Here is a 72,089-nt window from a genome sequence, read left to right as displayed (position 1 = left end):
AGGGAATGTAACACTAATTGTCTTTAGGAATTTTTTTTTCTTTTTCCCAAAAATGTTAAGCTTTGGTAAACACCTCTCAGAAAAGGTAAGTTCCTCCTCCTGCACTGCTGGTGGGAATGCAATCTGGTGCAACCACTCTGGAAAACAGTATGGAGGTTCCTCAAAAAGTTGAAGAAAAAAAAAAAAGTTGAAAATAGAGCTACCCTACAACCCAGCAATCGCACTACTGGGTATTTACCTTAAAGATACAAATGTAGTGATCTGAAGGGGCACATGCTCCCAAATGTTTACAGAAGCAACGACCACAATAGCCAAACTGTGGAAAGAACCTAGATGTCCATAACCAGATGAATGGATCAAGAAGATGTGATATATATATATCTATTTATCTATAGATATATAGATATATATATAATGGAATACTATGCAGCCATCAAAAAAATGAATTCTTGCCATTTGTGACAATGTGGATGGAACTAGAGGGTATTATGCTTAGCAAAATAAGTCAATCAGAGAAAGATAATTATCATATGATCTCCCTGATATGAGGAATTTGAGAGGCAAAGTGGGGGGTTTAGGGTGTAGGGAAGGAAAAAATGAAACAGGATGGGATAGGAAGGGAGACAAACCATAAGAGACTCTTAATCTCACAAAACAAACTGCGGGTTGCTAGGGGGAGAGAGAAGGGAGAGTATGGTCGGGATATGGACATTGGGGAGGATATGTGCTACGGTGAGTGCTGTGAAGTGTGTAAACCTGGCGATTCACAGACTTGTACCCCTGGGGCTAATAATACATTATATGTTAATAAAAAAATAAAAAATTATTAAAAAAAGAAAAAGAAAAGAAAAGTTCCCCTTTTGCTGGAACTGGAAAGTCTTTGTACTTTTTAAAATATTTATTTGTCCTAGTTTAAAGATAATAAGTGAAGTAACTAGAAAGAAAACAAAAACTCTAAGCGTCGTTAGGGATTTCACTGCTGATTTAGGCAAGATTTATAAGCTCTGTGTTAATAAAGTAATTGCTATTTTGAGTATACCTTGAAAGTAATTGGGTGAGATCTAATCTAACTATTACAAAGAAATGGGGACATCTGATCCCTCACTTATTTACAAGTGAAAAAATTGGAGGTTGGAGATGTCAAGTGGTTTGTCCAAGGCCACCCAGTGAGTAAGAGGCAAAGAGCACCCAAAACTAAGTCTCTCGACTTTCATTCATTCTCTCATTCATTCCTTTAATGAACACTTACAGAGTATAACTATAAACAAACTGGGCAAAGCAAGTCCCAGCATGCCTAAGACAGGCTCTCTGCTCCTTCTCTTACTATTTATTTATTTATTTATTTATTTTTAAAGATTTTATTTGTTTGACAGACAGCAATCACAACTAGGCAGAGAGGCAGGTGGGGGGGTGGGAGCAGGCTCCCTGCTGAGCAGAGAGCCCAATGTGGGGCTCGATCCCAGGACCCTGAGATCATGACCTCATGACCTGACAGCTGAAGGCAGAGGCTTAACCCACTGAGCCACCGAGGCGCTCCCCCCACTTCTCCTACTATTTAATGATGAGTATCAGCTGCTTTTTATGACAGAGATAAAAAGTTAGTTTGGAGAGACCTTATTTATCTGAAGAGATGAGATGAAGAAAATTCTGAAAGTCTGTATTATTATGAAGTATGCAAGGTGATGTAAGTCCTCAGAGTAATACAATGAATGAGCCATCAAATGTGGTAAAAGCTAATGAATATTTATGCTCAAATCAGAATTGTAGCTGGTTGAGTGAGGATGGGTGACCTGAATTGTGCCTTCGATCTTAATCTCAGAGACAGAAAAGAGAGAAAAGCAGCAACAGGGAAACAGCTTTCTAAATAAAAGATTAAAAAGAGAAGGCTAAGGTAGAAAAGTTGCTCCTGTTCACTGACAAAAAAGGGGATGGGAGATTTATCTTATGGGTCCTCTATGTCTAAGTCTTACTTCTTCAGAACTCAACTACAATGGAGCAGTTTTAGAATTCCTAATGAAATCCCTTTAGGTTAAAGAAAAAAATAAAAAGTATATGCAGGGTGCCTGGATGGCTCAGTAGGTTGAGCATCCAACTCTTTGGCTGGGATCATGATCTCGGTCGGAAGATCAAACCTCACATTGGGCTCTGCACTGGGCATGGAACCTGCTTATGATTCTTTCTCTGCACTTCTCCCCAAACCCCTTTTTGCATGCTGTGTCTCAAAAAAAGAAAGAGAGAGAGAGAGAGAAAGAAAGAGAGAGAGAGAGAAAGAAGGAAAGAAAAGAAGACAAAAAAAAAAAAAGAAAGAGAAGAAAGTATATGGAAAGAAGAAGTGTTTTCAATGAATACTTTATCATAGTGTTTATTGAACTGTTCCTGGATGTGATTCGGTGGGTTTAACTATCAGATACAACTGGTGTGAGTCTCAGTAAACTATCTTTCAACTCTAAGAAACTGGATTCCAATGGTTAATCTACACTGAAAGGTGTGTTTGTTGCTCTTTGATTTTTGGCTATACGAATTCTTTTTTTTTTTTAATTTAAATTCTAATTAGCTAACATACAGTATAATATTAATTTCAGATGTACAATTGAGTGATTCAACACATACAACCTCCAGTGCTCATCCCAAGTGCATGCCTTAATCCCCATCGCCTATTTCATCCATCCCCCCAACCCCTTCCCACTGGTAACCATTAGCTTGTTCTCTATACTTATGAGTCTATTTCTTGGTCCCCCCCCTTTTTTAAGATTATTTATTTATTTATTTATTTATTTATTTATTTATTTGACAGACAGAGTTCACAAGTAGGCAGAGAGAGAGGAAGGGAAGCAGGCTCCCTGTTGAGCAGAGAACCCGATGTGGTGCTCAATCCCAAGACCCTGGGATCATGACCTGAGCCGGAGGCAGAGGCCTTAACCCACGGAGCCACCCAGGTGCCCCTCCCCTTTTTTTCCTCTATGATCATTTGCTTTGTTTCTTAAATTCCACATATGAGTGCAATCATATAGTATTTGTCTTTCTCTGACTAACTTATTTTGGTTAGCATAATACCCTGTAGTTCTAGCCACACTGTTGCCAATAGCAAGATGTCATTTTTTTTATGGCTGAGTAATATTCCTGTGTGTGTGTGTGTGTGTGTGTGTGTGTGTGTACCACAACTTCCGTATCCAGTCATCAGTCAATAGACATTTGGGCTCCTTCCACAATTTGGCTGTTGTAGACAATGCTGCTATAAACTTTAGAGCGCATGTATCCCTTCGAATTAGTATTTTCGTATCCTTGGGGTAAATACCTAGTAATGTAATTGCTGGAACAGCTATTAGGATTCTTAAGAACTTCCCCTCTGGTTGCCATCCTTTTGATATAGTACATGCCCGACTGCCTGCCCGGCCATTGATTTCTGCAGATCCCAGATACTGTAAATTTGGAAGTTGCCAATTCTCATCCTTTTTCTACCTAAATCTCCTTTGAAGACTATGGTCATTTCACTGTTATACATTGCTAAATTTTGTTGTGATTAAGTAGTCACCAAAAAAATCATAAAATAAAACCACGCTAGTTAGAGTGAACACCAGTCAATGTCTCTAGTTCCCTTTAAACATAAAGGAAGTTCATGTTTGCTGTATACTGTCCATGACATAAGAAAATAGCCTAGGAGAAAAGTAAGGGCCACACATGTACCCAATTTTGTGTGAGTTCCTCCTTTGCCAGGGAGAATAGTAATATACCTATCTTGTTTTCTTGTACCTTGTAAGGGAAAATAAGCAAAATCTGTCTTGATAGAAGTATTGTATGCTAATCCTTCTGTGATGCAAGTGGAAAGAGCATGACAATATTAATTCCATTTTTGAAAAATGCCCTCTGGTTAATAATCCCTTCATTTTCTCAATGCACCACAGAAGAGAAAGCAACATTGCTGTCGGCATCCGGGGGGAAGAAAAAATGTTGCCTGGAATTAAGCTGCAATGAAACTCATCCACAGCTATAAGGATGTTTCTAGGGAGTTCATGTCCAAAAGCAGGTTTTCAAAACTGGGGTGTTTGGGTGCTTGGGTGGCTCAGTGGGTTAAGCCTCTGCCTTTGGCTCAGGTCATGATCCCAGGGTCCTGGGATCGAGCCCTGCTTTGGGCTCTCTGCTCAGCAGGGAGTCTGCTTCCCCTTCTCTCTCTGCCTGCTTCTCTGCCTACTTCTGATCTCTCTCTCTGTCAAATAAATAAATAAAATCTTAAAAAAAAAAAAAAGGAAAGAAAAAAAAAAACTGGGGTGTGGAGTTACAGGGTAGCCACAAAGTGTCCAGTGTACTTTTGCAAGTTGCACCAAATTCAATGAATATATTTGGGCTATAAATCATACATAAAGAGTTATGGCGACATTTCAACTTTATCTTCACCCAAAACTCTGATGAAATCAAGAATTGGACAAGTGCACATTGTTTATTTATTTTTTAGATTTGGAGGACTTTTGTTATTTTAATTTTTTGTTTAAACTGGTGCTTGGGAACCTCTTAGGAGTTCAGCAATCAGTCAAGCACTGGGTTGGAAGATGCTGACGTGGGCCCTCTTTCCTGACAAGTCTAGTTCCTCAGATTACATACATTCCGTGTATGCAAAAACTGTCTGAGAAAGGGCACTAGTGGCTGAGCACAGAGCAGATGGGGTAAGTCACCAAAATGCAAGGTTAGCAGGCAGAGTCTTCAGGGGTGACTGGCCGCTGCTGGATATGGCCCTCCTCAGGACCTCACGATGCTGTACCATGAAGAGTTCAGGCTACGACAGAGCAATCATCAAACCTCATTGCTTCTTAAATGTTCTACACAGTTACACCATGTGGGTGAGAAAGGAGCTCCCCTGACCCCCCAGGCCACTATGGGTGCTGTCCCTTACTCAGCAGTATGGCGCAGGGGAAACTTCATTGTCGTAAATTCAGCTTGGAATGTGGGATTCTCATAACACAGCGATGTCAGGCAAATGGATTCAAATTCTGAATTCAACCTCATTCTTACTGGCCGTGCAACTTTCGGCAAGGTACTTCGACTCACGGGGTCATTGTCTCCATTGCAGTTCAATTCATACCATTCGATTCAATAAATATGGATGAAATCCAGTGTTATGTTCTAGGCCTGGGGGAATACAAGGGAGAGAGTGAATACAGGCCAGCCCTGGCAAGTTGGGGGCAGCCGCAGGAGCCACGGAAGGAGGCTGCTGAATTCCCACAGCACGTTCTGAGGGCTCAAAAGCAAATTGTCTGGGTCCCCCGACTTTCCAAGGCCAGGGATAGTTGTGCTGCTTATAACCCATGGTGGGCCAGGAGGCAAGGAGGAGTCACGTGGCATTTTCCCAGCCTGTGGGAGAGACTGGTTGTTCTCCAGCTGCGGATGTCCCCGAGACAGCACGGAAGAAACCTTGCCAGGGCCTCTCGCCAAGGTTGGGAAAGCTCAGATCTGGATTCCTCCTCTAGAAACCACAACACACTTCTATTTTGAGTAGAAGAAAGGAGAAAGAAAGGGGACCTGAGGGAAAGGGAACTTGACAAATAAACAGAAGGGATCTTCCGCTTTGGAGGTTGAGGAAGGAAGTGTAGCAAATCATCCCAGAGAGAGAGAGAAGTAGACAACATACCAGCAGGCAAGAGCCCTGGGATTTTCTCTGACCCTGGCCTCTTATGGAACACTGAGTCACTGTCTTCTTATTTGTCCAAACATAGAATTGGGCCAGATTATTGCTCAGGTTCCTGAAAACCTTGACATGTCCCCAAACTGTACCATTGCCCAGTCTCCATTATCTCACAACAAACAATGGTTCTAACACGTGACCTTGCCGAATGAAATAACAAGAAGGCCATAGGGGAAGTCTGCTGGGTAGAAGAGCATCACCCACGGTACCAGAAATGGAGCCTGCTATACTCTAGAACAAGAAAATCCAGAGTTTTGTCCTGCTATGTCTTCCCAGAAATGCCTTCCTTTGGAATTAGCCCCACTTCCTTCCACCAGGTCTATCGCAGGGTTTTGTAGCTTGCTGGGCTCTAGGGGAACAGACCTGAAGATGTCTTCGGGGTCTGTGAACCCCGTGCCCAGTTCTCTCAGGGCAGTCTTGATTGGGTTCATTCCGGACTCTGATGATAGAAAGTCATATGAATAAATTACCCCCATTGCAGACAATATAAATTTTCGGGCTGTGGTGAGTGAGATTCTGGCAATATTTTCATTGCCCTTGTGAGTGTTGTGGGGCCACATGCCTTTTTAAAGCCTGAATTCTTCATGGTACAGTGTCATGAGGGCATGAGGAGGGCCATATCCAGCAGCGGTCTAAAAAGACCAAGGATTAAGAGTGAAAGAGGAGTTGTTTCATACATACTGAAAGCTCAATGATGCGCACATATTTATCACGATGGGCAGGACTGAACCCCAGAGACAGGGAGTAAAATAAACAAGTAAGAGCCAGTTACCCGGGTTTGGCCTCTGCAGGCTTTTGAACAAACAACATTGACATCCTCAACATCCTCTCTGCCTCTGAGGATTGTTGGGACCACGGCTGTAACAATCGTTAGGGCTCTTCACAAATATTCTGAGGTGTTTTTTTCTTCTTTTCTTTTCAGTCACATGTTAAGATTGTACTTCCGCTTTCCCTCTTCTTTCCCACACAATATGGGATGCGGCCATGTGACTTGATTCGCTAATGGAACGTGGGCAAAAGCAGCACATGTCACCTCTGAGCAGAAGTTCAAGAAGCTGTAAACAGTTCTTTTTGAGTTGTCATGTGCTCTTTGTCTCTGCCTGGAGACCAGCAATGATTCCATAGTGACTGACTGTCAGCTTGAGTCCCAGAGTCCGCAGCTTGACCTACAGTGGTCTTGGAGCATGACTTCTTGCTTTTGGCAGCTGACATTTGGGGATAATTGCAACAGCAGGATAATCTAACCCATGTACTCTTAACAGAGACAATAATGATAAAATTGGTTTTGGGGTTGTGAAAAATACAATGTTCTATGGCCTCCAAAGGCCCACAGTATATAAGTTGGCATACAGTATATTTGTGGTATTTAAATTTCTTAAGGAAGAGGGGGTGGGTAGGCATTTGGGGAAAAAAACTCTTCTAAAAAGCCTCCTTAAGCGTGCAATAATGAAAAAAAAAAAAAAAAGGACTTGAGAAACACCAAAGTCTGTCCTGATTGATAGAGCAGATGTGAGTTGTAGATCGTTTCATTTTTCTTAAAAGAGATTAGAGAGGGCACTATATAATATACTATATGTTTTATTTCTCCTATTTATTATCTTCCTACCTGGCTCCATGAAAGTCAAGAGTTTTCCCCACTTTGTTAATTACTAAATCCCTAGTGCCTAAAATAGCCTTAGCACATAGTAGGTGCCCATTAAATATTTGCTGAATCAATGAATAAACAATTGAGACAGAAATGACCCCAATCCTCTGAGCCTCCAAGCTTGATGGGAAGTTTGTCACATGCTGATGCCGATAGAGCCGCCAATGTCTAGAGTACATAGGGGAGAAAATGTGCCCAGATCTGGGAAGGCAGAGAGGCCTCCTGGGAGGAAATCACATACAGTGTGTGGCCTGAAAACTGAGAAGGCAGACAAACAAAACGCAAAAAACAAGGGTTGGGATGAAATTAATTCAGCAAAAACAGAAAAGACTATTTTGGGCCAAAGGAATAGTATAAAGATTGCTCAGTGGCAATAGAAGAGTTGAATTTCATCAACAGAGATCTTTTATTTGCCCACATGCCTCACAGTTAAAAAAAGCAGAATGTATATTAGAAAACTGTAAATCCAGTTTCTCTGAAAATTCAAAGGGAATCTATATAAACCCTCCTAACTGAAAGAGATAAGGTACATATAAGGCGTTGAAAATGTGCGTGGCTAAAACGTAATCCAACACGGACAGCAGAGCTGTAATAATGTCCAAATCTGGAGGACCTTTGAATGCCGTCTGAAGGAGCTCGAACTTCGTCTTAAGAACAACAAAGAGCCACTGAAGTGCTTTAAGCAAGTAAGGACACACTTATGTTTGTGTTCAAGGAAGATCACTCTGGTGGAAGTATGAAGAATGGACTGACGTTGCACAAGACCATAGGTTAAGTGACCAATATGAAGATAATCACAGGAATCCATGCAAGACAGGATACTGGCCTTGATGAGTAAGCAGTACTGATGGCAGAGAATCTAGAGGCATCCATTCTCCCCTTTATCATTTTTAACATCACCCTCATTTGTTTAGGGTGTCATTATGCCCAATAAGACACCTCCCCAGAGCCTTTTGCGCAACCTTGTCAATTTCCTAGACCAGCGTACTAATCCTGGACTATCTTCCTGCACATTGTTCATGAGGTAAGAAAAATAATCCTACTTTTTATCAATATGTACTCAATAGGGGCACCTGGGTGGCTCAGATAGTTAAGCCTCTGCCTTTGGCTTAGGTCATGATCCCAGGGTCATGGGATCGAGCCCCACGTAGGGCTCCCTGCTGAGTGGTGAGCCTGCTACTCCCTCTCCCTCTGATCCTTCCCCAGCTTGTGTTTTCTATCTCAAATAAATAAATAAAATCTTTTTAAAAATATGCATTCAATAAAATGCATCTGTCAGGGGACAAAAGTAACAGAATTTATAGAATAAGATGAGTGATTACTTTCTAGAGCAGTAAGAATTTAGTATGTAGAGTACATAGCACTGTCAAAATAGAGGCAGGCAGCTAATATTAATTCCTTCCCCTTTCTTTCTTCTTGTCACTAATTAGGAGTAAGCACTTTTAGGTCAGAAATCAAAAATCTTGGTCTTCCTTTCACATTTATTTAGTAACTAGCATGTGAAAAGTATCTTACAGATTGTACACAGCGAGGATTTGGTACTTCTTGTGGCTGTCCACTAGGAGTTTTAATGAATGTTTAAACGTTACTTGCGTATAGGGAAAGCAGTGTTTGTAGCAAATGTTTTTGGACAGACGCATACAGAAAGAATCCCAAATGGATTATTCAGGCTGATGTTGCTACAGAAGATAATTATACCAGGAGATTCTTTGTTCCTTTTTATTTAGCTCTTCTAGCAATTTGATCAATTTTGACTCAGTCATGGTGAAAGCAGAAATAAACTTCCTTTTTGAAGATTTTATTTTGATTAGATAATACTCTGGGTAATCTCTTATAATTAAAGAGAATATCAAAAATAGGAAACAAAAATAAGAAAAGCACTGAGAAACAGCAAAGTTAACAGTAAACCGTATGCTCTCCACTTTCAATGTAGTTATTTTATGTAAAGAGGGATAAAGATTGCTTAGGTATATTCGTCTTGGTCTTTCTAATGCCTGCTGAAAATAAAGTGAAACTAAAGCAAAAATCAGTTAAAATATTTATAAATATGATCTCAGCCTGTTGGGAAAACAATGATAAGGACTGAAAGGAATTGCACTGAGGAGTAAGCATTTATTATGATGGGATAGCATCATAGTTGTATGGGATTCAGAATCTATTTCAAAAATTTCTTGTGATAGCATGGACAATTTTTATAATCAAGAGAAAAGATACCTATTAGAATGTTTTTTATACAACATTCCTTTGACTTGACAGAGTTGTGTATGGGTCTATAACTGGCCTTCGTAAGTTGTTAGGGTGGCTCCTATCACTGGTGACACTGATCTGCTCTTCACAGGAATATGAAAAAACAAAAGGTGGGGATTAGGTATCACAGTCAAGGGGACAAGAACAGAACCATGGACAGAACGCACCCAACAAATTAACTTTGAAAATGTGTATGAGGGCACCTGGGTGGCTCAGTGGGTTAAAGGCTCTGCTTTTGGCTCAGGTCATGATCTCAGGGTCCTGGGATCGAGCCCTGCATCGGGCTCTCTGCTCAGCAGGGAGCCTGCCTCCTCCTCTCTCTCTGCCTGCCTCTCTGCCTACTTGTGATCTCTGTCTGTCAAATAAATAAATAAAATCTTTTTTAAAAATATGTATTGATAAATCATTGAGTTTGAACTCATAAAATTATTTTCATGTATAAAAATTCACTACACACAGTAAATAGAATTGCAATGTAAACAAGCATGTGATGAACAGACTCTGTGTCATCTTACCACACTAAATAGTACATGAATGCTCTTCAAATAGGGGACACTAGAATGCCCTCAAACTGAAGTTCATTTATCTCAACAGGATGAGCTATTCTCACCCGTTGCTGTTAGCTAATCATATTTACCAGAGAAAAATACAGAACTGAAAAAAATAAATGGACCTCTGAAAAGAAATGTGATCTTTGAAGCAGATCTGGTGAAATGTATTTGACTCATGTATTTTTCCCCCCCTTTGGACACAAAGATTTGACGATTTATTATTTGTAAAGACTAAAACTATTCCTCCAGTGAAAAGAAACAAAAAATGTTAATTGAGGAGCAAAATCTTGGGTTTAAAAAAAAAGGAGCTAAGTAAATTTTCTTTCCTTGGGTAATAAAATAAGAATAAAAGAAAGGACATTGTGTTAAGAACATTTCGGAGAAAGAATTAAGTTGGTTGGATTGGTCTAATGTGTTTTTTTTTTCTTTTAAGAAGATATTTATTTATTTGTTTGTTTGTTTATTTATTTATTTTTCAGAGAGAGAGAGTGCACAAGCAGGGGGAGCTGTAGGCAGAGGGAGAAGCAGGCTCCCCGCTGAGCAGGGATTCCAACGTGGTACTTGATCCCAGGACTCTGGGATCATGACCTGAACCGAAGGCAGAGGTTTAACCCCCTGAACCACCCGGGCGCCCCTGGTCTGACATTTCTCAGAAGTTTGCTTTTCACCTCCCCCCTCCCCCAAAAAAGTCATGCTAAGGAAGTGAGCTAAGAAAGCCAACCATTACGCATAAGGCGACGGTGTGACGGCCTTGCAGTGTGGAAAGCAGGATCCCCAGACGGTCAGGACAGTGCCCGGGCGCTATAAAAGCAAAGCTGAAACCAAACGTTGGGTGACCAAGTGAACGGAGAATGGAAAGGAAGACTGTCGAAGAGGCCGCGTAAAATCAGACGCTATCAAGTTCCCCACAGGGAGAACAAAGGAAAGTCCTGTCCGGATGACAAATGTCAAACTGTAATATCCAGAAAGAACTGGGGAAGAGAGAAGTCCTATGTTCTCATGTGAATATCTAGATGGTTCCCAGCTATGCTTAGTGTCAGCAGGGCCATGTGATCACTGAGTTCTTCCCTCTCTGCTTGGCAAAAAGGATCGAAGTCTTGTCTCCAATTGCCACCCGATTTCCCTTTCTGCAACCAGAGAGCAAGTGGTTTATATCCAGGAGGGCAGGGGGAAAAACCCTAAGAGGAAAAACAAACAGGCTATTTATTTGAAAAGCAGAAATGTAATTCTAGGGATTAAGCCATTTTGACCGCTAACAGAATACTTTTCCTGAACACTAAGATGAAAAATGAGATGTATAGAGAGTGATGCTTTAAACCTTGAGATTGTAGCCAATTCTCCTCTTTGGTAAGAATATTTTTTAAAGCAATGCTAATCTCCTTTTGTTTTAGGTCATCCCCAAAAATTCCCACTGAAAATGTTGCTATCAGCAAAATGGCTTTCATTCTGTGACATTATTTCATTTCCACCTCAAACAGCGTACTGCAATTCATTTCTGGTACTAACCACCCCTCACGTTAAGTGCGTAGTCCTTCACAAGATGGTTCCCACTTCAGATGGCAGTCCTAGTTTCAGGGTCCTCCGGCTACTGGAATTCCTGATTATTTTGCTACAAATCTGGGGACTCATGACCCCCTCAGGTTTGATAATTCACTAGAAGGAATGACAGAACTCAGGAAAGTGCAGTAGTTACTATCACAGTTTCATTATGAAGGCTATGGAGGACCAACCAAATGAAGAGACCAGAGGGTGAGTTGTGGGAGGGTCCCAAATGAGAAGCTTCTGTGCCTTCTCCTCATTGAATCAGGGCACATCACCCTCCGGCACATCAATGTGTTCATCAAAACGGAAGCTCCTGATGAACTAAACTGTGAGTGGCCACAAGAAAAAGCACATGGCTGGGTGTTTTGGGAGATGACCCTAGAAAGACGATTGAAGCCATACTATGGGTAGGGATAGGAGGGGGCTCTAAATTCTGTGCCGAGGAGTTTGAATATTATTCTTCAGACAATGGAAAGCCACTGAAAATTTCTGAAGAAGAGCACTTCACTGTGCATCAGTACTTTCTCCTCTGTAGGTCTTCTGAGGGTTGTAGGCAAAAATTAAACCAATTAGATTATTGAAATAATCCAGACAAAAAATGACAAGGAACCATGGTACTGAACAGTGCAGGAATACCAGAAAAGAGAACACACAAAATTCATGGATTGTGGAGGCAGAAACAGGAGAAGTTGAAGATGATTCCCAAATCTCTAGCATGCCTTACTAAGGATACGGTATCACTGAAAGAAATGAGAAACTGTCCTAGTCTGCTCAGGCTGCTGTAATAAAATACCAGAAGCTGGAAGGCTTAAACAACAGACATTTATTTCTCATAGTTCTGGAGGCTGGGCAGTCCAGGATTAAGGTGCCAGCCAATTCCATTCTGATGAGGCCAGTCTTTCTGGCTCGCAAACAGCTGTCTTCTTGTTGTGTCCTCACATGGAAGAGAGAGATAGGAAGCAAGCTCTCTCATTCAGGAACAAAGAATATCATTTCCCATATTCAAAAACTTGGCATCAAAATCACCCCAAGCATCCTAGACCATGATCCCCCACGTAACCCTGACTTGACTCCCGCATCTTTGTACAGCATCATTTCTTGCCACTCCTTTTCACTCTTCTCGCTCAATTACATTGAGATACATCTAATTCACAAACAGCTCACAGCACCTTAAGGTTCCCTGCTCTCACTCATGCTATTCCCTGCCTGGAATACTCTTTTTTTTTTTTTTTTTTAAAGATTTTTTATTTTATTTATTTGACAGAAAGACACCACAAGTAGGCAGAGAGGCAGGCAGAGAGAGAGAGAGGAGGAAGCAGGCTCCCTGCTGAGGAGAGAGCCCGATGCGGGACTCGATCCCAGGACCCTGAGATCATGACCCGAGCCGAAGGCAGCGGCCCAACCCACTGAGCCACCCAGGCGCCCCTGGAATACTCTTTTGATATAGAAATTTTTTTCCTCTTAATAATGTCCATCTTCCAAAGTTCAGTTACACATTTTTAAGTTTATAAGTTCCACATCTGTTTATAAACAGATATCTGGGGGCACCTGGGTGGCTCAGTGGGTTAAAGCCTCTGCCTTCGGCTCAGGTCATGATCCCAGGTTCCTGGGATCGAGCCTCACATCGGGCTCTCTGCACAGCGGGGACCCTGTTTCCCCCTCTCTCTCTGCCTGCCTCTCTGCCTACTTGTGATCTGTCAAATAAATAAACAAAAATCCTTAATAAAAAAAAATAAAAACAGATATCTGTTTATAAAGCTTCACAGGGGCATATTTCACAGGCCTCCCTGAGTTGCCATCATAGGACAGACTGTGTCATTCATCCATTAGTCTGCCTTTTCCATGAGACTGTCAGTCCTTGGCAGCAGGGATTCTGTTCATTCTGCTCTCTACCTCTAACACCTAATAGAAAGTGGCATTTGACCACAGCTAATTTTTTTTTTAATTTCTTAAGCGTGTTCAGTTAATTAACTGAATTCTCAAAGCTCAAACTTTCGTGAGTGATTAATGTGCAAAACAACCCCTCAAGTGTTCTGTTTTTCTTTCCCATGTGCTGCACTTGTTATTTAAATGTCTATTTGAAAGGACCAATGTCTAGACTGGCCAAAGTAGGCAAAAACAAAAATTCTAAATGTATTTCCTTTCAAGAAGTCTAATCTATTTTTTTTTTAAAGATTGTTTCTTATTTGACAGAGAGATCACAAGAAGACAGTGAGAGGGAGATGCAGGCTCCCCGCTGAGTAGAGAGCCTAACTCGGGGCTCGACCCCAGGACCCTGAGACCATGACCTGAGCTGAAGGCAGAGGCTTAACCCACTGAGCCATCCAGGTGCCCCAAGAAGCTTAATATTTTTTTAAATAGATTCTGTCTCCCTGGAGAACACAGAGGAATAAAGCATCTTTTCATGAATCGCCTCACTAGGCTGATTCTTTGTGAACAACATGGAAAATCTGTTTGAGGTGAAAATAATAGAAAATGAGAAATGGAAAAATTATATGGATATGGATAAATGAGCAAAGGATGCTGAACACTAAAAGGGTTAATTCACGTTTGGCACAAAAACATAGATAAGCCATGTTTCTGAAAAAGAATAAATATGATCAAAGCCTCTAGAAGGAAAGATGATTTGGGCAGAAAAATCTAGAAGATATTAAATTAGAAATATCATTTTGTTCAGACTGTACTGTATTTTCTTTGAGATTGTAAGTTCCTAACCCTATGACTGTTTTTATTATTGAATACCGGCAGTGAATGTTTTTATTTTTTTTTATTGAATACCCGCAGTGAATGAGGCTTTGTTCAGTGAGACCTAAGAAAACACCAGTGTAAATCATTCAGCTAGCATGGCCAAAGGATCACTATACCAATAATTAATCAGGCTTTCTGTTCATTCTCCTTTCCAGGGGTTAAAAGTTGGAAGTTTTATGTTTAATAAATTGAAATCTGCTGTATATCTCCTAGGTCACAAAGCATGCATTACAAAATAAAAACATGCCAAAACAAAACCATTGGCCACTTGCATTATTTCCTAAAGCATTTCCAAACACATCCAATCTAAAAATAGATTTTTAAAACAAGCTGTTATCAATTTAGAAAAGAACACAAAGTTAAACTCTCTGTAATCTTGAGCAGAAATAAAAGGTTCATTAATTGTACAAACTATAATTTAAAAAAACCTCATTGTGGCATCTTGCTCAACATCCTGAAAACAAAAAATCCTCAGTACCTATAATAACAGAAAAATTAATAGCTCCAAAATGGGCTAATACCAATAACCATACCAAAAACAAAACAAAACAAAACAAAACAAAACAAAAAAAACCTTACATAAACAAAAGATTTGCTGGGGCTAATTGAAATACTGGGGAAAAAAAAAGGAATCTTGAATAAGAACGATGAAATTGAGGGCTAAGAATTTAAAGAATCCTTATGGTTTCTGATTTGTCTGGGGATATGTGACAAGTAAAGACATCCTGATACATTTTAATATTTCTGAGAATTGTTTTTATATATTATAGTAGATCATAATTCAGGGTTTAATTCTGCAATCTAAAACCTGGCATTTTTTAAACAGCTACTCTATGTATCAGGAACTAGGTGAATTAAAACAAAAGACCTGTTGTGGAGGAGCTCACACTGGAGTAGTGAAAACTGACATATAACTAATTACAAAACTGAGGATCAACTGCAGTGATGAAAGTATTAGCCAAGAGAGGGATTCTCTCTCCCAGTTAGGTGGTCTAGAGACACTAATGACTCTTCCAGAAGGATGACTTTAGATAGAAAAGCAGGCAGGGACATTCCAAGAAGAGAGAACTAATGCTTTATCTCACAAATGATACTAAATTCACTGACAGCAGAAACTGTCTTTACCCTCTTTATACAGCTCAAAGTGCATAGTAAATTTTCAATGATCTTGGTTAATTTCCAAAGATAGTTCTGCTTGATGAAATTAGGTAATTTGGAATTTGAAAAATTGGAGGCATCAGATGGAAAAGGAGTCAATGGGACGATAAGTAAGGAACAGAAATCTGAATGGGAAGTCATCAGGGAGGGAGGAAAACCATGAGAGACTCTTAACTATAAGAAACTGTGGGTTGCTGGAAGGGAGGGGAGGTAGTGGGATGGAGTTTAAAAAAAAAAAAAAGGAAGAAGAAGAAGAAGTAAAGTCTTCAGGCGCTTGGGTGTCTCAATCAGTTAACTATCTGCCTCTCAATCTCAGCTCATGTCTTGATCCTAGGGTCGTGAGTTCAACCCACATGTTGGGTGTAGAGCCTACTTTAAAAAACAAAAAGGTAAAATCTTCACAAAGCTAAAAATAAGTCATTAATATTCCTTTTAATAAGAAAAAATAATGTCAGATGTAGCTATAGGGTTGATAAATAGAAGTCAGAAGCCAAATACTCTGTTTCCAGGTTCACTGATTCAAGTGGCTCAGACCTTATAGTCACTAACTACCACCAGTACAATCAATCAAACCGTGGGCCTCCTGAACCCAGAATGTAAAAGGAAGTCTTTAGGCTCTGGCTGATACTGGCTATAAGAGAAAAAAATATAAGAAAGTTCAAAATCATTTTAATCTTGAGTACAACTGAGAAATCTAGAGTGTTGTCACTGGAGAAAGGATTAAGAAAGACGAAGAACAAAATGAAAGAGAGACGGAAGTAAAGAGAACAAGAGAAGGAGGAAGGAAGAAAAAAGCATTCTGGGAAATTTGAGAGAGCCACAGATACTCAATAACTAGGACCAAATTAGAATAATTTGAATTATTATTTAGAATATTAGAATAATTTGATTCTAGAATAATTTGATTCTAGAATTAGAATAATTTGATTCTAGAATAATCTCTATATGACATCATCACTAATCGCCAAAGATTTGGGCAGTAAATGCACATCAAAATGCGCAGAAATTCAGACGAGCCTCACCTTACTTTTTTGAAAAGTGGAATTCTTCTCTTCTATTATTTACTACTTGAGATATGTTTATTTTGATTTTCCAGTTTAATATGTGTATATGCTTTCTTAAGATTAAGTTCAACTGCCTCTACAAGTCAGCTATTATTCTTAATTTCTAACACCAAATCATCAGTCAGGGTAGCAGATGTTATTGTCCAGGATGGATGAAGGGAACCAGGAGAGGTGGAGTCTCTGGATCCCCATGGAAGCTGAGAAAAAGCTCAGATTGCCCAAAAACATTAGGAATAGCCCTCAGTATGGGAGCCTTGGTATAATTTACTACAATAATAATACCTGTCAAATCAGGTACACTTGACAGCACTCAATAGTACAGAACAGCAATAGAGTTTTATTCTGGGTTTGGTTTTTTGTGATTTTTTTTTTTTTTTTTTAGATATCTTATTTATTTGAGAGTGAAAGAGCATGAGCAGGGGAAATGGGGAGAGGAAGAGGGAGAGGGAGAAACAGACTTCCCACTGAGGAGGGAGCACAATGTGGGTCTCAATTCCAGGACCCTGAGATCATGACCTAGGCCCAAAGCAGATGCTTAACCAACTGAGCCATCCAGGCACTCCTAGAGTAACAGAGTTTTAAAGCAGCAATTTGGGGTCTGTGAAAAAGTTATATGACAGGTATTCTCCAAAATGGTGAAGGAGCGGGGGTTGCCCAATGTCATTCAATAGTCGATCCACTTCTAATCTCGTCCCAAGCTGTTTTAATTGGGTCTTCATTGTTGTGAAAACAATCTGGCTCATATTTAAGTAGAGATTGCCTATTTTGTTGTTTTTTGTTTAAGTAACTATTATCATTAAATATGACTTTCTTTTAGATGTATTTTTTATTTTATAAATGTTGTGAACATTATGCAACTTCAGGTTTATTTTATTCCTTCCCATTGTTCTGAGCAAAGTAATAGACGGGAAGTAGGGTCTCTGCAGGGATCTATTCATCAGATCACAGTTTATAGAATGGAAAAGAATAAACATTGATATTACTCTGATTTTTTATTACATTAATTAAGTCAACCAGGTAGTAAGTGTCAAAAAGAAAAATCTAGTTGTAGTCTCTTAAATATTCTTCATAGATCATTTCACTAAAACCAAGTATCTTGTAAATGGGGTCCTCTCGCCCCAGAGATTTTTAGGCATGCCCTCCTCAAAGACACCTGCATTCCATTAAAATATATATCTTAAGAGTGCCTGGGTGGCTCAGTGGTTAAGCGTCTACCTTTGGCTCAGGTCATGATCCTGGGGTCCTGGGATCGAGCCCTGCATCGGGCTCCCATCAGGCTCTCTGCTCAGCGAGAAGCCTGATTCTCCCTCTCCCACTCCCCCTGCTTGTGTTCCCTCTCTCATTGTGTCTCTCTCTGTCAAATAAATAAATAAAATCTTTTTATTTAAATAAAGTATATATCTTAAATTTCCCAATTATCACTCAACTCAATCAACAATCCATCAAAAACTATTAAAACTATCGATTGATTCCCAGGCACTATTCTAAATGATTTACCAAGAGCCCATTATCTTATAAACAGGTGAGGTGCGATGATTCTGAGTTCCCTGTGAGTGTTCCTTATCAGCCCTCCGCAACAGGACAGTGATCACTGGGTACATTTCACAACCTGGTGACAATGCCACTGGAACTTCTTAAAGCAACAAGATGTTCCAGAAAAGATGTGTTTGGACCAAGATGAGCCTAACATTTCTACATCTTCTGTAGATAGCTGTGTTTGAACTAAGAAAGAGTGGCATTCATTTTTGAACCTATACTTTCTTAGAGACTCAGAGGACTAATGTACAATTTTAAAAGTCAGTGGGACTTTTCTACTGAAAAAGTGGTCCATAAATCCTTGATTTAGAGTCATGGAGCTGACAGAGATCTTATAGATCACTCCAGCAAGTGCTTCCCATTTTCTGATGTTCAAACCCCTTTCACTGTACCCTGCTATCTTGAGGACTCCCTAAGATCCTAGGTCCTTGGAATGTGATCTAGAACAGGAGAAGGACCTGGGTGGGCACAACCCCTTGGCCCAGTGACTCTTCGCCCCACAAAGACGAGAATAACCGAAAGAAGTTTAATACATTATTACTTAACTTTCTGATCTTTGCCAATCTGTTAGATGAACACTTAACCTCAGAAGTTTTAATTGACATTTCTATTATTATGGACAAAGTTCAACAAACATGACTTTATTTTAAAAGTAAATCATTCATAAGCCCAGGACTACTATTAGTTAATTTAGTCGGATTACCTGAGATAATGGGTAGAGGTGGTCATTTTTTTTTTGAATTGTCAAAAATGGTATACAATGATTTGATGTTAACTTATTTCATTAAAAATTTACAATTGAACTTTTTTATCCAAAAATGTTTGAAGAATACAAAAAATAAAAACAAAACAAAACTACATTTAGGAGCACTAGATAGCACATAAAATGCTTAATGAAAAAAATGGTCACAAGTTCTGCTTTTTAATATATTACAACAGTACCTAAGTTAGGCAAAGACATAGTTCAGAGCAAATTTCTTCCATCTCCTTTCCTTTTTTAGAGTCAAAGACATAAATAAATGGAGAGATATGTTGTGTCATGAATTGGAGAATTCCGTACTTTTAAGATTAAAAAATCATATTTCTACACTCCATGCATTCAGTGAAATCTCAATAAAAATCCCAGCAGGAATTTTTTTTTTATAAACATATAATGTATTATTAGCCCCAGGGGTACAGGTTTGTGAATCGCCAGGTTTACACACTTCACAGCACTCACCATAGCACATACCCTCCCCAATGTCCATAATCCCACCCCCTTCTCCCAAACCCCCTCCCCCCAGCAACCCTCAGTTTGTTTTGTGAGATTAATTAAGAGTCTCTTATGGTTTGTCTCCCTCCCGATCCTGTTTTGTTTCATTTATTCTTTCCCTACCCCCCCACATTGCCTCTCAACTTCCTCATATCAAGGAGATCATATGATATTTGTCTTTCTCTGATTGACTTATTTTCGCTAATACCCTCTAGTTCCATCCACGTCGTCGCAAATGGCAAGATTTCATTTCTTTTGATGGCCCCAGCAGGAATTTTTTATGGAAAACAAAAAATTGATTATAAAATTTATGAAGAATAGCAAAAAATTTAGAATAGCCAAAAAAGAGGACAGATTTGGAGAACCAATACTACCTGATTTCAAGACTTACTATAATACTACAATAATTTAGACTGTGGTGTTGGTGAAAGGAACCATCACATATTATTGGAAAATAACTAGATCCACATATATATTTCTTATATGAATATATATGAATTATTATATATTATGTATATTTTCTATATTAAATATATATTTATATTTATTATATATATTACATATATTTCATTCATATTTCTTATAAGAAACACATATATTTCTCACTAAAGAATGGGATTGATTCCATTCTTTAGTAAGAAATTCAGCTAAATAATTATATTTTTATATTTTATCTCCTTTAAAAAACTTTTATATAACCTAATGGAAATCAATAACAATAAGAAGAATAACCACCACCTCTAGAGCAGCTATAATGTTTCAGACCCTTTATTAATATCCTTGTCAAACATCATGCTTAATCCCCTAAACAATCTGAAGATTATTATTCCTCTGTTCCAGAGTAGGAAAAAAGTTCAAAAAGATGAAGCTACCCACAAGACTGGGAACTCATCCAAGGTCAAGACTATGTCTGAGGGATCTGGGTAACCCCAGAATCAAACACCAGGCCTGACAAGCACTCAGGAAGTGTTGAGCACATGAATAAGACTGACCCCAATCACACATTGAGTAAATTGTGCCACTGGAATCCAATTAGGCCTGTCATAGTACACCCCTATTTAAAGACATTTAATGCTGTTTAGAATAGACCCAAACTCCTTACCTTGAGCTACAAAAAAACCCTTGGCAATCTGACACCCTGCCTGCCACTAGAGCTTAGGACCTTGTCATTAATTGCTGCTTCTGCCTATATTAACCCCCACACTCCTCCTCCATCTATACTTGGCTCCTTCCTTCTAGTCATTAGGATCTCGGTTTAAATGCCACCTCCTTAGGCTTTCCCTGACCTGCCCCTCCCCGCGACCAGTGTAAAATAGCCACCTAGTGACTTCCTATTATTTATAGTCCCGTTTTAATTTTTCTAGATTGCGCTTATCATGGTCCAACGTTTTCTTATTTGCTTCCTAATATACTTACCGTCTTTCTCCTCTGCTAAATATGCTATATGAACACTCAAGGTTTACACTTTTCCACTTACAACTTCTAGATTTAAAATAACAATGAAAAATACAGAAGTTTGATTATATAGTGTAGTATACTCCTAAACTGGGAAAGCAAGAACCTCATTTATCTTCTTCACCACAATTTCCAGAAAATGGAAAGACTCTGTCATATAGTGGGAACTCAGGTGAGAAACTGAATAAATAAATGATCAATGTTTCATTTGAAGGCCCAAATTGAAGAAATAAATCGTGCCACAACCTGTTATTCCAGATCTCTCTGAAATATTTGAGTAATTCCCTGTGTTCTGATACTTCTGTTGTCCATATGGTGCTCTGCCTCCCGTCTGGCAGCAGCTCCTAGTAACTAAAGCAAGTCGTAGAAATTAATAGCTGCACCACTGATTCTGAGGCCACACCAGGGGTACCCCCAACAGGTGCCAAGTTTAAATATAGCCTGCAAGAAATGCTCTATTGCCGGTGAAAAGGGGGATCCCAGACAACTGTATAGCATTGGGACTCCACAGGACCAAGTGTCTCTTTAGGGACATTTCTGTTTGTATCAGCAGGCACAACCAAAACAGTTTCTCTTCCAAAGACCATCAACTTTGCTTCTTTTATCATAGTAGTAGGTAAAAGAAATTTCTTGAAATTCATGTAAATTGTATAGAACTACTCTATCTTTCTACCCCAATTGGCTTAAGAATCCCCCAAATGTCTTATTCTAACCCTAAATCCCCATAGCTTATACATGACCACTCTGCTAATTTTCTAATTTCCTGGTCTTGCTAATAATAGCTCACAGACCAAAAGAACTTCTTTCATCTGTTGCAAAGTTTCTACAAAAATAGCCCCAGCTTCTTTAAGAGCTGCTGTTGACAAAACCCACGCTGCCCGCTCTGCTTGGTTAAATGCTTATGGGACGTAAAATGAAGTTTGAAGATGTTTCTCCACCTAAACTGTGAATGTATTTTTTTTTCCAGTGTTTGCCCGTATCCACTATTATTTGATGGTAAGTGCTGTACTTTTCAATCTGATACTGACTTGAAAAGGGAAAGCCCTTCCCAACTCAACAAACTAGATGGTTTGGAGGAATGGCACGGAGGCAATCCATGCAGGAATCACACTGTCACACAAGGAAATCGCTTCTTCGAGTTTCCTTTGTAACACATTAGTCTTATATAGTGTCAGAATTGAAGGTTGAGGAATAGCAATGCCACATGAACCTGGAAGTTTAAAAATGAACTTTGGGACGCCTGGGTGGTTCAGTCAGTTGGGCATCTGCCTTTGGCTCAGGTGGTCCTGGGATCGAGCCCCTCACTGGGCTTCCTGCTCAGCGGGAGGTCTGCTTCTCCCTCTGCCTGCTGCTCCCCCTGCTTGTGCGCACTCTGTTTCTCTCTCTGACAAATAAATAAATAAAATCTTTTAAAAAATAAAATAAAAAATAAAAATGAACTTTGTTATTTAGTAACTTAAGATAAGTGACCTACTATAAGATAAAATGAAAAAATGAGGATACAAAATTCTCTAAGTATTTTTCATTTAAAAAAAAGAAAAATGTGGCCATCTCTAGGTATTTGAATAATGCATCATTTTTATTTTATTTTTTCTACTTTTTTGTAATTAAACGAATTCTACAGTGAATATGTACTAGTTTACAATTTTCAATGGTATTTTTATTTATTTTTATTTTTTTAAGATTGATTGATTGAATGATTTGACAGAGAGAGACACAATGAGAGAGGGAACACAAGTAGGGAGAGGGAGAAGCAGGCTTCCTGCTGAGCAGGGAGTCCATGAGGGATCTTGATCCCAGGACTCCCAGATCATGACCTGAGCTGAAGGCAGATGCTTAATGACTAAGCCACCCAGGTGCCCCTTCAATAGTATTTTTAAATGCTTTAAGTATTTCATTTCAGTGCTCACAAATTCTGTATAAGTATTAACATCATCATTGTATAAATAAAAAACTGCTCAGCCAGCAGAGGTCATTTGTTTCAAAGTTTGAATATTCCTTATTTATTGTATTATATTTGTCAACTTTCCAATTAATCCCCCTGCCAACTCCACAGTGACATGTCAGAGAAAGGAAGTGGGGTTATAGTAAAGGTTGAAGGAAGAAGAGAAACGGGGAAGTATATATGTGATATTCATGATTTGGACCAGTTTAGCGGAATCACTGATAAGGTCCCATCACAGTCTTTTTAAGATCAGCAGGGTGAGGCAGGAACAGTCCCAGGGATCAGAATGCTCCCAGCAGTTTGGTTTTGGTGATAAAAACTCCAGCCAGCTGCTCTAATGTTAAAGAAAAGCAAAAGGAACATACGTCACTGGCTGCTAGCTTACCGACAGCAACCTACTATGATTCATTATTTTGGCAAGTGAATTAGAGATAGTAATGTTTTATTTAGAAGTTCCGTACAACTTTAGCAATACGCGGAGGTCATGTTTCACAGGACTTCACCAGGGGGACATCACGTAGGTTTTGCAAATGTATCCAAACCAGTAATGAATGATTCCTTTGATTTAAGCATATAATAAAAAAAATCATTTTTCCCTTTTTTGTTGTTGTTGTTAGGTTTTATCGAGGAGCTGTAGCTGGAAAAGTAAGAGCCATAGCATGTTTATTAAACTGATTCATCTATTTATATATCATATCCCACTAATTGCAAAACATTTCTAAATACAAATGTCAGTTCTTAAAGGAAATTATGAAATTCTTTACCACTATCCTCCACAAGGACTGGGGAAAATATGCAATAGCTACTGGCTTTGAGGAAAGACAGCCTTTTTAATTTATTTTTTTCTTTCTTCTTTCTCTTTCTCTCGCTGAGAAAAATATAGCTATATTAGGAATACACAGTGACATCAAAGCTTTGGATCACCAGAAAATTCAGTAAGTATGTTACCTCGTTCTAATAAGGATATCCTGTAGCAGGTCTTCTATATAAGTGTGTGTGTGTGTGTGTGTGTGTGTGTGTGTGTATCTCTGTGTGTTTGTGGAGATCCTGTAATATCAGTTTCAAATGACTCTGACTTTTTTTTACATTGCTGACTATGAAGAAAATATAAATGCTAAAAAACCTATCAGACTTTTTAGGCAAAACTGCTAAATACCACAAATTTTTCTTCAATCAGGAATTATATCATGAAGTTCCACATAAATATTGTGATACTAATTCAAGTTACTTGATTTTATTATTTTATTATAATTTTATTATAATAAATATTTTATTAAGATAACTATATATAATTTCTTTTTCTTTTCCTAAAAACAATCCATGCTTATAAAAAATTCAAACAAGGTATAATGAAAGTAGAAAATCCCGCCCTGCCAAATGATACTTGTCTTCGACAATTTATGCTCATTTTGAATAGCAAATCTCTCTGAGCCTACAAAGCCAAATTTAGTCAAAATGGCATTTAAACACTGTTTCTATTGATTCAGCAGGTCACCTGGAACATGTTGAGAACAGGTCACTTATTGGTTACATGAAGCTATGAATTCTTCATCAGTTCATTCATTCAACAAATATATGTATTAAGTATTTGAAATCTCTCCCCAAGCTGTCTACTTACTGCTGCAATTTCATCATTAGATGAAATTAGAGAGTCATCTGAGAGTAAGTAACTTTTTCCTAAAAAATAAGTTAACTTGTAACAGTAACATTTATTCAGTCATTATGGTGCTAGGCTAAGCACTTTACATATGGTATTTTATTTAATATTCACATTAACCCCATGGAGTAGGGACTATTTTTATTCCCATATTATAGCTGAGGAATCAAGGACCTACAGAGGCAAAAGTGACTTGCTCAAAACAAGGTCAATGAGCTATAAAACTGAAGGTCACTGAACTAGGATGAAAACGTGGAGCCACTTCACTGCCATCTGAACTGCAGTTCCATATCCCTCCACAGTGTAAGCTCTCTGTGGGGAGACAATGTTCCCAATTATTAACATTGTAATACAAATGAGTTGACTAGAGGGGTGCACGCAGTAATGTTCCTCAGTGGAAGAGGGTGCAGCGGGACAGAGCAATACGATCAGCTGGAGAGAAATGATGGCATTGGACACCTTACCGGACAGGAGACTCCAAAGAGGAGGAAGGAAAAAGAGGCAAGAAATAATTCAAAGATTTAACCTATTTTACAATTACATCTGTGTAGGGGCAAGTTGAATAACTCAGTGGCTTCTGGGTAAAATTCTCCTCATCTAAAAATTATTCTTGTGAGTGGTATCGTATTCTTCCCCTACTTTATGCACAGTAGCAGATTACTGAGTGGTCAAGCCAATTATTAGTATGTTAATCAGGAAAACAAGGATAATCTCATCAACCACATTTCTTTCCTTAACTTTTCAAGTATTTTATAGTATTTTAAAATCAATAATTTTGGAATACATTTTTTGTGGATACCAATTTTTTGTTCACAACTGTCTAGGCCAGATTATATAAGTTTCTGAAGAAAAACTAAAAGAGACAATTGTGAAAAATATTTCTGTCATGTGAATTGTTTCAAAATCTAGACCTATGTTATCCAATGTAGTAGTCATAGGTGACTATCTAAATTAAAAGTAAATCAAATTGGAATTTCAATTCCATTGACACATTAGCCCCATTTCAAGTGGTCATTAGCCATATATGACTGGTGGCTACCGTATTGGAAGCTCAGATATAGAACACTTCCATTATCATAGAAATTTCTATTAGGCAACGCCGGTCTAGACATAAAGTCACAATGTAAGAGAGCATTGTATTTATATAGTTAATTAACCTGATGAAAGGAGCAAAATAACAAAATGAGCCAGTTTAAGAATAAGAAAAGAGACTTGACAATCAAAATTTGTTGAAGAAAAGGAAAAAATGCTAAATAGTTGACAGCCATTAGGTAATATTATTAAAGTATAGTTTTAACATGTTATTAGTATGTACCATGTTATTAGTTGTTATACCTACTATGCTTACTGGAGTTGAAATCAGTAATATGAAAAGCAAAAAACAAAACAAGATATTTCAAACTCGACATCATCTCAGTGGGTTAAGGAGACAAAGACCAAGTTGATTGTTTAAAGTTGAGATCCAGGGGCTCCTGGGTGGTACAATCAGTTAAGCATCTGCTTTTGGCTCAGGTCATGATCCCAGGGTCCTGAGATTGAGCCCCTGAGTTGGGCTCCCTGCTCAAAGGGGAGCCTGCTTCTCCCTCTCCCTCCAACCCTCCCTGCTACTCATGCTCGCTCTCTCTCTACCCCTCACAATAAATAAATGTAATCTTTAAAAAAAAAAAAAAAAAAAGATGAGCTCTAAAGGCTAGAGTCAGGAAAGGAAAACTCCCATGAATGACAGTATGGAAAGAACTGGATAAATTAAAACAATCCCAATGATGTGATAATGAGAGAAATGAAAGAGGAAAATTGCTACAATTCATTATGAAAAATGAATACGATTACATTTGGCAAGTGGGCTCCCAGTACAATTTGCTGCTGGTTACTTGATTCGTCTGATATATTACGAATAATGCAAACACATTATGAAAAGAAAGTTGCAGAGTATAAAATTTGCCTTATTCACTTGCGCAGAACTACTACAAGGAAAGATCGGGGATGAAGAAAACACTGTTCCTGTCACCTAAGAACTTAAAATCTGGACACAGACTTGTAACCACAAAGGCTCTTATTTCCTGGGCACCTCCTTGGTCAGGCAGGAGGCTGTGTTCTTCACACCATGATTTGTCATCCTCACACTATCTCTACGGCCCAGAGGCTCCGAGACTCGTTGACTCACCAGTGCATCGCGTTCTAGAGGCAGAAGTACAAAATCACGTTATTCAAGCCATCCCTGATGTCTTGTGGTGAGTTACTTCTGTTCTTACCTAGTTTTACCTAGTTTTATGAACGTGCATAGGTATCAGAAACAACAGCCAAGAGGAGCAAGAGTTATTATACCTATGACAGTTCATAAGTTGAAAGTGTGTCAGTAGAGGAACTCTATTAATAACCCATTTCATCAATCAGAATTCTAAGACTCAAAGGGTTTACTTGCCTAACGCCAAGCAATGAGCAAGTGGAAAAGCCCAGGGGGAAGCTCTAGGTTTGCATGGCTGCAAAAACCCAATCCCATTCTATGAATTTTCCCTGGATCCTCTCACCAACAGTATCACAAGACAGAATGAAGCAAGATGACCCCATCGTCTAATGGAGAGCAAGTTTCGACACCTGTTTTAAGCTGGGTTCCTCCAGAAATGGATCCCAGGAAAAAGAATGTTGAGTGTTAGTGGTGTAATTTGGAAAGTGATTCCAGGAAGCTCTGCCAGTGCAGTAGGGAAATGTGATGAGGAGGGAAGTAGTCCGCATAGCCCGCATTAAAGAGGAGATGATTTCTGTAACTGGGGCATAAACTCCAGTGGCCACCTCTGGGAAATGAATGGTTGGAGACCTGTTTTCAGAGGTTTATTTTACCCTAAAGAGGAAGCTGAAGCATTTATTCTTCAAACTCTCTCTTTTATTTGCTAAGGGCTACTCCCAAGGCCATTAACTCTCAAATCCTTTCTGGACTGCCCCAAGCATGGGCCAAAACAAAACAAAACAAAACAAAAAAACTGGCTTCAGTTGAGGCGGAGAGTCTCAGATGCTGGAAGGCAGAAGCCTTTGACACAGAAGAGCTGGTAGAGATGAGAACAGAAAGTGCCAAGAGATTATGGGGTATGCCTGGGACATGGACTACATCTCTACAATCTCGGACAAAGATAAGCTTGACTTGTGACTCAGCTGCTACATGCTTCATGACTTTGGGCAAACAAGGATCCCATCAAAGATTACACATTTTATTTGGCTGCTGTTATAGCTGTTACGTCTCCATCTACACATTTTGGCAAAAATCCATGGGAGATGATCTGTACCTCACATGGCATCACATCAGGAGGCTCACCACGTCCAAATGTTCAACCATTAGTTATGCTAATTTCATCGGTGGATAAGATGTTTATGGATAGATCTCTCTGGCACTCGGATTCTTTTTTTATCAAGAGGAATACAAATAGTCATATTGCTGGATTCCTATGAGAAGAAAATGACACAGTCGAAGCAGTTTGGGTGTGGATGCCCTGACTGTATTTGGAGTAAGGAATGTAATTCATAAATACAGTAAGTTACACTCACGAAAAGGATAATACACCTGGAATACGTACAGGGGGAGAAGAGAAGGAACTACAGATGAATGTGTACTTGACAGCTTCCCAGAAAGACAGAATTTTAAGTCAAGTTTTACGAGCAGATGGAGAAGCACATTCAGGTGTGAGTACAAAGGAGAGCAAATGCGGGGCGCCTGGGTGGCTCAGTGGGTTAAAGCCGCTGCCTTCGGCTCAGGTCATGATCTCAGGGTCCTGGGATAGAGCCCCGCATCGGGCTCTCTGCTCAGCGGGGAGCCTGCTTCCCCCTCTCTCTCTGCCTGCCTCTCTGCCTACTTGTGATCTCTCTCTGTCTATCAAGTAAATAAATAAAATTCTTTAAAAAAAATAAAATAAATTAAAAAAAAAGAGAGAGCAAATGCAATGTACATAGTACAAAGAGTAGTATGGATTGGGAAAGACAGGAAAGCCAAGGTGGGGAAACTATGACAAGGAGAGACTGGGGGAGGATTTAGGTATCACGGTAAGACTTTGGATTTTGTGGTGTAGACAATCAGAAGCCATTGAAGGTGAGATTTTAAGAATCACTTGGCTTGTGTTTCAAGAATATAATGATGCCAGAGATCTTTTATTTGCCCTTCAGGGTCCCTTCTCACTTTCCTCTACCTATTTCTCTGCCCCAAGAAGCCCGATGTTTGGACCACATCAACAGGTTTTCCTGATTTCTCACTTCTATGTGGTTTGATCTGTGAGGACTCCCAACAGTATCAGAGAGGAGAGCACAGTAAGTGTACTTGCCCCATCTTCCCTCTTCGGGTTAACTTCACGATGGCTCTGCCTCTCCACCCAAAACAAGGGTTCCTCTGAGAATGTGTTCTCCACAAGACCCTCTCATTCTTGATTACGGGAAAGAGTCCCTCCCTCTTGAGCCTAGACCTAAAGAAATCCTCCTCCTGCTAGTGGCTTAGGGAAAGCCAAAACCAAAGCTTGGGTCTTGCCCATACCTCACCATACCTTTGTGCGTAGACCCCTTTATTAAGTTCTCCTTGAATTCTCTCATTTGAGTTATCATATGTTTCCTGCTACATATATTAATAGAACCAAAAATTACTCCGGGAAACAGACCCTCAAAATAAGTCTAGGATTGATTTGCTTAACCATCCGAGGATCTTAGAAGAATGCAGTTTGGATAATCTTACCAAGAGAGAACTTCTGTCTAGCCACAGTACTGGCAGAGAGAAAGGAGAACTGATAATACAACACGTGGCAGAAGGAGGAAGCTCTGGTTACCCATCTATGCTGCGTCCAGGTCCAGATGTAAGGACCGTATCAACTCCTGTTTGTGTTCCTTTTTATTTCTTTTGCCTTTTCTCCCCTGCTGCCTTATATGAAGAAACTCAGAAGTTACTAGTGGTTTAGTTCTGGACACAAGTAGACTGAATTGACATCACCCCATGATGATTCAGTAGCAGATGAGATTTCTTGTGTTCCCTGTGATGGAGACAAAAGCTTTTCCCACAAATAGAAAAGGATGCTAAGGGGTCAAAGGACTGATGGTACAAGATGTTCTATTTACCACTGCAGATCCAAGAGGCTGTTCCCAATGGGTTACACCTTGTGCCTCCTTTGCCTTCTAGGCTGCAGTTTGGTTCTTGCATGATCCTCACAGGAGATTTGACAAAAGGATGAGAGTGAGGGTGGGGAGGGCATGTATTCTTCTGCTCCCATTCTGGGAGTTGTCTCTGGCTAGTTGCCTCTCATGACCAAAGGACACAGTTCCTGCCATGGAGAGTGCTAGAGATTGAATTGCGTCCCCACTCCCCAAATTTGTATGTTGAAGCTCCTACTGTATCTGGAGTAAGGAAGTAATTGAGGTTAACTGATGTCATAAGGGTAGAGTCCTGATCGATGGGATTCGTGTTCTTATAAGAAGAGATGTCAGAGAACCTGTTCTCTCGTGAGCGCTCACTCTCCATCTCTGTCTTGCCTCTCCATGTCAGAACACAGTAAGAAGGAAGCCATCTGCAAGCCAGGAAGAGAGATTTTACCAGAAACAAAATTGGCTGACATGTTTATCTCAAGACTTCCCAGCCTCTGGAACTGTGAGAAAATAAGTTTCTCTTTTTTAAATCACCCAGTCTATAGTATTTTGTTCTGGCAGCTGAAGCTGACTAAGACAGTAGGTGTCTCTATAGGACACTCTTTTCAGGCTTTTGTAACAATTCCCTGACTTGTCACTTCAGACTTGTGGACAATTAACAGCCCCACAACGCCTCTTCATTTCCCTCATGGGCACACATTTTTATCAACAGTCTCTCTGTTTAGCCCTTCTTTTTTATCCTATTTTTAAGCATGTCATCTTTTTCCCGTAGGGCCTCGACTGACTCAATAACTCTAGATTTCATGTGAAAGATGAAATGAATAATGTAGGAAATTAAAGGCAGGGGGACTGGTTCAGATCCTTTCTCTTCTAATAAGTATTTCCTGAGCACCTGCCTCATTCCAGGCACCATTCTACAACAGGCTAGGAGAGAGACAAAGTCCCTGTTTCCGGGAGTTTCCATTTCAGTATGGGAGATAAATAATAAATAAGTAAACAAATAAATGAGGCAATTTCAGGCTGTAACCTGAGCCCTTCCAGAAGTACACAGTGTGATGAGATGGGAATAAAACGGTTGAGCATGCTTTAGATAGGTTGATCCAAAAGGCCTTGGAGAAGATGACAAAAAAAGAGATTAAGAAGCTAAAATCAATAATACTTAATAAATGTTTACATATGAATTATGTAAACAATTTCGTATTTATGGATTCAAATTATGAATAATTATTCAAATGAATTCAGAATTATGAATTATGATAAATGATTACATATGAAAAATAAAGAAGAAAATGTCACTTAAGATAATCCCAAGATTTCTATCTGAGTAACTAGGAGGAAACAGCATCACCTTCATCCCTAACAGATGTGAAATGGGCTTGTGTTCTCTGGCAGGGCTCGGCAAACTACAAATTCCTCCCACCCCTCCTGTTGTAAACGAAACGTTGCTGGAACCCAGGCGCACTGTCATTTATTTGTGGTCGGGTTGCTTTCCGATTTCAACAGTAGAGCTGTATAGTTTCAGCAGAGACTGTATGGCCTGCAAAGGTCAAAATACTATCTGACACTGTCTATGGGAAGTTTACTGCCTCTCCTCTGTGCCATGTTGCCACATGATATAAGGAGCTGAGAGGTGGTCCACTTCCTCCAAGAATCTTCTGGTAGCTACAGGGACCCTTCCCATCGTTGAATGAATGGGAGGAAAAATCACACTCCAGCTTCATCAGTACAACATGAGAGTGGGTAATCCTACTTTTTCAGTCTTTGAATAAAGTTGTCCAGGAACTCTGCTAGAAATGCCCAGTCTGTGATGAAGAAATAAACGGAAAAGCTCGCTCCACCCCCTCGCCTGGGGCAGAACTCTGAGTGAATTTCTGCCCGACCCAGCAACCTCTAGTTCTCGGCAGGCTGCTGTTTCTCACGTCCCCACCCCTGCTTTCTCTGTGGTACTGTTGGTTCTGGCTGATAGTAACGCCTAATCCACCCAACAACATCTAGAGCAGAGCAAATGACTGGGATCCGAGAATCCTCTCTGGCCTCCTGCCATGCAGCCTCTGAAGAAGGCTCTACCCACTGTCTACAAGACTTGATGGAAGCTTCAGCTTCCAGAGGAGCAAGTATTATCCTAACATGGGTCAACGTTGCAGGCAAGTCTGTTGATACACTATGTCATCTATAAAGTAACCTGTTGCAAAGCTGAATTAACACTAGCCCCAAGGCTGGCTGATGTTTGAAATCATATGAAGTATTTTATTTCAAAATAAAACTGTGTCCACAAGATTATCTCTGTTCCTATTTTAAGATTTGAATCTAATAAACAGCACAGGCTGCTCTCCCATCATCTGCTTCCCCCCGCCTTGTTACCACTTCTTTGTATGTATTTTTTTGTGTTACTATTTTTGGCCTTGCTTTTAGCCACAGGATTGAGCCTGAGAGCAAGCAGATAGAACTCAAGAAAGATGGATGGTGGTTTAAATTTATTCTGCCAGGGTAAAGACCCAAACAAGCTTCTTCTGTCCAAAGAGCACTCAAAGCTGGTTAACTAATTGCCGATTGTGAGTGACCATAAACACGTGATAGATTTGCGGGATTCGAGTCATAATGTTCATAGTGTAAACTCTCCCATGGCTGATCGTAAATTCATAAGTTTTAGAGCAAAATAGCTGTAGAGAGTGTCAGGTAAAAGCACATATAATCTGAGTATTAAATGAACTTGAGCAGGGCGCCCGGGTAGCTCAGTCAGTGAAGCCCTTGATTCTTGCTTTTGACTCCAGTCATGATCTTGAGGTGCTGAGATCAAGCGCTGCTTCGAGCTCCATGATGGCTGTGGAACCTGCTTAAGATCATCTCTCTCAGGGCGCCTGGGTGGCTCAGTCATTAAACGTCTGCCTTTGGCTCAGGTCGTGATCCCAGGGTCCTGGGATCAAGCCCTGCAGCGGGCTCCCTGCTCAGCAGGAAGCCTGTTTCTCCCTCTCCCACTCCCCCTGCTTGTGTTCCTTCTCTCACTGTCTCTCTCTCCTTCTCTCTCTCTCTGCCCCCCCCATCATTTAAATGAATAAATAAAATCTTAAAAAAAAAAAATATCGTCTCTCTCCCCTGCCCCTCCCTTCTCTCTAAAAAAAAAAATAAAAGTAACAAATGAACTTGAGCGGTGTCCCTACTCTTTGTCCCCACTGGACAAGTCTAGTATAGTTTCTTATTTGAAAGTGCAGGGATTGCATTGATTCCACAGAGTAACTTCCAGTAGTAAAAGTCTATGAATTTCATTCTGGTCTAGTTTAACCCCTTATTTTATAGATGTAGAAATTAGCACACACAAAGATAAACTCTAAGCATGTTAGTCGTATAGCTGAGTTTGGAATCAAAGTCTTTGATAGTTTATTTTAAATTAAGTGTGTGTAGGCACCTGCATGTGTGTAGGTGTTCTGAAAAGTTCAAGATCATAGGAATATAATACATCTGGCACTGGGCTTACCTATGTATGAATTTCTGCATCTTTCTGTTCTTAGAACAGAAGGGACCATACAGATTGTGCAGGGACACACTACTCATTGTATCAGCAAGAACTTGTAAGACACCCCACTGGACTACCAGAGCAGGGGGCACATCTCAGACCCTAGAATATCCAAAGGCCTGGGTGGTATTTGCACTTTTTTTTTTTTTCAGTGTTCCAAGATTCATAGTTTATGCACCGCACCCAGTGCTCCATGCAATACGTGCCTTCCATAATACTCACTACCAGGCTCACCCAACCCCCTACCTCCTCCCCTCCAAAACCCTCAGTGTTTCTCAGAGTCCACAGTCTCTCATGGTTTGTCTCCCCCTCTGATTTCCAACTCCCTTCTCCTCTCCTTCTCCCAATATCTTCCATGTTATTCCTTATGTCCCACAAGTAAGTGAAACCATATGATAATTAACTCTCTCTGCTTGACTTATTTCACTCAGCATAATCTCTCCATTCCCATCCATGTTGACACAAAAGTTGGATATTCATCCTATCTGATGGAGGCATAATACTACATTGTAGATATGGACCATATCTTCTCTATCCATTCCTCTGCTGAAGGGCATCTGGGCTCTTTCTACAGTCTGGCGATTAAAATGGCCATTGCACTGACTTTTAAACCAAGTGGTATTTCTCAAATTTTCATGTTAATGAATGGCTTACCAAAAAAGCTACTGATTAAATGTCATTTGGTGAGTTTTTTCCTAATGAAAAATCATTTTCTAGGAATCACTAACTGCTTAGTATAATGACTTTATTGTGGCATTATTTTAATTTTACTATAGAAATAAGGATTATGCCAATTTCCTTTGCCTCAGAAGTCTTGGAATGGAAAATTCTACTTATGGAAGCACATGTTTGTTGGATAATTTTAAAATAAAATTGTACTTTAAAAAAAAAAATAAAATAAAATTGTACTTTTAAATAACACGGGTCTCCATCACTCGAGGCATTTCATCAAGAACATACCCACTTAGTAAATTTGTTGTTCTGAAATGCAAATGTGCTTTTACCAATTTCATTCACTGACAAAGGAAATCTTGTAACAAACAATAGGAATCAGCCTATTTATTCCTGATACTTTGTTTGGCACTATGTATGCATAATTTAAGTCAAAATGTGACTGTCCTGCGGAAGACATGTATAGACATTTCTCCAAAGAAGACACACAGATGGCAAACAGACATGTGAAAAATCCTCAAGATCACTCATCATCAGAGAAATGCAAATCAAATCTACAATGAGGTATCACCTCACACCGGTAAGAATGTTTAAAATAGAAAACACAAGAAACCACAAGTGTTGGCGAAGAGGTGGAGAAAAAGGAATTCTCATGAGGGGAATGCAAACTGGTACAGCCACTGTGGAAAACAGTATGAAGTTTCCTCAAAAAATTAAAAATAGAACTACCCTATGGCCCAGTAATTCCATGACTCGGTAATTACACAAAGAATAGGAAAACACTAATTCAAGTTCAATGTTTATAGAAATATTATATACAAGAGCCAAATTATGGAACCAGCCCAAGTGTCCATCAGTAGATAAATGGATAAAGAAGAGGTGGTGTGTGTGTGTGTGTGTGTGTGTGTGTGTGTGTGTGTATCATATATAACATATATATATGATATTACACAGACAATGGAATATTACTCATCCATAAAGAAGAATGAACTCTTGCCATTTACAACAATGTGGATGGATCTAGAAGGTATAATGCTAAGAGAAATAAGTCAGTCAGAGAAAGTCAAATTCCATATGATTTCACTCATATGTGGAATTTAAGAAACAAAACAGATGAACAGAGAAAAAAAAAAACCCGACAAACACAAAGAGCCTCTTAGCTATAGAGAACAAACTAGTGGTTACCAGAGGAGGGAGGTAAATGGGAGAATGGGTGAAATAGGTGAAAGGGATTAAAAGTGCACTTACCTTGATGAGCACGGAATTATGTATAAAACTGCTGAATCACTATATTGTATACCTGCGACTAGTATATTAACTGCACATTAATTATACTGGAATTTTAAAAAATTAAAATTTAAAAATAAAAGTTTATTCCATCGACTAAAGTCACTGAAAAAATAATCACCGCCTTAGGAATAAATATTCAGTAGAGGATTAATTAAAAACACTGTGACACATTCATAAAATGGAAGACTATCTACTTAAAAATGTGTTTTGGGAAAAATATATATATTTGTATAAATGAAAATATTCATTAATAATTTTAAAACTAGGTTACAAACTATTTGCATCCTATGGCCCCCATTTTCTAAGTCAGTGTATAAAATTCTAAAAGTGGATTACACCAGAAAATTCAAGTCAATTTGGAGTAAAATGTTTTCCTGAAAATTTTTTTAATATGATGTTATTTTTTCCTTTATCTGGAAAAATTAATTCCTAACATTCTTATTTCCACCCACTCTACAAAAGTCACCACTTCCTTCATCCTCATCAGAATTGATAAGAATTTGAAACTGTATCATTCCATTTCTTGTTACACTCAAATTTAAAATCTTCATGGTTCAATTACAGTAAGGGAATCTGAGAGTCTAAAGCGTATTTGTCTCTGGTTTGTTTTTCCACTTAATGAGGAAGTATACAGTTCTGATAATATAAAAATGATTCAATATGAATGAATTTTCAAAATACCATAAATCATAGATATTGCAACTTCAAAGCCAATGTTTCTTCCTTGTATAACGGGAAAAGAGGAAACCTTACACACACCCTGTCCTCATTCCTGACCCCTAGGGCTGTTTTGTACTAAAGAACCGTAATTGCCTTGCTGGGGTTACAGAGAATGATGTTGGGACATCGTGACTAGCCTAGAAAAGCCATCAGGAAGGAAAGAAAAATGTCAAAGCTTTGACCTTGTCTTTGTGTCTCTACCCATAGAAGGCTTTGGAAGGGGCCCTGGTTTCTTGTGTTAGGTGAGCTTTGGGACTGAATCTGGGCCCGGGGAGATGGGAATAGGATGAAGAATGACATTGAGACGTCCCAGAACAAGAAGTCCCTGTACGGGTATTGCAGGAGATGCTGTGGGATGCCCGCCAGTTCTGCTCAGATCTACTTTGCTGGGCTTATTCATCCATTACCCCTGCTGAGGGTGTTGGTGTCCTGTGGCTCCCACTTTCTCCCCTCCTCCAAGCCCTCTGCTGAGCAGAGCCAAGCCTGGGAGCTTGACCTGTTCTCTCCCCCTACAGAGCCTGCATCCCCCATCTAACAAAAACTACCAAGATAAAGCCCCCTTACCTCTAAGAAGGACCACTCCCCAGAGCAATGTCACACTCCACGACCCAAGCCCCACCATCCCACTGCACCCCTGGATGGGGCCAAGACTAGACTTCACTTTGGATTCTGTTTTTACCCAGCTCCATCCCTCTTCTGCCCTGCTTACTCAGTCTCTGAGAGGTTCCTTCTCTGAAGAGCTAGCCCTCAACAGAGCACAGGAATCACAGTTCCTGGCTCAACCTCTGCCTCTAGGGAGCCCAACCTAAGACAGAGATTTTGACTTGAGGAAATGATTCTATTTCCTGACCAAGTATCTGGATTCCTGCTGTGGATCAACAGGGACACAATGATTGGAGTTATTTATTTTAGGCAACTACCTGTGGAGGAGGCAGTTCTGCCTGACCCTCCAGGCTGGCCTGGGCTATTTGATGGGTTGCACTGTATCCAAGAAGTAAGGCTGATCTTTGGGTCAGTGTGTCGGAGCATCCCTGGGTCTGCAAAGGGCTGTGGGTGCTGATGGGGAAGACAAATCATCCTTTTCTCTTACACACTCGGAGGAATGCCAAAGGCCAGGCTGAAGGGTCCAACAGAACCCCTCCCATCACCATAGCTGTCTAAACTGAATAATGGCAATCACTGTCCCCACCCATCATCTGCAGCAGGAATGGCTCCCAGGGCAAGACGAAACCTGTGGCAAGGGGCTGGGAGTTTTTAACAGAAAAAGGGGACAAAGATTCTGTACAGTGTGAAATGTTCCTCAACACTATGGACAATCTGAACTCCATTCTTTATTTCTTCCCCCTATCTGAAAAGCACTTCCTTCTTACAGCTTCTCTAAATCCTGGGCACACGTCACCTGATGTGTTCTATGTTGTCCACGTTCTGCTTCATCCCAACACTCCTTGCCACGGAAATCTCTCCTCTTTCTCACTTTATACAACTCTTGTTGTCTATACCACCCTCTTCACAGATATTCTCATGTACTGTTCCTGATATCTTTATCTTTATGTCCCTTTTTTCCAACTTACTTAAAAGTCCTTGAGGATAAGGACTATACCCTATACAGAATCTCCCTAAAGGTTATGCACATTACAGGTTAACAAGTAAATATTTATTAATGATGTTGACATGTATATTCATTGCTGGGTCTGCAAAATGATATGTTTTTATGTGGATAACAGGATTTTGTGAGGTCTGCTACTGAAGATCTTTTCCTGTCTAGGAGATTATCAATGATTGCAGGGATTGAAGAGAAATTAGTGTTTTGTTGAAAGCAGAGATAGTAAATTTAAGTTCTGGCCCCAGGTACAAGAGGGGATGAGCTGGTTGGCCAGCCTTTACTCACAGGAGATATAAGAGGGAACTCCATGCCCCCAAAGCAGGGCTGTTTTGTGGGTGGGGGTGGAGGTGGCTAGGTATGCAGTGTTTGAAAGACTGAGGCCATTCTCTTCCATTAACATCCTTTTTGACTGGTTTCTGTCTCAAAAACTGTGCTCTAAATTCAAGAGACTTGTTTTTGAAGTTTTTGTGTAACCAAGAGTTGGTGGCAATGGTACTTTGTCCCCATCCCAGTTGGATGTCCTCTGAGCCACCAGAATGACCAGTCTGCCCCAGTGCTATTAAAGCACAGGGGAGAATTACTATGGCAGAGGGGAGCCAAGTACCCTCCCAGAAGTATGTGAGGTAGTACTTGCCAATGCCTTTAGGCTCCAGAGTTAGGACGACAAAGAATAGACTCCAGCCTTGGTTGGTCAACAGAGTGCTGCCTGTTTCAAATGAATGTTTCGTGTAACTACCAACTAAACATCCACAAATGTGGTAACCAGGTCCCAAAAAAGACTATTACTACTACTTAGAAAAGCTCCTTGAGATTGGGTCCCTTATCAGCAGAATGGGAAGGGGCCTCCGCCTTCCCACACCAAGAGGACAAATTGCAAAAGCAGTTGCAAGTGGTTTCCCCTTATCTGTCCATGGGGATATGTTCCAAGATGCCCAGTGGATGCCTGAAACTGTAGAGAGTACCAAACCCACTATATACTATGTTTTTTCCTACACATACTTATATAAGATAAATTTTAATTTATAAATTAGGCGCAGGAAGAGATTAACAACAGCAACTAATAATATAATACAACAATTATAACAATAAGCTGTGATAAAAGTTAAGTGAATGTGGTCTCTCTCTCTCAAAATATTGGTACTCTATTCACCCTTCTTCTTGGGACAATGTGATATGGTACAATGCTTATGTGATGAGACGAAGTGAGGTGAATGACGTAGGCACGTGACATAGTGTTAGGTTGCTTCTTGACCTTCAGACCATACGTCAGAAGGAGGATCACCAGCTTCTGGACTGCAGTGGACCGTGGGTAAGGGAAACACGGCCAAGCGAAACCATGGATAAAGGAGGGACGACTGCATGAAACGGAAAGCAGACAAAAACCTCACCATCAGTGACATGTGGCTGTCCCACCACGTCCACCAGATGCACTTGGCCCTTCTTCACCCCAACACTGGAGAAGCAAGCTTGGGAGAGGGCAGGGGGCGGTGGCAGAAGCACCCTGAGTTGAACAGGAGATTGGAGTTTGTTTGAGGTTAAGATGATTAAAACATAGTAATCAGTACTGGTTACATAATCTTCAGGGCCCTGTGCAAAATGAAAACATGAGGCTCCTCATTCTAGAAACAAGAAAATTCATCCTTGAAGATGCTCAAATTTAAAGCTTTTTCCTTCCATTCATGGCCTCTCAACCTGTCAGTGAGGTTTGGTTTTGTTTTTTTTTTTAATTTTTTTTTTTAAATCTACCTGACAGACAGAGATCACAAGTAGGCAGAGAGGCAGGTAAAGACAGAGGAAGAAGAGCAGACTCCCTGCTGAGCAGAGAGCCCAATGCGGGGCTCGAACCCAGGACCCTGGGATCATGACCTGAACCAAAAGCAGAGGCTTTAACCCACTGAGCCACCCAGGCGCCCCTGTCAGTGAGGTTTTTTATTCTTTTCCAATGTCACTCTCCCTCAGGCACAAGAATGCCCAGGCCACATGTGAACCCTTGCAGGCTTCAGGGGCCCCGAAGGGGGGGCATGCTGGACTTGTACCGTACAGCTCCCCAATTCCCCTTCCCACAAGCTGCTAGATCCTCAAGGATGTTGCAACCTCAGCGCTAGGGTGCACTATGCCCCTGGATGAGGGATGGTGAGGGACTCCCTCCAGCTATAGTGTCGGGACACCCGACACAATGTGGTGCTGCTAACCCAAGGCAGGGTGTACCCCAGCTGTGCCCATGCAGAGACCGTGGGGGTGCCGGCTCCACAAGGTCCCCGCTGGGGACAGAGGGCAGCAGCAGTCACCAGGTGGAGGTAGGAAGGGGAGTGTGTGCATGGGGCCTGGGACTCTAAGGGATGGAGAAGTGAACCTGTCACTCGATGAACCTGTCCCAGGGAAGGAGCAGGAGATCTCCACATAGGGCAAGGCTCCAAGCCCCAGTGCCTGCTCTACTCCTCATCAGACTTCACTTACAAAGCATGAGTCCAAAGACAACATTGTTAAGAATTTCAAGATGACAGCTGGAGACTATTAAGCTCCCAGCCCGAGCCCTTGTGAGAATGTGGACCTGGAGGGTGGCCCTGGTTTTCGCACACAGCTGGCCCAGACAATAGTTGAAATAAGATTTTGTTGATTCTAAAACTGACGGGAAACGTACTGAGTAGGCCTGAAATGTCATTAAAAGAACCTGTTAGCCAGCAGGAAATGCTAGTTTAATATTGGTAGTTTGGGGGGGAAAACATTTTTTTCCTGTTTATATGTTAAGGAGCGAAGACTCCTCAGGCACACCCGGTCACTCACGTTTCTGCCCGGCAGATTTAACGTGCGGTCCTTCCATGCGGTCCTTCCTTCGCCTCCTTGCCGAGCTCTGGTCCCTTCTCTTCTGAACTGTCTCTGTAGTTCTTTCTGCCTCCCGCGCCCACCCAGCGCCCCATGGCCGCGTGCTGGATTAGACGAGTCCCGAAAGGCCACCAGATACCGGAACCTTCCCCAGCCGGCCCACGTCCCACTGCCAGACAGAAATGTGAGGGACACTGGTGTGCCTGAGGAGTCTTCGCACGTTCATCCCCACCCCTGCCCCTTACTAGATTTTTTACTCTAATGACCTTTTTGTGCCTTATGTTGCTCATCCTATAAGCTTGTTTAAGGATTAATTAAGGTCAAGGGGATAGACTGGAATTTATACTCCTCTTTGCAAAGCTAGGCAGGCCAGGCTTCTCTCCGCCAGGCCATAAGGAATGGGTCGTTCTGTAATTTTGTATAATTCAGCAATTTTCCGAAAGTGCAGATCGCCTGGACCTAATAGATGTTTCCACAGCAGTGCTGCCTGTTAAGATTCGGTCTCATCCCTCTTATATGGGAATATAATGTTTACACCTCAAGAAGGCTTTGGGCTGGGGCCCAGAAGTGCTATAACAGGCCAGAGCCGGACCTTAAAAGGACAAGAACAGAGAAGCCCAGGAGATAGATAAAATCAGAATTGTACCCAATGAGAGACTTTCATAGTGGCCAAGGTCACATAAGGCAAGGCACAATGATTTTGTAGGTATATATGATGTAGTTTGTAATACAAAAAAAACATGAGTGCAGTCCAGAGCTGCTCTTATAAGACAGGTTTCCTCTGTTTGTTTTCTAAAGTGTCCAATAGAAAATTTTATTTAGAGGACACTCTTAACACATCCAAGCCTTTACACCATGGACACTCAATAAATGTTAGAATGCAGAGTATTTTAACACACATAATTTGGAATCACAGGCAGTTATAAAAAACAACCACCAAAAAACCCAAAAGTCATCAAATCAGTGTTTTTTTAAGAGTTTGAGGGAAACTTGTAAAGTAGTTCAGGCCTGTCATTCTGTGGAAGCGGTGATTAAGCGTTGGTGAGGGTAAGTAACGTGCTGAAACTACATAATGACAGAAGCGGTTATGACCGAGTCTGAGGCCTACAGTCTATACCTTCTCCTGGACACGGTATGTGTGCATTGCCCCTGAAGTGTGCCAGCTGATGCAGAGTATTTGATATGATTGTTGAATTTACACATTCATTTGATAAATAGTTGACCCTTTAATAACACAGGGGCTAGGAGTACCGAACCCACGTGCAATCTTAAAATCCATGTACGGGGGCCCTTGGGTGCCTCAGACATTAAGCATCTGCTTTCAGCTCAGGTCATGATCCCAGGGTTCAGAGATCGAGTTCTGCATTGGGCTTCCTGCTCAGTGGGAAGCCTGCTTCTCTCTCTCCCACTCCCCTGCTTGTGTTCCCTCTCTTGCTGTCTCTATCAAATAAATAAATAAAATCTTTTTTTTTTTTTTAGATTTTATTTATTTATTTGACAGACAGAGATCACAAGCAGGCAGAGAGGCAGGCAGAGAGAAAGGAAGGGAAGCAGGCTCCCTGCTGAGCAGAGGGCCCGATGTGGGGCTTGATCCCAGCACCCTGGGATCATGACCTGAGCTGAAGGCAGAGGCTTTAACCCAACTGAGCCAGCCAGGCGCCCCAAGTAAAATCTTTTTTTAAAAAAATCTATGTATGGGGCGCCTGGGTGGCTCAGTGGGTTAAAGCCTCTGCCTTTGGCTCAGGTCGTGATCCCAGGGTCCTGGGATCAAGCCCCGCATCGGGCTCTCTGCTCCCCGGAGAGCCTGCTTCTTCCTCTCTCTTTGCTTGCCTCTCTGCCTACTTGTGATCTCTGTCTGTCAAATACATAAATAAAATCTTTTTTTAAAAATCTATGTATATTGGGATGCCTGGGTGGCTCAGTTGGTTAAGCAGCTGCCTTCGGCTCAGGTCATGATCCCAGCGTCCTGGGATCGAGTCCCATATCAGGCTCCTTGCTCCGCAGGGAGCCTGCTTCTCCGGAAGCCTGCTTCTCCCTCTGACTCTGCCTTCCACTCTGTCTGCCTATGCTCGCTCTCGCTCACTCTCTCTCTGACAAATAAATAAATAAAATCTTTAAAAAAAAAAAAATAATAAAAATAAAAAAATAAAAATCTATGTATAAATTTTGACTCCCCAAAACTTAGCTACTAATAACCTATTATTGACCAGAGCCTTCCTGATAATACAAACAGCCAATTAACACATATTTAGTACATTATATGTATTATATACTGTCTTCTTATAATAAACTAAGTCAGAGAAAAGAAAATGTTATTAAGAAAATTATAAGGAAGAAAAAATATATTTATAGCACTGTACAGTATTTATTGGAAAAGTCTTCATGTAAGTGGACCCACGCAGTTCAAACTCTTGTTGTTCAAGGATCAACTGTGTATCTCTTAGATATGTGGATGTTTTATATATATATGTCTTCTTATGTGTCCTTTTATATTTGTTTCACATCATAGGGATCCATTGCAAAGAAATAAAAATGTTCTATCTCTGGGATGCCAGGTGGCACAGCAGGTTAAGTGACTGGATCTTGATTTCAGCTCAGGTCATGATCTCAGGGTGGTGAGATTGAGCCCCACGTCAGGCTCCATGCTCAGTGAAGAGTCTCTTTGAGATTCTCTCTCTCTCCACCCCTCTCACTCGTGTACTCTCTCTCTCAAATAAATCTTTTTACAAATATAAAAAAAAATTCTATCTCTATATTATAAGGAGATATATATATATATATATATATATATATATATATATATCACACATACAATATATAGAATAATATAGATGTACTTGTTCATGAAACTGATGTGACTTCATTTCCTTACAGCACTTCGCAGGGCACCTTGCCCATATGACATACTTGGTAAATTTAAGACGTTCGTAAATTAAAGTCAACCCTCTTTCTCAGATTTACTGCTTAAGGGAACACCAAAGAAGTACCAGAGATCTCTCCAGTCTCCACCCAGGCCCCACCCCAGATCCATATGCCTGATATAAAAGTGGAAATGCAAGGCCCCTACATGACCCCTACATGGCCTGGCCACTGTCACGTGACACGTTAGTGGTAGGATGAGAGCTAGGGCTTCCGGTTTCCTCACTTCAGGCACAATTTACCATTTGGAACTTTTACTCCAAAGATATTCTTGGTTATCTTTTCTAGGGAAAGCATTATCTTTCGGGACCAGATTGTAATCGCCCTAAAAGCAGAGATAAAGTCTTTTCTTCTTTTGTACACCTGCTTCCCCCACCAACACATACCTAATAGTTTGCCAGCATTATTAATTAAGAAAGACGGTAGGAGGCTTGGAGAGCATGATGGTTTTTTAAAACTCCCATAAAAATACGGAAGCTAAGGGCGCCTGGGTGGCTCAGTGGGTTAAGCCGCTGCCTTCGGCTCAGGTCATGATCTCAGGGTCCTGGGATCGAGTCCCCCATCGGGCTCTCTGCTCAGCAGGGAGCCTGCTTCCCTCTCTCTCTCTCTCTGCCTGCCTCTCCGACTACTTGTGATTTCTCTCTGTCAAATAAATAAATAAATAAATCTTAAAAAAAAAAAAAATACGGAAGCTAATTCCCTCCTTGAATACAGGCAGCCATAGAGACTCACTTCTAATGTTCTATGACCATAACAATAATGCAGCGGAAATGACACTGTGTGCCTTCTGAAGCTGGGTTGAGAATGGGGATATGGCTCCTGCTTTGCTCTCACTCTCAAGACACATGCCTCGTCAATACGTAAGACCACAAATTTCATTGTTTCTACAGGGGTTGAGAACCCACGTAGAAGGTTAATGGTACAATTCCCCCCACTCTGGAAATGAGGAAACTGAACTATAGAAACACAGAGTTCTCTAAGGTCACACATCAGACCAGGAATTGAATCCAGTTACAAAGGACCTTTCATCACATACATACTTCTCTAATTTTGATCTCAAGCCACCCAATTAAGTTCTCTGAAGCTTAGTCATTTGTAAAGTGATGATAAATAATCTCCCTGTGTCACAGGATTCTCATAAGGACCAAAGAGGAAAATAGGCGAAGTTATGCATTATAAACTAATCTATAGTTAGCACTTAAATTCAGCTAAATTTATAATCACACTTGTCAAAAAGGCTTTCAAATTAATAAATAAATAAGTAGTCTGTTCTTATTTCTGACCTATTTCTTATGAAGCCCATAAAAACAAATCAATTTCAAAGATTTATGGGCTGTGTTTAAATGAATTGAGAAGAAAATGCTATTTCTTGAAGCATGATGAAAAAGCATCTTTAGTTTCAGATGAAGCCTTTAATTATTCAAACCCGCTGTAAGCAAGAAATAACTCAAAGCAGTAGTTTCCACAGCTTCATCTTTGGAGACCTAGGAGTTCTTCCCCTGAAGCTGTTCTCTTTCTATCCACATTGTACATCGGCTGCAGGAGGAAATGTTATCTTACATATTATTTGTTTCTGGGGAGAGACCTGATAGCTTTTATAGAGTCTCAAAAGAATTTGAGACTCAGAAAAGGTCAAAAGAATTCGGGACTCATAAAAGGTCCTAGATCCTAAGAAATGCAAGAGACATCAAATGTCACCTTCTTCAACCATCCAACTGAAAATACTGGACCACCTCCAGAAGTAGTGTGTTCCCTCTCCCCAGGGGAGAGGGATTCCATCCCTAGGGAATTCAGATGTTTGGAAAGAAATCATTTTCCTGCATCTTCATGCAAATTTGGGCCAAAATTCCTACACCAATACTTGGTCCATATTTTAGCACTTGGCATCTACCACAAAGTCAAACTCTTGCTTCATCCTCACCCTTAAAATATCTGAAGGCAGTTGTCACGTTCTCTCCTCTTCCTAATGCCTCTAAATTTCTCAAGACGGGTCTCACAGGAGGACAACATACTCTGTGTATTACCAGGTCAACATGGAAAGGACTATCATAGTTCTCCCCTTTGGCCCCATGCATGTATTAACACAACCTCAAATTTAATTTGCTTTAACAAATCTATGGCTATGAACCTGGCATTCTAGCATTCTCGGTATTAAAATACAACATTTCCCCAAACTCACTACCTAGATACTAAATAAATAAATAAATAAATAAATAAATAAAAGAATGAACAAAACTTAAAAGAGCTTGGGCATTTAGGGTCGGCAAATATAAATAAGGACATGGCCATTTTATTCTCACATCCCCCTAGTCAAAAAAAGGGATAGCTAGAAGGATAATTTGGAGGGCTGGAAGAGAAGTGAGTATTTGTATAGGAACCAAATAAGAAAAAAAACTTCCCAGGACTCATTTAGACATATACTAATTTTCAAAAAGGAATTTCTACCTGCACCCACCCCCCCCAACACACATACATACTCGACACATACCACCTTAGCAACACCACCACCATCATTTCCATAATAGAAAACAATACTGAAGAATTCACATATATCTGTTTCTGTGAGTTTCTTTGAGTTAAGACAATGTTTTAGCTGGGAAATCAGGACCAACAAATTGACACAGTTTGTGGACAACAAATAATAAAAATATTATGCCTTTGTAAAACTCTTAAATAAAAGTTTTGGTAATAAATAACACTGTCTCCCAGATAAAATTTTAATTAAAAATTAGTATACTCCTAAGTTTTCTTTCAAGTGCATGTTAGGCAAACTGGTCTATCTTCTTCTTCCTTCTTAGGTGGACTTTTTTCCCCTCTTCCATTTCTCTGGTATTACAACAATCTAAGGACAATGTCAAGTTCATGACCTCCTCTTGCTCCATGTAATTCTATGTTCTGTTTTTTCCCACAAGCAAAAATGGATTTGTGGGGCGCCTGGGTGGCTCAGTGGGTTGGGCTGCTGCCTTCGGCTCAGGTCATGATCTCAGGGTCCTGGGATCGAGCCCCACATCAGGCTCTCTGCTCCCCAGGGAGCCTGCTTCCCTCTCTCTCTCTCTCTCTCTGCCTGCCTCTCTGCCTACTTGTGATCTCTGTCTGTCAAATAAATAAATAAAATCTTTTAAAAAAAATGGATTTGTGAGCATTGTTTCCCTTTGACATTGTTTTACTAATAAATTAAATTGTTTAGTTGGCCCTGTTCCCAAGTGTGTATTCCACACCAGAAATCTCAGTGCCATTGTTCAGGGACAGGAGAGTATGGAGGGTGTCATAGAGCTCTGTGGTTGTGGTCACCTATGACCCCAGCAAAGAGGTTGGTGGCACCAGATCTTTGCAGTGGCTGCCATGTGGCCATGAGTTCTGCTAACCAATTCATATGATATAAGTTTGGTGCTTTTGATTTATTTTGAATATTGTCACAGGGCAAAAAATTCAAAAGACACAAAAGGACCCAGATTCCCTGTCTTAGAAGTAACCAACGTTCTGTGCTTCCACACATATGCAAGAGAATACATATTTTTTACACAAACAGTAGCATTGTGTATATAGTACAGGATATATATTTTTTACACAATCGGTAGCATTGTTCACCTTCCTTTAATGCTTTTAAATGTTGGATATCTTGATTATGAAATAGGAATGCAGTAGAGGGTGGTATCTTGAAAGCCACTTAGAGTATTTGAAGGAGGAACGTGTGCTCAGCTGTGTGAAATGCTTGAGGAAGATGAGGATTGAGAGTTGACCACTGGGTTTGGCAAAAAAAAAAAAAAAAAAGAAAAGAAAAAAAAGAAAGAAAGAAAGAAAAAGCCATATGATTTTGCCAAGGACTGTGACTAGGCAACAGTGGGAACAGTACCTAATGAAGTAATTCGAGAGAGAATGGAGGAAAGGAAGTGTAGACAGCTCTGTGAGAGACAGATTTACCATTGACAATTCTCAAGACATTTTTATCAAATGGAAGAGAAAATAGTGGAGCTGCAGCGGGGTCACGAGAGAGGGATGCTCTGAAGATGGGAGAAATTACAGCTAGTTTGTACAAAATGAGGAATGATCCTTTAGGGCAGGAAAATTGAATGATGGAGGCCAAAAAAGAGGCAGTTATAGGAGCATTGTCCTTAAATGGGTGAGCGGCGAGCAGAAGGGATTCAGGACAACCTAAGGGAGGGCTGGCCTGTGGTGGGCAGGCACACTGCTCGTCCAGTGGGGCGGGAGGGCAAGCAGAGTGTGAGGTACAGACGCAGGGAGGATGGCAGGTATGGCCATGGGAGCAGTGACGGTCATCCGCCACTCACTTCTAAGGTGTCACTTAAAGAAGCAGGGAAAGGACACCTGGGTGGCTCAGTGGGTTAAGCATCTGCCTTCGGTTCAGGTCATGATCTCCAGGTCCTGGGACCAAGTCCCACATCAGGCTCCCTGCTCAGCGAGGAATCAGCTTCTCCTCCTACCCCTCTACCGCTTGTGCTCTCTCTCATGCTCTCTTTTTCTTTCAAATGAATAAATCTTAAAAAGGGGGAGGGCAGGGAGAAGGGGTAGTAGAGTGTTAGGGGGGATGTTCATCTAGAGGAGGAAGAGAACAACTAAACTGTGTAACTGGAAAACCTGAAGGCCCAATGAAGTTAGTGGTTAAATTTTGGTTAAGAATTTTGGGGCAGCTGGGTGGCTCAGTTGGTTAAGCACCTGCCTTCGGATCAGATCATGATTCCAGGGTCCTGGGATCAAGCCCCACATTGGGCTCTTTGCTCAGCTGGGAGCCTGCTTCTCTGTCTTCCTCTGCTTGCTTCCCCTTGCTTGTGCTCTCTCCCTCTCTCTGTCAAATAAATAAGCAAATCTTTTTTTTTAAAAAAAAAAAAAAGGATTTAAAGTGAGATTGGTCAATATATTTGTGTGTTCTTCTCAATAATGTGAATATATATATATACATATATATATATATACACAGGTGAAATGTTAAGCAAGTAGAGGCTGGTGTTCTGGTGGACACATACAACAGTGCGGGAAACAGAATAAGACGGACCCCAAGATCCCCTGGCTTCTGTTGTAGACCCTTTCCCTGGAGTGTGGCAGGGCTTGTCGATATGATGGGATATGACTCCCATGGTTACATACATTGTGTGCAGATGGAAGAGATTTTGCAGATCCCTTATCAGTTGACTTAGAGTTCTTGGAAAGGGATTATCCTGCGTGGGCCTGAGTCATCAATCAAGGCCTCAGAGAAAGCTTAGGTCTTCCCTGAGCACAAGAGATGCTCTCCTGAGGCTTTGAAGAAACAAACCATTCCAAGAAGTGAACCATTAGGCATGCTACAGCTACAAGAAATGAATTCCGTATGCATTTGGAAGAGGACTCCATGCCTCCGATGAGAACTCAGTCCTGCTCACATCTTGGCTGGTCACAGACTTGTAAGACCCATGGAAAGGACTTGCCTAACGTTTGATTGGACTCCTGACCCTCAGAGATGGTGCAGTACCAGAGAGGTGTTGTTTTGACCCACTGAGTCTGTGATCGTTTGTTACTGCAGCATACAGATCTGAAACAGAGGGGGAAAGAGGCAAGGGAGTGAAGGGTATAGATGAAGACTGATTAGAGTGAAGCATTACAAGAACGAAGCTGAGTGAGGAAGGAATGAGAACATGAGGAGGGTAAAGTACAGAGGAAGAGCATGAGCATCGGCACAGTTACAGTTTGACTATTAGCCGAGACTCTTCATTGTGCTATGTGCCATGCTAAGGAAAAGCCTGCTGAACATGGTATTGTGGCAACTCTTACCTGGCTGGAGCAGCAGGCTCCATGTGGCTGTGGAGATGTCCTGCAACCCAGTGTGGTTTGGAGCCATAAAGATGGAGACAGGGAGGTGGTTTCCCCAGAGACGCAGGTGCCATCCCATGACACTGGCCAGAATGTTAACAGGTTTGCTGGGCCTCGCTGAAGGGCCCTCAACTCAGATCCTAGAGCCTAACTATTTGACTTGATGCTCCTACCCTGAAGGCCAATTTGTATCAGCTCCCAGAGAGGAAGCATCCCTTGCAAAGGCCCTAAGGAAGGAGCCTGGAGGGCACTTGGGGAAAAAATGCTGGAATGCAGAGACCCGGGAAAGAGGTGTCAGACAGAGCTAGAGAGAGAATCTACATATTTAGGACAAAGCAGACTCCCCTACATCATAGGCTAGCACAGGGCAAGAACAGTGTTCTGAAACCCGTAATTAAGAGATGAGGCTTCAAAGTGATTTAAATGACACCAAATCCTAAGAAGTGCTCTCAAGCTGAGATGAATCACTGGCCCCATTGTGCACTTGTTTTTCCTCTGAGCCTCGCTATTCCCACTGCAACTATCTCCAATAATCTTAAGTGGCGTCAGAATGTTCAAAACAAAATTATATTTAATTCAAACAGTAAAACTAGCCCATTACAGCTCTTAGGAGACAGGGTAGAGAGTGACAGATGGGGGAAAAAAAAAAAAAAAAAGAGGCTGTCCCAACACCAAAAGGTTAGAAACCGTTTGCTCAAACCTTTAGTTAATAGATGCATAATGAAGTTTCCGATCTTGCCACTGCAATTGTTTGTGTCCTGTAATGTGGGATTTTATTGTCATTTCATAATGTCATTTTATAATGGAAATGATGCAGAACAGCCAGGGTACTTTAGGAAATCATATTTTCCTTAGCTGTACCAAAGGATCATCTTTTGTTAGAGTCTTGCTGTTTTCTTTCAAGAGGTATCCCTTGCACAAGTAAAAAGAAAGAGTCCATGTAGTGCTTGTTTTCTGCTGTTGGCTGGTCTTCACGATCTACAGAACCCCCGATTACAAGGGAACCAGCAAGAACAAAACAGGAAAGACATTCAAGGAAGGGGAAAAAAAGTAATTGGGTAGCTGCAAGGGGGTCTGGTCTGAGGTATTGTTTCTAAGCAATCAAGAGAACTCAAGTAACTTATCAATACTATCATTAAGTACAACTATCATTTTGGAGGATTGTCTAAGACCTAATCTTTGTGTCTATATGTTATCTCTAAACGTTAACACAAGACTGGGAGGCTTTCTGACAAGGGCTCATTCTGGAAGCCTGTTCTTCTCTTGGCTTCCAGGACACCCACCCTCTGAAGTTTTCTTCCACTTCTTGGTCTCCTTTGCCAGCTTGTCTTTCCCTGCCAGACTCAAAAGGCCCAGACTTTCTGCCTACACTCTGTGCGGGCATGAGCCTGTCTCATCCTGCAACTACAATCAATACTCACTTTACCCAGACAAATGCCTCGAGCTCTGACCTCTCCTCTAAGCTCCAAACGAAATTGCCAGAATGGTTTTTTTTATTATTATTATTAAATTAAATTTAACTTATGCCTCTGTTGACCTCTTTCCAAGACTTCCTCTTGCATTTAGAAAGAAAGGCAAACATCTCCAGTGGCCTCCAATGTGCTCCCCTGTCACCCTCCTCCCCCCTGCCCGCTCCCCGAGCCCCTAGCTACACTGGCCTTCCTGCACGGTTCCTGTCTCAGCCTGAGGAAGCACCACAGGCTGTGGCATATCCTCATCCTGGGAAGCGCTTCCTGCTGATCTACCCCAGGCTGGCGCCTTATTCTAGGTCTTTGCTGAGGTATCTTTCTGCAAAGAGTGCCTGAGCTCCTCATCTAGAACAGATCCTCCGGCTCTCTCTTCCCCCACACTCTCTCTTCCCTGATCTCTTTTATTTCTCCATAGAACTTTGTAAGAGTTGAAACGATTTTCTTATTTGTTATCTGTCTACCCGCTGTAATGTGAGATCCCTGGTGGCACAGACTTTCTATTATTCAATCCTCTATCTTCCAGGCCTAAAATTATAATACCTGACATAATAAGTATTTGTTACACAGCATTATTATTTTAGAGATATGAAACTAAAGCTTGAGGTGTATATTCGTTTTCTACTACTGCTGTATCTAAGGATCACAAACCGAGTAGCTTCAAACAATGACGTTTGTTGGTAGGGCCATGTTCCTTCTGGAGGGAGGCTTCAAGGGAAGATCCATGGCCTCACTCTTTCCCACCTCTAGAGCAGCTTGAATTCCTTGGCTCGCAGCCTGTTTCTCCATCTTCAAAGGTCATCATTCCAAAGTCTATTGACACACGCCCTTTTTCCGACCCTGATTCCTCCTAGGTATCCTATGTCTCCTCTTATAAGGACACTTGTGATAACATTGAACCTTCCTAGATGATCCAGAATAGTCTCTCCATCTCAAAATTTTTAATTTAATTATATCTGCAATGAAAAAAAAAATCCCTTTTGCTGTGTAAGGTGACATATTCAGACATTCCAGGGATTAGCACATGGACAGCACCGGAGAAGAGGTGGGCATTTTTTCTGTCTACCACATTATGTTGAAGGAACTTTCTCAAGGTTGATTAGCTAGCAAGTGGCACAGTTTTTAGCTTGAGCTTCTTTGACTTCTATGGTCTGTGCTGTCTTTGAAGCCAAGACATACCACCATCCCTCCAGTGCCAGCAAAGCCCAGTAGGAGGGCTCAGCCTGGAGTGGTTCCAAGACTCCAAGAAGGAAACCCCAGTTTTGTAGTGATGGTGGCAGCATTCGTGTTCTCTAGGGTTCTCTTCTCTGACAAGGTATCTTTACAATATGTAACAAGCCATTGCTATCACTCTGGGAGAGTTTCATGTAATGAGTCTGCTCTAAATGTACAAGTGCTGCACAAAGATAAACATGTCACAAGGTTTGCTGAAGAGAATTACTCGTATGATTCTGAACTATACGAAAGAACAATAATACTGATCAAACCTACCATTTTCTAAGCACTGTTATTTCCTAGATAATTTCACATGTTCATTATCTCCTTTAATTCTTACTACAACCACTAATGATAGGTCTTATCGTTTTTGTTGATAAAGAAATTGGTGTTTATAGGTATGGAGTGAATTACCATATAGCTCCAAGTGTACAGAGGGAACAGAGGGCTTCAAGGACTCATCAGCCTGCTTCGAAGTTCATACCCTTCCAAAAACCCAAATACCTTCGAGGGCAAAGGAGAGATTTCCTGCTGAGCTATCAACAATGGGCAGAGGGGAGGAAGGGGAGGAAAGGGAGGGATTGAAACATAGGGCCCTAGTAGATTTCTTTCTGGAATTTTTTTTTCTTGGGAACTTGAAAGGCAAGATAGTGGCTTGTGAGGATTTCGCGAGTTACAGAATCCTTTACCCCTCGTGTGGGTTAACATAGTGCCCAGAACATTATAAATACCTAGTAAATACTGGTGAAGTTTCCTGAATAAATTTAGATATAAATTTTCACCCTTTTTCAGAGGATGCACTGTTGTTCGTTTCTTCTATGAGATCACATGGAATTTAGCTGGAATAAGAGAAGCTGACCCCAGGCAGTACACTAATAGCCGGATTCCTACACAGAACAGAGAAGGGAAGCTCGGCATGGTAGTGCTCCACATTCAGATGGGAATGGCTGTTTTCAAAGAATGAGCTGGAAGGTGGCAACCCCAAATGCACATATCTACCGGGTAAAGCTTTGAAATCCTTGAACTCTCATCAGTTTATCCTCTGGAACTCTCCCCGCCCCTCTTCATTCATTTATTTACGCACTGAGTTACCATACATGGAATCCCTACAATGAGACCCCCTCCGTGCTGAATCATAGGTTCATAGCGATAATGAGGAATCCGTCCCTGACTAAAAGAGGACAAAAAACAGTAGTAGGAGAAAAGGATATAAAATAAGTGCACCCAAGTATTATAGGGGCTATACACAATTAACCATGTAGTGTGAGCAGCTCAAAAAAACAGATTAATAAAATTTCCCTAGTGAGAGGTAGAGGTGGGATCAGGAAGCACTTCCAAAAAAGGAAGCTTTTTTTTTTTTTTTGGAGGGGGAGAGAGAGAGAGTAGAGCACGCAAGGGTGGGAGGGAGGTGGGCAGAGGGAGAGGGAGAGAATGTTAAGCAGGTTCCATGCCCAGCCCAGAGCCCTGCATGGGCTCAATCTCACGATCCTGAGATCATGACCTAAGATCATGTCCTGAGCCTAAATCAAGAGTCGGATGCTTAACCCAGGCGCCCCAGACAAAGGAAACTTTAAAGAGTGCTTACGTGCTCCTAAATTTATAGGAAAGGTTAGGAGTCACGTGGGGGGAGCCAGGACGATTCTGGATAGAAGGAATAACGTGAGCAAAGATACGATGATATTGAGCCCTTGCGTTTTATAGAAACTATAAACTAGAGGTTGGCTTACTGGCTCCTTTTCATTGTGAAACAATGGCCCTCAGACAGAAACAGAACTCAGTATAACACACGTATTTAGGAGTGCCTTCCACTTCTTCCAGTTCTGCGGTCGGCACTTGCCTGGACGTAGCTGCAGGCAGCTCTGCCAGATTCCCCAGGCTCTGCCTGCTTCTGGAAAAGCACACAGGGGGCGTGCTGCAGCTGGGCAAGGGCTCCACTTCCTGTGGCTGATCGGGGAAGCGACGAAGCTCACCACTCCTGCTTCCTCACCCTCCCAGGGCTTCCTCCGCATCCCACCTCCATTTCTTCTCCTCGCTGGGACCTTCCAAGCAGTAAATGTGCACCTCTGCCAGCTCTCATGTGAGCCATTAGAACTAATTTAAGTACTGGTGGAAAAACAAGCAGAGATTTGATCCATCGTTAAGCTAAAACAAAACACAGAGTCTCTGGGAGTTGTGAGTATGTGTCTTTCCTATGTCCATAAACCCTAGAGATGAGAATGTGAGGTAAGTAATTAAGGGAAAAGTTTTAGTCCTTGAACCTTCCATACTTCTCCCCATCTTGTATTAATTTTTACCATTTAATCTACACAAAGATAGTTCCACGATAGGAACTGTCCTGTGAAAGATCATGTTAGCAGATCATTAAAATTTTTGACTTGATATGCTTTTACATCTGCACTGCAAGCTTATCTGGGCATAAGTATCTTGGAAACACAGTATTTCCAAATCTAAATGTCAAAGCAAGTTCAAAAATAGCCCATTGGAGTGTTTCCCTTAAGCAAAGCAAATCCCCCTCCAAGTCCAACATGTGCAAAGTTTAAAACAAGAACGGATAATGCTACAATAAAGCCCACAATATGGGCAGGACTGTAAAAGATTTAGGACTGGTTACGTATTATGAAAGACTATTTTTATCACAAAGGGACTTTCTGCATTTGCAAAGAGCTACTCCAAAAAATAAATATCATGAGTAAAGTTCTCCAAAAATAAAAGTATAGTTTCAAAAACACTAATCTAAAAAGAAAGTATTTCACCACCACCCACATTTATGGTTTTCTTTTCTTTCCTTTTCAACACTCAAACTTTTATGTATCTCTAAGAACCACGGTTTCACTTCACCTTAGATATCATCAGCTCTGTCCCTTAGAGTCAGAAATGATCCAAAGTATCACTTAATCCTATCCTTTCATTTCACACATGACCAACTTGACAAATTGTACGAAACACCTGCTACCTAAGAAGCAATGTACCGGGAGAGACACTAATGTGAAAAATGCATGATTCCCTGAATCATTTAACAAAAACAATTTCACTTGTGCCTTAAAGAAGCTTTCTATTTATTTGAGGAGACTGATACTGTATACACGCAGAGAAGGATAATTTCAAAAAGATTGGTTCAAACAACGTACAGTCCACAGACAGAAGTTATTTGGGCTGGTGGAATGTTGGAAGTAAATAGGTTTTGGACTAAATTTGAAGAAGGGATGTAGTTTCACTATAAATAAGTACAGCAAAAAGTTGTTTTCCGGGGCGCCTGGGTGGCTCAGTAGGTTAAAGTCTCTGCCTTCAGCTCAGGTCATGATCCCAGGGTCCTGGGATCGAGCCCCGCATGGGGCTCTCTGCTCAGCGGGGAGCCTGCTTCCCTTCCTCTCTCTCTGCCTGCCTCTCTGTCTACTTGTGATCTCTGTCTGTCAAATAAATAAATAAAATCTTTTTTTAAAAAGTTGTTTTCCATAGATGGAATAGTATTGGTAAAGATTCATTAATAGTAAAACCCACATGTGTCCCATGAGCTCTGCAATGTGGATGAACAGAAGCAATGAAGAAAGTATCCAAAGTTGGAAAGGTACAGAATTTGGTCAAGTGGTGAAGTCTAATTACTTATTCACCACTTTTTTACAGCATTTTGTATTAAGTGGAATTTTTGATTGGAGAAAGGAAAGAGAATGGGGTTTATATATATAAAACCATTGGAGTCAAAAATTAACTGAGTTGCCAAGGGTCCTACATCAAGATTAGGGCTTCCTAACGAGAGTTTAGCAGTAAGGATGCTTCTGAATGCAAGGAGCAGACAACCTCAATTTCAACAAGTCAGACAATTTACTATCTCATGTGAGAAAGAAGTCCAGAGGTAGGTACTTCCAGGATATGTTTGTCAGATTCATTAGGGAACCCTGTTTTTTCCATTTTGCTCTATTGTGCCATCCTTCCCAGGTGGGGTTGGGTCTCCCTCCATGTCACAAGGTGGCCTCTGTGGCTCCTGCCATCAATCACTGCGGGTACCACAGCGTCCAGTATAAGAAGAGAGACTATTGCACCCCTGCCCTCCTGCTGAGAATGAGGAGACCCATCCCATGAGCTGTCCATCAGTCTTCACATTTGGCTTGAACCACATCATACATTCATTCCTAAACCAACCTCTGAAAGTGAACGGGATTGCCAAAAGCAACCAGGATTTTACCGTTGAGTCAAGTGCAGAGAGGTGAACGTCTAAACAAAGTCAGGACTTTCCTAGCAAGGAAAAAAAGAGGCTGGCTTTTGAGCAAGCAACTCACACCAGTTAAGTGGCCACAGCTATTCCGTAAACCCTGTTTGGAGGAACAGTCAAAGTAAAAGCCCTCCCTCCCTCCCTATTCAGAACAATGGCTCATGCACAAAGCCTGGAGAAGATGAAGGCTGGGGGTTTCCTCTAGGCAGCAGCAGGTCTAGTATAATTAATGATGGTTTGGAGCTGGAATTTTGAAGCCTTCACATTCTATTCAAATCACGAGGCAGTCAGGTGCATGAGGAAAGCAGCAGAGGGAAGAAGCAGTTCAAGGTGGCAAGAAAAGGTTGAAAGAATTTAAGGAAGACATTTGGAGATAAAGTAGGATCTTTATCCTATTTAAGACTGTTAACCAGTCTTAAATACTCGGAGGGTAGGTCCTTCCCAATTGCGTCCCTCTTTCCAGTAATATAATGCTCCATACATATATTTAAAGATGTCTCAAATTAATTTATTATTCTCTCCATTACTTTATTTCATAATATGATGTCAGAATTCTTAATACCACAGTAAACGTAATGTTTTGGTTAAGGTAACTGTTGCATCCTGCGTCAAGAGCATAAAATCCGGGCACCCAAATCAATTTTCAAAATCATCTGTTGCTACATTGTCATTTTAGTAAGGAAATGATGATGATGTTTTGTGAAACCACATCTTTTTTTTTTTTCACTGTTTTCTACCTTATGATAAGAGAGAACACAAAAACAGAATGAGTCACCCCTTCGCCACCACTTCCCTTTCATTTTCCTTCCTGTTTTCCCATTGGAGCCTGTGTGTAAGGTCAGTGATGGACTCATTAGATTCTCAAATCACACTTAAGTAAAAGTACTGAGGAAATGTTTTGTCCTTCGTTCGACAAATATTTATTCCAAACGCTGTGCCAGAGAATAAAAACTCCAAATAAGATACAGCCATCTAGTTTATGCATCTATTAAAAAGGATCAAACAAAAGGACATTTAGTGGCACAGAAAGAGAGTTATAATAAATGAAAATACATGCCTATAAGTATTGTTTACTTTGGTGTGTGAGTATATAATATCCATCAAGATATTTTTTAATTATTTGTATATGTATAAATAACATATATATACACACATACATAGATAGATGTGGAGGTGGAGAATGTTACTTTAAATTAACAAAAACACATGACTCTAATCACCCTGTCTTCTGTGGGTTGATGGTAGTAGGGTAGGGAGAGGCAGAATTCATGACCGGGGGTGGGGCTGGGGGGAGACTATTTCCTTTTGCCCACACAAGCCGGTGCAAACCAGTTTTGCCTAAGAAAGATCCCAATTAAAAGAAAGATTATCATTTCAAAACATAGAGTAGATTGCTTTTGCCTAATATATTTTCACTTTCCAGCAATGCACACTATTTGTAGAATAAGAATTGAAGAGGATATAGTTTCTGTCCTCAAGAAGCTCTTGTAGAAGAGAACTTGTATATAAAACATTGCCATACAATATTATAGGAGTTATTTGAGGGGAGATACACATATAGTGTATATTCATGAAAGCACTGAGGGAGAAGCCACTAGCTCTGCCTGGAGGCTCCTAGAAAGGCTTACCCTAAGATGTGGCTTCTGAATTGGCTTTTAAACCAAAGCCTCTCAGAGAGAATACCATATGTTAAAGCAGAAGAAAACCGACAACCCAGGAGGACTGGTTCTCAGATGGGTGTATATGGAGACCCACATAGGGAGGCAAGAAGTGGTAAAAATAACAGGTTGTAACAGTAGATGGGGACTAGATAATGAAAATATAAGCCATCTTCAAAAGTGACTTTATGGGGGCACCTAGGTGGCTCAGTCAGTTAAGCGGCCAGCTCTTCATTTAAGCTCAGGTCATGATCTCAGGGTCTTGGGATCAACCCCTAAGTTGGGCTCCATGCTCAACGGGGAGTCTGCTTGAGGATTCTTTCTCTCTCTCTCTCTTTCTTCCCTCTGCCCCTCCCATGGCTCACATATGCTCTCTCTTTATAATAAATAAATCTTTTTTAAAAATTGCTTCATGAAGAAGCCACTGAAAATTATATATTTTAACCAAAAAGTAAACACCATTTTAAAGTTTTTTTAATGTACATTTTTTGTAATCATGGAACAAAAAAGAGAACTAACCTTTTTTCAGAGCTTGAAGTTTTAGATCCTCGGGACTAATTCTTTCAGATTAGAGTGACCCGAAGTGGATTCCCAGGTTGGGGTCAGCCAGTAATAAATTTTCACCAGTCTAAGAAGTAATAAGAGAAATAAGTAAAATCTATACAATTCTTTTTGTGTCTATCATTAATAATACAAAAAATTGACAACACTATGTCGGTGCCCCCTCATTCATTTTTAGTTTTTCACCCATGAAAGAATACTTCAGTTCAGTAAACCACTGGACTATAATTGTTTAGTTTCAGTAGGCACTGAAAATAGCCAGAATAATGAAAATAAGTTTAGCAGAAACACAGGAAAAACAAGAGAGAAATCATAGAGTTAGCAGATATCCCAATGGTCTAGGAGAAAGTATGGAGGTGGAAAAAGAACTAAATTGACTAGCAAATACAACAATGTTGGAATAAATCTTTAATTTTATTTTAAGAGAGACACAGTGTATCTTTCTTTTAGATTTTTCATACCAAATATCTAGGTTACACATTTGGGTTTTTAAGAGGATCATTTGGGGCCTGAAATAGGTAGAGGTATAAATTTCCTTTCTTTATGAGATATGCGTTTCCTGCACAACTGGATATCAGGAAAATTTTTTTTAACCCATGAGTCTTTATTCTTCCAATTTTTTTAATACTGAAAAACCTCCCTTGGTCGATTGTGTTGACAAGTCTAACAAGAAAGGAATGGTTTTGGCTTGTGGAATGCAGCAAAATTGCCGGGTATTTGCTGAGAATTTCATCTTATAATTCATGTTTCCCTTGCATGACCTTCTTTTTTCTGTGTTGTGCTTGTTCTCCATTCTACAACCCATCTACTTGCAAGAATCTGGCGCTCATTTGTTCCTCGAGTAAGTTGTATTCTACCAGCCATCGGCACATGAACTCCTTGAGATCAGTCCTCTCATCTCCTATTTGTATACCTGCAAGGTACCCAGACCCGCAGACCCAGTAAAGTCTGTTTACCTTCTTCCCACACCAAGCAATAAAGAAAATGACCATAGCACCATAATCCTTACCTCTGATTTATAGACTGAGGTTAAACCATCAGTGGTTTCAATTTCAATCCTATCAATCAACTGTGTTTGGGCAGGGTATCTCAAAGTTAAACATCATAAAGCCAGATTTAATGGTAACTTATTGCTATACAAATGGAATTATTCTTTTCCTATTTCACTCTCCATCTATGTTGGATCATAATTCAATTTAAATCCATCTGCCTCTAGCATCTGCATGGTGTGTTCAGTTAGAGACAAGAATGGAAATTAGAAGGGTAGATCTGAAGACAGGTTTGAAATGACAAACAGATTTTCAAATTAGACTTTGCCTTTACAGAGCAAACGTGTGCTTTGTAAAATCCATGAAGCATTTGTTTCCTTATAAATAATGAAAGAAGAGGATAAAATTTAAAGCTGCACATGTATGTTTTAGAAGTGTTAATTTTTTATCAGATAAGAAAATATTTTCAGAGTATGCCATTATTTTATTTTCCTATCAATAATTATTTTTTAAATATTTATTTATTTTAGAAAGAGAGAGAGAGAGCAGGAGGGAGGGGCAGAGGGAAAGAGAGAATCTTAAACAGCTTCTGCACTGAGCTTGGAGCCCCATACTGGGCTGGATCCCAAGACCCTGAGATCACAACCAGAGCCGAAACCAACAGTCAGATGCTCAACCCACTGTACCACACACTTGCCCCTCAATAATTATTTTTAACATGCAAATAACTTATAAACCTATTTCACCACCAATAGTTTAAAAATTCTTTAAGTATTTTTAGTAAAACACATAAATCTATCCTTATTTCTATTCTGCTTTTTTAAATTGCCCTACCTAAACATAACTACAGCAATAGTTGTGTGTATTCTTTCCCTTCAAGGTATAGTTTAAGCAGCTAAAAAGGAACCCAAATTCTTTTTTTTCTGTTCCTTGTGGGTTTTTTTAAATTTTATTTTTTTAGTGTTCTGAGATTCATTGTTTATGCACCACACCCAGTGCTCCATGCAATAGATGCCCTCCTTAATACCCACCACCAGGCTCACCCAACACTCCCATCCCCTGCCCTCCAGAACCCTCAGTTTGTTTCTGAGTCCAGTCTCTCATGGTTTGTCTCCCCTCCGATTTCCTCCAACTCACTTCTCCTGTCCTTCTCCCAATGTTCTCTATGTTATTCCTTATGTTCCACAAGTCAATGAAACCACACAATAATTGACTCTCTCTGCTTAACATATTTCACCCAACATAATCTCCTCCAGTTCCATCCATACTGATACAAAAGTTGGGTATTCATCCTTTCTGATGGAGACATAATACTCCATTGTATATATGGACCACATCTTCTTTATCCATTCATCTTTTGAAGAGCATCTTGACTCTTTCCACAGTTTGGCGACTGTGGCCATTGCTGCTATGCACATTGGGGATACAGATGGCCCTTCTTTTCACTACATCTGTTATCTTTGAGGTAAATACCTAGTAGTACAATTGCAGGGTCATAAGGAAGTTCTATTTTTAACTTCTTAAGGAATCTCCACATTGTTTTCCAAAGTGGCTGCACCAACTTGCATTCCCACCAACAGCGTAAGAGGGTTCCACTTTCTCCACATCCTCTCCAACACAAGTTTCCTGTCCTGCTGATTTTGGCCATTCTAACTGATGTAAGGTGGTATCTCAATGTGGTTTTGATTTGTATCTCCCTGATGGCTAGTGATGATGAACATTTTTTCCTGTGTCTATTAGCCATTTGTATGTCTTCTTTGGACATGTGTCTGTTCATGTATTCTGCCCATTTTTTGACGTGATTATCTGTTTTTTGAGAGTTGAGTTTGAGGAGTTCTTTACAGATCTGGGATATCAGCCCTTTGTCTGTAGTGTCATTTGTAAATATCTTCTCCCATTCTGTGGGTTTCCTCTTTGTTTTGTTGACTGTGTTTCCTTTGCTGTGCAGAAGATTTTGACCTTGATAAAGTCATAATTTTTTGATTTTGTTTCCTTTGCCTTTGGAGACATGTCTTGAAAGAAGTTGCTGTGCCCAATGTTGAAGAGGTTACTATGTTCTCCTCTAGGATTTTGATAGATTCCTGCCTCACGTTGAGGTCTTTTATCCATTTTGAGTCCATCTTTGTGTATTGAATCCAAATTCTTAACAACTCAGAGTGTGTGTCAAAATGATACAAAAATAAAGCATAGTGACTTGTATTGAAAAAAATATATAGCAATATCACTACTTCTTAAGATTAGTAATAACTACCATCTATTGAGTATTTATCATAAAGTGGGCAGTATGCTAAATTCTTCACACATACATAGTTGTACATACATAACAGACATATTTAAATTTGTTTATTCTTATAGTGATACTACCTATCAGTGCTTTTTTTTTATTCTTTTTTTTAAAGATTTTTTTTTTTTTTAATTTGACAGAGAGAGATGACAAACAGGCAGAGAGGCAGGCAGAGAGGCAGGCAGAGAGAGAGGAGGAAGCAGGCTCCCTGCTGAGCAGAAAGCCCGATGCGGGGCTCGATCCCAGGACCCTAGGATCATGACCCAAGCCAAAGGCAGCAGCTTAACCCACTGAGCCACCCAGGCACCCCACCTATCAGTGCTTTAATGTCCCCATGTTATAGATAATGAAAGTGAGACTTATTGAATGGAGATACTTGGTTAGTAAGAGGCAAAGCCAGGACTGAAATCCAGGTCAGTCTGTCTAACCTGAAATCCATAGACAATTGTCTGGATAATTATAAAACATGGAGGCACATTGGAAGCCCTGTAACTCATAATCACTCATTCATATAGTACCAAACACTGTCTGACAATCTTACTACAAATTCTCTAGTGAGTAGACACTCTCACCCTTTGCCAAGACCATTTACTACTTCCTCAATCCTTGGCACACAGCATTATTATGTTTAATAATAATAGTAGTAGTGGTAATAGTAAACACTTAGATAACACCATACTCTAAGTACTTTTCTAAACACCACATATTTTTTTGTCTATTTTATTTTATTTTATTTTATTTAAACTTGATTAATTAACATATAGTGTGTTATTAGTTTCAGAGGTAGAGTTCAGTGAGTCGTCTATTGTATATAACACCCAGTGCTCATTACATCATGTATCCTTCTTAATGCCCATCACCCAGTTATTTCATATATCTTTTAATTCTCACAACAAACTTATGAGGCAGTTACTGTTGCTATCCCCATTTTACAGATGAAGAAACTGAGGCACAAACAGGTAGGAAAAGTATTTTGGGTCATACAAGTAATAAATGACAGAATTTGGGGTGTCTGGGTGGCTCAGCCTTTAAGCACCTGCCTTCAGCTCAGGTCATGATCCCAGGGCCCTAGAAGTGAGCCCTGTATCGGGCTCCCTGCCCTGTGGGAAGCCTGCTTCTCCCTCTCCCACTCTCTGTGCTTGTGTTCCCTTGCACACGCTCTCTCTCTCTTTCTCTCTGTCAAATAAACAATAAATAAACAAAATCTTAAAAAAGGAAATTGAGATAAGCTGAGTGAAATAAGTCAGGCAGAGAGAGTCAATTATCATATGGTTTCACTTACTTGTGGAGCATAAGGAATAACATAGAGGACACTGGGAGAAGGAAAGGAGAAGGGAGTTGGGGGAAATCAGGGGGAGACGAACCATGAGAGACTGTGGACTGTGGACTCTGAGAAACAAACTGAGGGTTTGGTGGGGGGGAGGGGTTGGGTGAGCCTGGTGGTGTGTATTAAGGAAGGCACATATTGCATGGAGCACTGGGTGTGCTGCATAAACAATGAATTTTGGAACACTGAAAAAAATTAAATTAAATTTCAAAAAAATAAAAATAAAGTAACTTGATGGAAAACAAAAAAACAAAAAAACAAAAAACAGAATTAGACTTCAAGCCCAGACAGTCTTATTCCAATTTTCCATAACCTATAGCCTAAATAAATATGTGAATGAATGAACCAGAATGATTTTTGTCAACATAAATCAAATTGTATCATTGCTTTGGTTTAAACCCTTTGGGGACTCCCCACTGGGTGTGTAACTAAAATGCTAACTTCTTAGCCCAGCCTGTAAGGTCTTGCATGATCTTCTATTTCATCTTTTGCCTCATATTTCATGCTCCTCATTCTCGTCAGTCAGATACAACAGATTTCGTTCAGGACTCTCTTTCCAGTTTGGGTACTTCACACATGCTGTTTCTCCTCTCTGAAAGCTCTTCCCCATACTCTTAACTGGCTGATTCCTACTCATTATTCAAGACTCCACCTAAATGTAACCTCTTGAGAGAGGTTTCTCTAATATGCCAGCATAAAGCAACTGTCCATTTTTGTTATATAATCTAAGAGCATTCAAAACAATTTCAAGTTGTGTGTGTATGTGTGTGTGTGTCTGTGTGTAGAGCTGATTGTCTTTCTCTTTTGACAGACTTTAAGTTTGATGAGGACAGATACTATGATTCTTTTTTCTTTTTCTTTTCTTTTTTTTTTTAGATTTTATTTATTCATTTAAGAAAGAGAGAGAGAAATCACTAGCAGGGGGAAAGGCAGAGGTAGAAACAGACTCCCTATAGCGCAGGGAGCCCAATGGGGGGCTGGATCCCAGCACCCAGAGATCATGATCTGGGCTGACAGCAGACACTTAAACAACTGAGCCACCCAGGCACCCCTGATTCTTTTTTTCTATAAATGGCCTATACTAGGTATTTGATAAATGTTGTTGGAAGTAAGAATGAGTTAATGAGTGACTGAATGAATGAATGAACCACTCAATCAAGAGCATGATTCACAATGAAATCTCATAATACTGTATGTGCCTGTGTATGATTGCCAATTGCCAAATATATCTTGCCAAACACTAACTTAAAAACCAAGATGCAGTGAAAGAGTATCCACTGTCTGTTTGAAGAGCTATGATTGAATATGGTTATTGAGTCAAGAACATAACGAAAACAAGGGCAGATCTACCTCCTCTTTTCTACCTCATGATTGTAGATACAAAATGTTATAATTATAGTTTTTTCCGTTAAACCTGTATGGTAACAGCACACTCCCTCTTCTTTGAGGAAGGTCACCTACATATGGCAGCACTCTGCCACAGGTGGGAGCAAGGAACCTGGTGAAATCAGTCAGGGTCTCCCATACCTCCAGCAACAGTGATTCACCAACAGAGCTGAGCACAAGGTCCACCATGGGCCAATCAGAGTCCTCCACGTGCCTGTTAAGTCGTTCAGGTAACGTATATTTTCTCTTTATCTTTGGAGTCACAGACATGGGAAGATTTAAATTTGAGGCTGCTTAACTGTCATCTTCCCAAGTCACATGGTAGAAACTTTTCTATATTACAAGAAAAAGAGGATAAGGTGTTAACATAAACAGAGATAAGAAACGGAGAGGAAAACCACTAGCGTCATTTAAACCCTTGTTCCCAACTATACCTCAAATCAGCTGTATCTCAGACTTTCAGGTATGTGAGCAAACAAATAGATCTCTTCTATGAAGTTGATTTGAGAATCCTTTCTATTCTTTGCAACCACGCGCCCTGATTTACACAAATTCCCAACCAACAACACTTCTAGTATTTGAAAACATAAGGCCTTACAGAGACCTGTCTCAAGATTTGCAGATAAGGGGTGCCTGGGTGGCTCAGTGGGTTAAAGCCTCTGCCTTCGGCTCAGGTCATGATCCCAGGGTCCTGGGATCAAGCCCTGAATTAGGCTCTCTGCTCAGCAGGGAGCCTGCTTCCCCACCCACCCCCCCCATCTGTCTGCCTCTCTGCCTCCTTGTGATCTCTGTCAAATAAATAAAATCTTAAAAAAAAAAAAAAAGATTTGCAGATAACTTAAAGGTTATCGGTTTGGCTCAGGTTTATGGTGAGCTTATACACAGCGTATAAAAACAGAAAACACCGTCCCAATCACAAAATCAAACCAGGCCATAGAAAGACAGAGAAAGTAGACTATTCCTGGGGAAGGAAGCAAGAAGGAAGAAAGTACCTTTTCCAAAGAAAAGTTTCTGTCCCCCTCTCCCCCGAGGGCTGCTGCTATGATGGGTAAGGATCCTGGAAAAACACTAATCATGCTTCCTGCTATACCCTCGGGAGAATTCCATCAGATCAGGCCTGGCTTCCTCAAGAAAAGTGTGACTACAGGAGCTGCTATCTGTTTCAACCTAAATCTGGTCATAACTTCCAGAACACATAATCCCACCATCGTCTGACTTCTTGGTACTCTTGTAACAGTTGAAATTTCACATCCGTTTGTGTGATGGGATCAACTTGGGAATTACACAGTAGTATTTTTATCCTTGTTGTTCCACAGTGCTCCTCAGTGCCTTACGAAAGGGCAAAACAATATAGAAAGAACAGCGAATTTAAATGATCTTCTAAATAGATGGTTTTTTTAAACTTACAGCATAAGCAATGGTCTGAAGGAACAGTGTGCACTTAATCCTTCCTGTGAGGATACTTACTAGAATTTATACATATTTCTCTTCAGTTTCTTGCATATATTTATCTCATCAGGGATATTTTGTTTGTATGTTTTCCATTGGTGTTTAAGTGTTACTACAAATGCACACTAATCCTGTAGTCATCATTAATATTTGAGTATAAAGCACTAATAAGGTAGTTTGAGGTTTCATTAACATGAAGTTTTTCAGCTGATAATTTGCTTTAAGATCATAACCTAGTGAATAAGCCATTATACCAGGGTTCCTCAATAACACCATTTGGAGGCCATTTGTGATGGAATGCTGTTTACTTAAGAGAAGAAACCTCTGACCTTCTGTGGATTAAAGGGAATCATACCAGCATTATGCACACTGTAGCAAATAATGCTAAAATATGCAGGGAATGATCCCAATCTTTTGGTACCGGTTTGATAATTAATTTGTGAGCCAGGATGTGATCTATTCTGGAGAATGTTCCATGTGCACTAAAGAAGAATTCATATTCTGTAGCTATGGGATGGAATATTCTGAATGTATCTATGAAGTCTACCTGGTCCAGTGTGTCATTGAAAGTCCTTATTTCCTTGTTGATCTTTTGCTTAGATGATCTGTCCATTTCAGTAAGTGGGGTGTAAAGGCCTCTACTATTGTCTTATTGTTGATGTGTTTCTTTGATTTAGTTATTAATTGCCTTATATAATTGACTGCTCCCATGTTAGAGCCATAATTTTTAAAATTGCTAGATCTTCTTGTTGGATAGACCCTTTAAGTATGATACAGTGTCCTTCCTCATCTCTTAGTACAGTCTTTGGTTTAAAATCTAATTTGTCTGATAAAGGATTGCCACCCCAGCTTTCTTTTGTTGTCCATTAGCATGATAAATGGTTATCCATCTCCTCATTTTAGATCTGGAGGTGTCTTTGGGTCTAAAATGAGACTTTTGCAGACAGAAGATCAATGGGTCTTGCTTTTTTTATCCAATCTGATACCCTATGTCTTTTGATTGGGGCATTTAGCCCATTTACATTCAGGATAACGACGGAAAGATATGAATTTAGTGCCTTTGTGTTGCCTATAAGGTGACTGTTACTGTATATTATCTCTGTTCCTTTTGGTCTGTGTTAATTTGGGCTCTCTCTTTGCCTAGAGGACCCCTTTCAATATTTTCTGTAATGCTGATTTTGTAATCACAAATTCTTTTAGTTTCAGTTTGTCCTGGAAGCTTTTTATCACTCCTGTTTTCAATGACAGCCTAGCTGGAATAAAGCATTCTTAGCTGCATATTTTTCTCATTTAGTACCCTGAATATATCATGCCCATCCTTTCTGGCCTGCCAGGTCTCTGTGGATAGGTCTGCTGCCAATCTAATGTTTATACCATTATAGGTTATAGACCTTTTTTTTTTTTAAGATTTTATTTATTTGACACAGAGAGAAAGATCACAAGCAGGCAGAGAGGCAGGCAGAGAGAGAGAGAGAGAGAGAGGGAAGCAGGCTCCCTGCCAAGCAGAGAGCCTGATGCGGGGCTCAATCCCAGGACCCTGAGATCATGACCTGTGTCAAAGGCAGAGGCTTTAACCCACTGAGCCACCCAGGCGCCCCAGATTATAGAACTTTTGATCCAAGATGCTTCCAAGATTTTCTCTTTGTCTCTGAGATTAGTAAATTTTACTATTAGACATTGGGGTTTTAACCTATTTTTTTTACTTTGGGGGGTTTTCTGAGTCTCCTGGATTTTGATGCCTGTTTCCTTCCCCAAATTAGGGCAGTTCTCCATTATAATTCTCCAATATATCTTCTGACCCTCTCTCTCTTTCTTCTTCTTCTGGGATTCCAATTATTCTAATATTGCTTTGCTTTATGGTATCACTTATCTCTTGAATTCCCCCCCCCCCGCTGCCATAACCCAGTAGTTGTTTATCTCTCTTTTTCTCAGCTTCTTTATCCTCTATCATTTGGTCTTCTATGTCACTAGTTCTGTTTTCTGTCTCATTTATCCTAGCAGTTAGAGCCTCCATTTTTTACTGCACCGCATTAATAGCCTTTTTTATTTCAACTTGGTTAGATTTTATTTCTCCAGAAAAGGATTCTTTAATGTCTTCTATGCTTTCTTCCAAGCACAGCTAGTATCTTTATAATTGTTATTCTGAACTCTAGTTCTGACATCTGACTAATGTCCATATGAATTAGGTCCCTGGTAGTTGGTACTGCCTCTTATTCTATTTTTTGAAGTGAGTTTTTCCATTTTGTCATTTTGTCAAGAGAAGAATAGATAAATGAGAGAACAAAATGCTAAAAGGGTAACAATGAGCCCAAGGAAATATACACAAAACAAATCAGAAGAGACCTAAAACCAGAGGGAAAAGGGGGGAAAAAAAGTATGTAAGGCTGGTAAATGGAAAAGAACCATACACTAGATTTTGAATGTATTTTGGTCTGTTAGAAGAAACCATACCCAAAATTACAAAGAAAAAAAAAAAAAATATATATATATATATATATATATATATATGAATGTTGCCTGGGTGGCTCAGTCAGTTAAGCATCTGCTTTCAGCTCAGGTCATGATTCCAGGGTCCTGGGATCAAGTCCCACATCAGGCTCCCTGCTTGGTGGGAAGCCTGCTTCCCCCTCAGCCTGCTGCTCCCTTCTTTGGGCTCAATCTTTCTCTCTGTCAAATAAATAAATAAGATTTTAAATATATATGTGTGTGTGTGTGTGTATGGGATGGAGTATTACTGTAAAAATGAAAAATAAAAAAAATTTAAATTTGGAATTGATTAGAAGTTCATTGAAAAAAAGAAAGAAAAATTTTACAAAAGAGAGAGAGAGGACCGAGTCAAGATGGCAGAGGAGTAGCAGACTGAGATGACATCAGGTCACAGGAGTTCTGCTAGATAGTTATCAAACCATTCTGGACACCTACAAACCAAACAGGAGATCGAAGAGAAAAAGAGCAGCAATTCTACAAACAGAAAATCAACCACTTTCTGAAAGGTAGGATGTGCAGAGAAGTGAACCCAAAGTAACAGGAAGATAGACCATGGGGGGAGGGGTGCCTGTGTGTGGCAGAGCTCCCAGGTATTGGAGCAGGGAAGCTGACTACAAAGATGGAGCTGAGGAGTGAGTTCTCAGGTTGGGGGTACCTTAAACTGTGATCCACGGCACAGTCGGACCACTCCACTTTGAGCAAGGACCCCACAAGTGGCAGATCTGGGGAGACTCACCTTCCTTCTCTGGAGGCAGGAGTCTGCTGGGTTTTGAGACTCCAAATGGGGCTGTGCACCAGAGACAGAAATGCTCGGTCACAGGCCGGGTGAGCTCGGAGTGTGGCTGGAGGCCAGGGAGACAGGAGTGATTGACCGCTTTTCTCCGAGGGTGCACTGAGGAGTGGAGCCCAGAGCTCTCAGCTCCTCTGGGCCAGAGATTGGGAGACCGCCATTTTCATTCCTGTGCTCCAGAGCTCTACAGAAAGCATTCAGGGAACAAAAACTCCCAAGAGCAAAACCGAGATTAGTTAGCCCAGCCCCTGGCAAGGGTGGAACAATTCTGCCTCTGGCAAAGACATTGGAGAATTAATGCAACAGACACCTCTGCCCAGAAGATATGCAAGAATATCCAGCCAAGACCAACCTCGCTGATCAAGGAGAAAAGGGGAATTCCAGAGGAGGAGAAAACAAAGCATGGAATTCATGGCTTTCTCCCCATGATTCTTTAGTCTTGCGAAGTTGATTAAATTTTTTTAATTTTATTTTTTCTTCTAATTTTTTTAATTTTTCCTCTTATCTCTTCTAACGTTTTTTAACTAGTTTATCTTAACAATAACTTTCTTTAAAAAAATCTTTTAAAATCTTTATTATTATACTCATTTTTAACCCTTCATTGTATCTAACTTTATTTTTGTATACATATAGGGTTTTTTCTTCTAAAAAATTTTGTGATACAATTTCTTCCAATAGATCAAAATATACCCTAAATCTAGCACAGGGATTTGTTCCAGTCTCCAGCCTGAACAATTTCTCTCCACTTTCTTTTTCTTTCTTTTTCCAACTTATCATTTCTTTTTTTTAGAATTTTTTTTATTTTCATCTTTACAGTCATATTCCATCCCTTCATCATGTTTACTCTTATTTTGGTATATATATAAGTTTTCCTTTCTTTAAAATTTTGGGAGGTAGTTAATTCTAAGAGACCAAAATACACCCCAAATCAAGTAGGTGGCTCCCTTCTATTCACCAGTCTAATATATATATGTTTTTTTTTTAATTTTTAAATTTCTTTATTACCCCCTTCCCCCCCCCCATTTGGGGTCGCTTCTGATTTGGTTAGCGTACATTTTTCTGGAGTCTTTGCTACCCTTTTAGTATTTTATTCTCTCATTCATATATCCTTATCTAGATGAAATGACAAGGCAGAAAAACTAACCACAAAACAAACAAACAAAAAGAGGCAGTACTGATGGCTAGGGACCTAATCAATACAGACATTGCTAATATGTCAATCTAGAGTTCAGAATGTTGATTCTCAAGGTGCTATCTGGGCTTGAAAAAGGCATGGAAGACATTAAAAAATGCTTTCTGGAGAAATAAAATCCATTTCTGGAGAAATAAAAGAACTAAAATCTAAAAAGCTATTAATGAGGGGCAATAAAAAATTGAGGCTCTTACTGCTAGGATAAATGAGCCAGAAGAGAGAATTACTGATACAGAAGACCAAATGATGAAGAATAAAGAAGCTGAGCAAAAGAGAGACAAACAACTACTGGACCATGAAGGGAGAATTCAAGAGATAAGTGACACCATAAGATAAAACAATATTAGAATAATTGGGATTCCAGAAGAAGAAGAAAGAGAGAGGGAGCAGAAGGTATATTGGAGCAAATTATAGTGGAGAATTCCCCTAATGTGACAAAGGGAACAAGCATCAAAACCCAGGAGGCACAGAGAACCCCCCTCAAAATCAATAAAAATAGGTCCACACCCAGTCATCTAAGAGTAAAACTTACAAGTCTTAGTGACAAACAGAAAATCCTGAAAGCAGCTTGGGACAAGAAGTCTGTAACATACAATGGTAGAAATATTAGATTGGCAACAGACTTATCCACAGTGACCTGGCAGGCCAGAAAAAACTGGCATGATATATTCAGAGCACTAAATGAGAAAAATATGCAGCCAAGAATATTATATCCAGCTAGGCCATCACTGAAAATAGAAGGAGAGATAAAAAGCTTCTAGGACAAACAAAAACTAAAAGAATTTGTAAACACCAAACCAGCTCTACAGGAAATATTGAAAGGGGTCCTCTAAGCAAAGAGAGAGCCTGAAAGTCATAGACCAGAAAGGAACAGAGACAATATACAGTAACAGTGACCTTATAGGCAATACAATGGCACTAAATTCATATCTTTCAATAGTTACCCTGAATATAAATGGGCTAAAATGACCCAATCAAAAGACACAGTTTATCAGAATGGATTTAAAAAAAAACCCCATCAATATGCTGTCTACAAGAAACTAATTTTGGACCCAAAGACACCTCCAGATTTAAAGTGAGGGGATGGAAAACAATCTACCTTGCTTATGGCCAAAAAAAGAAAGCTGGGGTGGCAATCCATATATCAGATAAATTGATTTTTAAGTCAAAGACTATAATAAGAGATGAGGAAGGACACTATATCATACCCAAAGGGTCTGTCCAACAAGAAGATCTAACAATTTTAAATATCTATGCCCCTAAAATGGGAGCAGCCAACTATATAAGCCAATTAATAATAAAATCAAAGAAACATCAACAATAAGACAATAAAAGTAGGGGACTTTAACACCCCACTCACTGAAATAGATCATCCCAGCAAAAGATCAGAAAGGAGGGGCGCCTGGGTGGCTCAGTGGGTTAAAGCCTCTGCCTTCAGCTCAGGCCATGATCCCAGGGTCCTGGGACCGAGCCCCACGTCGGGCTCTCTGCTCTGCAGGAAGCCTGCTTCGTCCTCTCCCTCTCTTTGCCTACTTGTGATCTCTGTCAAATAAATAAATAAATAAAATCTTTTTAAAAAATAACACCTGATTGAGTAGCAAATATAGGAATTTGCCCATTTTATCTAAGATAACTTAGTTTCTAAAAAATAAAAAAAAAAATCAAAGAGGAAATAAAGGCCTTAAATGACACACTGGAACAGATGGACATCACAGATATATTTAGAACATTCCATCCCAAAGCAACAGAATACACATTCTTCTCTAGTGCACATGGAACATTCTCCACAATAGATCACATCCTGGGTCAGTCAGGTCGCAAGTGGTATCAAAAGATTGGGATCATTCCCTGCATATTTTCAGAACACAATACTCTGAAGCTAGAACTCTATCACAAGAGGAAAGTTGGAAAGAATTCAAATACATGGAGGCTAAAGAGCATCCTACTAAAGAATAAATGGGTCAACCAGGAAATTAAAGAAGAATTGAAAAAATTCATGGAAACAAATGATAATGAAAACACAACGGTTCAAAATCTGTGGGACACAGAAATGGAAGTCCTGAGAGGACAGTATATAGCAATACAAGCCTTTCTCAAGAAACAATAAAGGTCTCAAGTATACAACCTAACCCTACACCTAAAGGAGCTGGAGAAAGAA

The 72,089-nt window shown here is 40.3% G+C and overlaps 1 protein-coding gene and 1 long non-coding RNA gene across 2 annotated transcripts; one reads left to right on the top strand and one right to left on the bottom strand.

The window, feature by feature from the left end:
* Nucleotides 1-22,693: 22,693 nt before the first annotated feature.
* Nucleotides 22,694-64,682, bottom strand: LOC116576336. The gene is made up of 3 exons (XR_004280111.1): nucleotides 64,155-64,682; nucleotides 57,986-58,094; nucleotides 22,694-23,149 (listed from the first exon to the last, which is right to left on the bottom strand). It is a non-coding gene; the product is annotated as an uncharacterized LOC116576336 (long non-coding RNA).
* LOC116576335 lies at nucleotides 23,137-30,735 on the top strand. Its single transcript, XM_032318466.1, has 6 exons — nucleotides 23,137-23,334; nucleotides 23,701-23,752; nucleotides 24,308-24,479; nucleotides 26,434-26,705; nucleotides 28,664-28,764; nucleotides 29,981-30,735. The coding sequence occupies exons 3-6, from the start codon at nucleotides 24,456-24,458 to the stop codon at nucleotides 30,208-30,210; spliced, it is 627 nt and encodes a 208-aa protein (XP_032174357.1). The 5' UTR covers nucleotides 23,137-23,334; nucleotides 23,701-23,752; nucleotides 24,308-24,455; the 3' UTR covers nucleotides 30,211-30,735.
* Nucleotides 64,683-72,089: the final 7,407 nt, after the last annotated feature.

Source organism: Mustela erminea, chromosome 17 (genome assembly GCF_009829155.1).
Source record: "Mustela erminea isolate mMusErm1 chromosome 17, mMusErm1.Pri, whole genome shotgun sequence".
Taxonomy (NCBI): Eukaryota; Metazoa; Chordata; class Mammalia; order Carnivora; family Mustelidae; genus Mustela; species Mustela erminea.
Note: the sequence above shows the minus strand (reverse complement) of the source record. Positions and strands in the feature narration are given on the sequence as shown.

Bases quoted from the DNA above. Each gene is read 5' to 3' on its own strand.
- LOC116576335 (XM_032318466.1), top strand. From the start codon at position 24,456: ATGAAATTAGAGAGTCATCTGAGA. The intron at 24,480-26,433 runs GTAAGTAACTTT...TCACTTGCGCAG, and splicing joins AATTAGAGAGTCATCTGAGA to AACTACTACAAGGAAAGATC. The intron at 26,706-28,663 runs GTGAGTTACTTC...TCTCTGCCCCAA, and splicing joins GCCATCCCTGATGTCTTGTG to GAAGCCCGATGTTTGGACCA.